This window comes from Martes martes (assembly GCF_963455335.1).
Source record: "Martes martes genome assembly, chromosome: 2".
In the NCBI taxonomy this organism is placed as follows: Eukaryota; Metazoa; Chordata; class Mammalia; order Carnivora; family Mustelidae; genus Martes; species Martes martes.
Window position 1 is genome coordinate 82645675 of NC_137889.1, and position 72089 is coordinate 82717763.

Genomic DNA, 72089 nt, shown 5'->3' on the forward strand with positions numbered 1-72089 from the left:
TAAAATAATGGCAACTCTCAAAGCACAATGGAGTGTGTAATATATGCAAAGTTCCATCTAGAAGCCAAACTGTGTAATTGTAAGGAACCAATTGCCTAAATCTAGCAAGTCTATGCAAATTATATGCAATTTTATACAAATATTAGGATCTTCTAGATACTTATGTAAAATAACAAAGGACACAAAATAAAGTTGCATAATTATTTTAAATAAATAAATTCCTCTTATGTGTTTCATTTTGTATACTGCTTCCTATGTTTGAAGATCTTAGAGGTGTGTGAAAAGTCTCAGTTTACTTCATGACAGTTACCTTTCATTATCTTAGGGAAATTACAGCACATTAGAAAAATATGACTAAGGCAACTGGTTTTGCTTCAATTAACTAAAAAAAAAAAAAAAAAAAAGTCTTTTGGACACTGTGTTTTATTCCCCACAGTATTAAGAGAGGTAATAGAAGCATCTACCCCAGCAAAAAAAACAAAGGAATTTTTCTTTTGTTAACCAATCACTAGTTTTTCCTTTTTTAGTCTTAAATGTATAAATGCTGGTAAAATATCTTTAAATAATATATATAGGTGTAACCACATATAAATATTGAACTGGTTTACTTATTTTTGTTTTTGCACAGAAAAATTTGTTTAACTACTGTATCTCGAATATTTTATGGCAGTATTCATGACAGGACCAATGATCCCAGAGTCCAAGGAGTTCATGAAACAAACAGCCAAGAAACGCCAATACAGTAAACTCTAGCTTTGCCTTGTTCTAGTTTGGCAGGTGTTATCTATTTTCTGGAAGCTATAATGAACTTAATAAACTACTTAAGGGGAGATAAATGGCACAAGTATGTAAAAAATAAAAAAAATATATTAAGATTTATCATGATAATTAAGTGAAGACTGCTATTTTAATTTACAAATCTGATTATTCACCAAAGGTGACTAATAGGATAACCTAATCTAAACCCCTCAATTTGTACATGAAAAAACTAAAACTGATTTGGGACTAAAAAGATTAAGACATTTCCAGGACATATTGGTTCATTGTGATTGGAATTCCATATTCTGATTTCTGGGCCATTGCATTACTCCTTCCTTCCTGACTGCCTCCCTTCCTTCTTTGTTTTTTCACAGGTTTATTGAGATAAAATGAACATGCCATACCATATACCTATTTAAAGTATACAATTTAATGTTTTGAGTACATTTGCCAAGTTGTACAACCATCAGCAGAATCTAATTTTAGAACATTTCTGTTCCTTTAAAAAAAAGCCATATCCATCAGCTTTTACTCCCCACTCTCCTTCCCTAAACCTTGCAGCCTTAGACAGTCACTTTCCATCTCTATAGATTTATTACTCCAGACATTTCATATACTTGGAAGAATACAACATTGGTGTTTTGTGACTTTTTTCACTTAGCATGTATTCAAGGTTCATCTGTGTTATAGTATGTATCAGTATTTTATTTCTTTTTATTGCCAAATATTCTATTGCAGGAATATACCACAACTTACCTATGTCTTCATCAATTGATAATCATTGGATTGTGACCACTTTTGGATATTATTAATAATGCTACTGTAAATGTCTATGTGCACATTTTTGAGTGGATATATATTTTCCTGTCTCTTTAGTATGTACATAGGAGTGGCTCCATGGTAATTTTATGTTTAACATTTGAGGAACTGCCAATGTGTTTCCAAAGTGTTTTCACTTTATATTCCCACAAGCACATGCATGAAGGTTCCAGTTTCCCTAAATCTTTGCCAATACTTTTTACTTACTGTCTGTCTTTTTTCTGGTATCTATTCTAGTGGATCTGAAGTAGTATGACGTGGTTTTGATTTTCCATTTCCCTAATGGCAAATGGTGTTGAGCATTTTTTTCGTATGCTTAATAGCATTTCTGTATCTTCTTTGGAAAAATGTCTATCTAAGTCCTTCACTCATTTCAAAAAAAGATTTTATTTATTTATTTGACAGACAGAGATCACACGTAGACAGAGAGGCAGGCAGAGAGAGAGGAGGAAGCAGGCTCCCTGCCGAGCAGAGAGCCTGATATGGGGCTCTAACCCAGGACCCTGGGATCATGACCTGAGCCGAAGGCAGAGGCTTTAACCTGCTGAGCCACCCAAGCACCCATCCTTCACTCATTTTTGAATTGTTATTTGTCTTTTTATTTTTGAGTATAAGAGATGACACCAGCTCTTCATGCAAGCCCATGCCCTATGAGTCACAGGTAAATGTAAGTTCCTGATCAGACTTCCCTAACAGCCCTGTGGTCAGCAGTCTCCTCTGCTTCCTAATACCTTCCATATGCACCCCTTAGATTAAACTTTCATATAGCTTTCCAAAACCTGCTCTTTGGATTTGAAATGACCAGCTGAGCTTTAGCCAGGGAACCAAAATACTCCATACATGGACCCTAATGAAGGTTGTGCCCCAGCTTCAATCTCTCTGTCTGCACTCTGTCCTCACCACCCTGTATGGCTCCTCTAGGCATTCTGGGTACTTCCTACAGGACCTGTGGGTAATAAACTTCTTTATTTCAATTTTTCTTGTGGTCTATTGCTGAACTTTGGCTCACCATGAGGTGCCCTGTGCTTCACTTAATAAATGTTAATTTGACAAATTCATAACATGGTCCATACATCACAATAAAATTATGAGTACTAATCATTAACCATTTTGAGAAGTAAAATTAAGTCTTTTTTAAAAGATTTTATTTATTTATCTGACAGAGAGCGAGAAAGAGAGCACAAGCAGGGGGAGTGGGAGAGGCAGAAACAGGCTCCCACTGAACCCCACTCCCCACCCTCAACTTTAGGCTTGATCCCAGGACCCTGGGATCACGATCTGGGCCAAAAGCAAACACTTAACCAACTGAGCCACCCAAGCATCCCATAAAATTAAATCTTAAAAACATTACATCACTAAGTGAATCTCTCAAGGAGAATGGTAGGTCCATGATTCTTAATTCTAGGACTAAATTTTCAAACTCTCTGTTCTAAGGGCAGAAGTAAATCAGTAAAAATTGTCTTAGGTGAATCCATAAGAACCATTATTTCCCCCAGTGCTGTTGTGAATTTAGCACAGAAGTATTAGCTATGCACTAGGCTCATTTACTGAGATGGTAATTTACCTAAAAGAGTAAGAGCTATTTATGTTTGGCTCTGTATATTTTTCATCTTCTATTCCAAGAAAGTAGCTAGCTTCTTTTTTTTTTCCTTTTACCATGTCTCAGTAATTTTCTAGCTCTCAATACATTAGTTTACTAAAGACATGCCTCTTCTGCGTTGGAGTTGGAGGGTATTAAAAAATTAGAAAGACAATTCTGGGGCTTCTGAATAGTAGGCAGAGAGTAAGGAGAGACAGAGCTGCTATGCCTTGAGATGAGAAAGCAGGAGCAAATATAGACAGTGGATATTCCACCAAAGAAGGAGATAGTTGGTAGTCTGTAGTTTAGTGACACCATTAAAAATGACAGAACCTGTGAAATATAGGAAGTGTGGCTTGTGGCTAGGGAGTATGGCTTGGTTGTAGCTGAATGGATGCTTTCTTGGTGTTCATGGGAATATGAACACTTGGCTTAGTAACAGTAAGTACTGAGCACTGAAAGCCTCCTGAAGGTTTCCTTCTGTTTAAGATCAAAGTTGCTCTTGTTCCAAAAGTGTTTGTACCCAAAAAGGTAGTTTGGGGTACTTAAGACTGTCCATATCTTACCAAAAGAAGATCCAAGCTAGACCTAATTAAAGACTTTTTTTTTGGAATGCCCAAGTGCATGAAGAAGTGACATTTATGCAACATATAAAATACATCAAATAACTGGTGGACAAGGTAGTATTTGACTTAAACTGAATTGAATTTGAATTGTAAGTCAATTGAATTGAAATTGTCCATTGTCTTTAAATTTAATACTCTCCTGGGGGAGGGAGGATGCCATTGTTATTAATGTGGTATCTTATCTAAGACATCGTTATTTAACCCAAGGTCATATTTTATTGTTGCTTTTGTATTTACTCAATGAAACTTCATCTGCCTAATTTGGGGAGTGAAGATAGGTGAGGAATTGATTAATGTAGCAATATCACAAACAAGATTAAGAATATCTGTTTCTGAGGACAATATTCTACATCATAAGAGAGATCTTAGAATGGTCTGTGGAACTAGCCCAGGTATGTGACACTAAAGAAAGGAATATTTAGGCAGCACCAATATAAAATTAATTATTGACTATAACTTTAATCAAGACTGTGAAATAATCTCCCAGTAGCCATTGAAGAATCTCTAAAATATCAAACATTTTTGGAGTTATGGGAAAAGGCATTTGAGATATGTAAAAAAGATCATCTACAGCTAGAACAAAGAAATTCTCTACTTTAGAATTTTTCTATTTTTGCTTTCTACTTGCTGTAATGCAGACTACATCAACTGTACAATACCATAGATGTCCACATATGTATTTTCAACCAATTAATATAACTTCTTTCTAAATCCAAACAATGAGATAATTGTAACTGTAATGCATTTATTTCAAGTCGATATTTTCTGCATTTATAGACTACAGATTAATAGTTTTAGTGTTTTGCAAGGTCAGCTAAAACTGTGATAACTGTGAGTAATGGGATTATCTAAATGAAAGGAGTAGTCATCAAAAGTAACAAATGGGACAATGTAATCTAATCTGTTCTTTTTTTTAAAGTATTTTATTTATTCATTTGAGAGAGAGAGAGAGCCTGAGAGAGAGAAAGTACAAGCAGAGGGGAGGTGCAGAGGCAGAGGGAGAAGCAGACTCCCCTCTGATTAGGGAGCCCAATGTGGGACTTGATCCCAGGAGGCAGGTGCTTAACTGACTGAACCACCCAGGTGCCTCTCTAATCTGTTCTTCTAGGCTGCTTGACCAAACAAAATTGATGTGGAGGAATTACCATGGAGTAACTTAGTTCAACTCTCTATAGACAAAAAACGAAAACAAAAACAAAAACCTCTCTCTCTCCACACACACACACACACACACACACACACGATACACACAAATATGATATACGACTATATATTATATATAATATATATTGTATATATCACACATGTAGGTACTACATCATGTATGCCATATAATCATAAATAACATGTGATATATAATCATATATATCATATGTGCGTGTGTGTGTATGGTACACACACATATGACAGCTTTAAAGAGTCTACTGGTGGGAACCAGTTTGCTGTAAGCTTCTTGCATTCTCATATATCTCAAGTTTACAAAAAACATATATCTCAAGTTTACAAAAAAATGATTGTCCTTTACCTAAACTACTTCTTAGTATTTTTTACACAACTCACAGTCTTGAGAAGTGAAGAAATGCATTGCAGGAAGGCTTCAAATAGTTCTGTATGCACCTAGTCATTTCCCAGAAAGTAATAGACTTGCTTACAACTTAGCCTGAAAGAAGTAGATTCCCTAAGTTCTCACTAGCACATCCCACGGTACATGTAGGCTCTGCCTGGCCTCATGCATGGGGTTTGCTGTGAGACTTCAGGTTCAGAGACCCAGTAAGACAATGCTAACAATTTTGCCCCTGCTTTTATTCTCATTCAGTCCTTCATCTCTGACTCAAGAGTCTTCTGTCTTCTGCCAGCGTCCATGGAACTGGGATGGGCTTCCATGTTAGCTTGTAGGGTTATTTTGGTTAGAGTTCTAGATCTCCTCCACACTGTCAGACTCTTTAAAATAGGGTAAATTCCCCCAAACTATACCATAGCTCCCCTGAGAAATTAGAGATGCTGAAAGTTGAAGAAAGGAAAAAAGCTATAACAATATTATTTATTCACTTGATTTAAAAAATACATATTTCACCTATTTAATTGGTCAAAATAATTGATTTTTATTTCATCATCTTGCTAATTTTGAATCTTAAAGGAAAAAGGAAATAAATTGATTTATAGTTCACAGAAAAGGGAAATGCTGACTTGAATTAGTACTTGCTTTTCTTGTAAGCATAGTTTTATAAAAAGCAGATATTTTGTTATTGCTTGAAATTTCCCTCAGGTATTGAAAGAAGACATATGTCAGAATAAGTATAAGCAATTCTCTTAAATCTTTTCATATCTTGTTGCATCCTATCACACACACAGTATATCAGTTTAATTTAATATGATACATACAGGAAGGCATCCCAACTAAGAAGTTAGATTATAGACAATCTATCTAACATTCAAAAAAAAAATTAAAGAAAGAGGAATAAATTAATCCCTTTTAACATACTTCTTCATAAAATGTAAATAATGATTTATGATAACCCATGCTCTAGGTAGGTACCCTTACCTTCAGTGAGTAAATCAAGCCCTCTGAACCTTGTTTTTTCCCTTGTATGGTGTTAAGCAATATATTAGTCTTTCAGGGCTGCCACTGCAAAGTACCACAGACCGGGGTGCTTACACAACAGAAATTTATTTTCTTGCAGTCCTGGAGGTTTGAAGTCCAAGATCAAGGTATTGAGATGATTAGTTTCTTCTGAGGTCTCTTTCTTTGTCTTATAGAGGGTCATCTTCTCTCATGTCTTCATGGGTCTTCCACCTGTACTTGTTTGTGTCCTAATTGCCTCTTATTAATAGGATATAAGTCAAATTTCACTAGACCTCATATTTACAACCTCATTTTAATTTAATTACCCCTTTAAAGACTCTGTCTCCAAATACAGTTACAATCTGAGGTACTCGGGGTTAGGAATTCAACATATAAATTTGGAAAGGGGACAAGTCAGTCCATTACAGACAGATTATCATAATGTATTTAAAACATCTAATAAAAAATTAAAATGTAATTATAATATAATCATAGCCATTATCATTATTACAACTCTTGTGGAAAGCTAATTTAAAAATAATTACCAAAGATGAATCTTTGTATCCTGGTCAAAGACAAAATAACATGCAACATTAATAAAAGAGAATAAAATATTAGAAAATGTATGAATGAAGTTTATTCTTATATGCATTAGCAAGGTTAGCCATTTGTATTCAAGCAGTATCCTTGGATTTCCCGATACAAAATGTTTATTGAACTTCTCCAATATCTAAAGTGCAAACACATCTTATAACATTGACCATCAGAAACACTTCAAGAAGCAATCACACTTAAAACTGGTTTGTATGGCAGTTAAAATACTGTATAATTATAACCCATATCTATTTGTGCAAATATCTCTAATCTCTATGTCTAGACCTGACATTTTAGAGTCCTGTGATGTGTTTTGGCAATAAAACTGATTGGTTTTTAAAATGAGATTTGGGACTTTTAAAAGTCTGCTCCATGGAGGGACATTGCTCCGGAGGCTAAACCGGGGGGGGGAGGGGGGAGCCCATGCGGGGTCAACATAACCCCAGGTCCCGTGAGGTCACAGAAGGACTGGGGGTGTCTGAGTGCCGCAGAGCTTCCCTTAGAGAGGGAAGCTGGCTACAGTGACAAAGCCGAGGAGTGAGCTCTCAGCCCGGGGTTACCTTGAGCTGGTCGCAGGCTGGGTGGGCTCGGAGCATGGCCGGAGGCCACAGAGACAGAAGCGACCAGGTGCTTTTCTCCAAGTGCCAGCAATTGACTGCTTTCCTCCAGGTGTGACCAGAGGACAGGGAGGCAGGGGCGGTTGGGCACTTTTCTCTGAGGGTACACTCAGGGGCGGGACTCCAAGCTCTTGGCTCCTCTGGGCCGGAGATTGGGAGACCGCCATCTTCATTCCTGTCCTCTGGAAATCTATGGAAAGCGCTCAGGGAACAAAAGCTCCCGAAAATGAACCCGAGCGGATTACTTAGCTCGGCCCCTGCCAAGGGCGGTGCAATTCCGCCTGCGGCAAAGAAACTTGAGAATCACTACAACAGGCCCCTACCCCAGAAGATCAACAAGAAACCCAGCCAAGACCGACTTCATTCACCAAGGAAAACAGCAGAATTCCAGAGGAGGAGAAAGCAAATCTTATCTGGACAAAATGACAAGGTAGAAAAACTCACCACAAAAAAAAAAGAACAAGAGGCAGTACCGAAGGCTGGGGACCTAATCAATACGGACATTGGTAATATGATAGATCTAGAGTTCAGAATGACGATTCTCAAGGTTCTGGCTGGGCTTGAAAAAGGCATGGAAGATATTAGAGAAACCCTCTCTGGAGAGATAAAAGCCCTTTCTGGAGAAATAAAAGAACGAAAATCTAACCAAGTTGAAATCAAGAAAGCTATTAATGAGATGCAATCAAAAATGGAAGCTCTCACTGCCAGGATAAATGAGGCAGAAGAAAGAATTAGTGACATAGAAGACCAAATGACATAGAATAAAGAAGCTGAGCACAAGAGAGACAAACAAATACTGGACCATGAGGAGAGAATTCGAGAGATAAGTGACACCATAAGACGACACAACATTAGAATAATTGGGATTCCAGAAGAAGAAGAAAGAGAGACGGGAGCAGAAGGTATAATGGAGAGAATTATTGTAGAGAATTTCCCTAATATGGCAAAGGGAACAAACATCAAAATCCAGGAGATGCTAAGAACACCCCTCAAAATCAATAAAAATAGGTCCACACCTGGTCACCTGATAGTAAAATTTACAAGTCTTAGCGACAAAGGGAAAATCCTGAAAGCAGCCCGGGACAAGAAGTCTGTAACATACAAGGTTAAAAACATTAGATTGGCAGTGGACCTAGACACAGAGACCTGGCAGGCCAGAAAGAACTGGCATGATATATTCAGAGCACCAAACGAGAAAAACATGCAGCCAAGAATACTATATCCAGCTAGGCTATCATTGAAAATAGAAGGAGAGATAAAGAGCTTCCAGGACAAACAAAAGCTGAAAGAATTTGCAAACACCAAACCAGCTCTACAGGAAATATTGAAAGGGGTCCTCTAAGCAAAGAGAGACCCCAAAGTAGTAGATCAGAAAGAAACAGAGACAATATACAGTAACAGTCACCTTACAGGCAATACAAAGGCACTAAATTCCTATCTCTCAATAGTTACCCTGAATGTTAATGGGCTAAATGCCCCAATCAAAAGACACAGGGTATCAGAATGGATAAAAAAACAAAACCCATCAATATGCTGCCTACAAGAAACTCATTTTAGACCCAAAGACATGTCTAGATTGAAAGTGAGTGGGTGGAAAACAATTTACCATGCTAATGGACATCAGAAGAAGGCTGGGGTGGCAATCCTTATACCAGATCAATTAGACTTTAAGCCAAAGACTATAATAAGAGATGAGGAAGGACACTATATCATACTCAAAAGGTCTGTACGACAAGAAGATCTAACAATTTAAAATATCTATGCCCCTAACATGGGAGCAGCCAACTATATAAACCAATTAATAACAAAATCAAAGAAATACATTGACAGTAATACAATAATAGCAGGGGACTTTAACACTCCCCTCACTGAAATGGACAGATCATCTAAGCAAAAGATCAACAAGGAAATAAAGGCCTTAAATGACACACTGGACCAGGTGGACATCACAGATATATTCAGAACATTCCATCCCAAAGCAACAGAATATACATTCTTCTCTAGTGTACATGGCACTATCTCCAGAATAGACCACATCCTGGGTCATAAATCAGGTCTCTACTGGTATCAAAAGATTGAGATCATTCCCTGCATATTTACAGACCACAATGCTCTGAAGCTAGAACTCAATCACAAGAGGAAATTTGGAAAGAATGCAAATACATGGAGACTAAACAGCATCCTTCTAAAGAATGAATGGGTCAACCAGGAAATTAAAGAAGAATTGAAAAAATTCATGGAAACAAATGATAATGAAAACACAACGGTTCAAAATCTGTGGGACACAACAAAGGCAGTCCTGAGAGGAAAATATATAGTGATACAAGCCTTTCTCAAGAAACAAGAAAGGTCTAAAGGTCTCAAATACACAACCTAACCCTGCACCTAAAGGAGTTGGAGAAAGAAAAATAAAGAAAGCCTAAACCCAGCAGAAGAAGAGAAATAATAAAGATCAGAGTAGAAATCAGTGAAATAGAAACTAAAAAAACAATAGAACAAATCAATGAAACTAGGAGCTGATTCTTTGAAAGAATTAATAAGATTGACAAACCCCTGGCCAGACTTATCAAAAAGAAAAGAGAAAGGACCCAAATAAATAAAATCATGAATGAAAGAGGAGAGATCACAGCCAACACCAAAGAAATACAAACAATTATAAGAACATACTACGAGCAACTCTACGCCAACAAATTCGACAATCTGGAAGAAATGGATACATTTCTAGAGACATATAAACTACCACGACTGAGCCAGGAAGAAATAGATAACCTGAACAGACCCATAACCAGTAAGGAGATTGAAACAGTCATCAAAAATCTCCAAACAAACAAAAGTCCAGGAGCAGATGGCTTCCCAGGGTAATTCTACCAAACATCTAAAGAAGAATTAATTCTTATACTCCTGAAACTGTTCCAAAAAATAGAAATGGAAGGAAAACTTCCAAACTCATTTTATGAGGCCAGCATCACCTTGGTCCCAAAACCAGACAAGGATCTCATCAAAAAAGAGAATTACAGACCAATATCCTTGATGAACACAGATGCAAAAATTCTCACCAAAATACTGGCCAATAGGATCCAACAGTACATTAAAAGGATTATTCACCACGACCAAGTGGGATTTATTCCAGGGCTGCAAGGTTGGTTCAACATCCGCAAATCCATTCAATGTGATACAATACATTAATAAAAGAAAGAGTAAGAACCATATGATACTCTCAATAGATGCTGAAAAAGCATTTGACAAAGTGCAGCATCCCTTCCTGATCAAAACTCTTCAAAGTGTAGGGATAAAAGGCACATACCTCAATATTATCAAAGCCATCTACAAAAAACCCTCTGCAAATATCATTCTCAATGGAGAAAAACTGAAAGCTTTTCTGCTAAGGTCAGGAACACAGCAGGGATGTCCATTATCACCACTGCTATTCAACATAGTACTAGAAGTCCTAGCCTCAGCAATCAGACAACAAAAAGAAATTAAAGGCATCCAAATTGGCAAAGAAGAAGTCAAACTATCACTCTTTGCAGATGAGATGATACTATATGTGGAAAACCCAAAAGGCTCCACTCCAAAACTGCTAGAACTTGTACAGGAATTCAGTAAAGTGTCAGGATATAAAGTCAATGCACAGAAATCAGTTGCATTTCTTTACACTAACAATAAGAAAGAAGAAAGAGAAATTGAGGAGTCAGTCCCATTTACAATTGCACCCAAAACCATAAAATACCTAGGAATAAATCTAACCAAAGAGGCAAAGAATCTATACTCAGAAAACTATAAAGTCCTCATGAAAGAAATTGAGGAAGACACAAAGAAATGGAAAAATGCCCCATGCCCATGGATTGGAAGAACAAATATTGTGAAAATGTCTATTCTACCTAAAGCAATCTACGCATTTAATGCAATCCCTGTCAAAATCCCATCCATTTTTTTCAAAGAAATAGAACAAATAATCCTAAAATTTATATGGAACCAGAAAGGACCTCGAATAGCAAAAGGAATATTGAAAAAGAAAGCCAAAGTCGGTGGCATCACAATTCAAGACTTCAAGCTCTATTACAAAGCTGTCATCATCAAGACAGTATGGTACTGGCACAAAAACAGACATATAGATCAATGGAACAGAATAGAGAGCCCAGAAATAGACCCTCAACTCTATGGTCAACTTTGACAAAGCAGGAAGGAATGTCCAATGGAAAAAAGACAGCCTCTTCAACAAATGGTGCTGGGAAAATTGGACAGCCTCATGCAGAAAAATGAAATTGGACTATTTCCTTACACCACACACGAAAATAGACTCAAAATGGATGAAGGACCTCAATGTGAGACAGGAATCCCTCAAAATCCTTGAGGAGAATGTAGGCAGCAACCTCTTTGACCTCAACCGCAGCAACTTCTTCCTAGGAACATCGCCAAAGACAACAGAAGCAAGGGCAAAAATGAACTATTGGGATTTCATCAAGATCAAAAGCTTTTGCACAGCAAAGGAAACAGTTAACAAAACCAAAAGACAACTGACAGAATGGGAGAAGATATTTGCAAACAACATATCAGATAAAGAGCTAGTATCCAAAATTTATAAAGAGCTTAGCAAACTCAACACCCAAAGAACAAATAATCCAACTAAGAAATGGGCAGAGGACATGAACAGACATTTCTGCAAAGAAGACATCCAGATGGCCAACAGACACATGAAAAAATGCTCCACATCACTCGGCATCAAGGAAGTACAAATCCAAACCACAATGAGATACAACCTCACACCAGTCAGAATGGCTAAAATTAACAAGTCAAGAAATGACAGATGCTGTCAAGGATGCGGAGAGAGGGGAACCCTCCTACACTGCTGGTGGGAATGCAAGCTGGTGCAACCACTCTGGAAAACAGTGTAGAGGTTCCTCAGAAAACTGAAAATAGAGCTACCTTATGACCCAGCAATTGCACTACTGGGTATATATCCTAAAGATACAAATGTGGTGCTCTGAAGGGGCACGTGCACCTGAATGTTTATAGCAGCTATGTCCACAATAGCCAAACTGTGGAAAGAACCTAGATGTCCATCAAGATATGAATGGATAAAGAAGATGTGGTATATATACACAATGAAATACTATGCAGCCATCAAAAGAAATAAAATCTTGCCATTTGCGATGACGTGGATGGAACTAGAGGGTATTATGCTTAGCGAAATAAGTCAATCGGAGAAAGACAACTATCATATGATCTCTTTGATATGAGGAAGTGGAGATGCAATGGGGGGATTGGGGGGAGGTAGGAAAAGAATAAATGAAAGAAGATGGGATTGGGAGGGAGACAAACCATAAAAGACTCAATCTCAAAAAACAGAGTGAGGGGGGTGCCTGGGTGGCTCAGTTGGTTAAAGCCTCTGCCTTCAGCTCGGGTCGTGATCTCAGGGTCTTGGGATCGAGCTCCACATCAGGCTCTCTGCTCAGCAGGGAGCCTGCTTCCTCCTCTCTCTCTGTCTGCCTCTACTTGTAATCTCTGTCAAATAAATAAATAAAAACGTTAAAAAAAAAAAAAACAGACTGAGGTTTGCTGGGGAGAGGGGGGGCGGGAGAGGGTGGTGGGGATATGGACATTGGGGAGGGTATGTGCTATGATGAGTGCTGTGAAATGTGTAAACCTGGCGATTCACAGACTTGTACCCCTGGGGATAAAAATACATTATATGTTTATTAAAATAAATAAATTAATAAAGCAAAAAAAAAACCATGCACAAAAAAATGAGAGTTGGTATTATTTCTTTGCAACATAAGATCCAGTATAAACCTTGTATCTTCCATAAAATCATATAGCATTTATATTTTCTTTTAGGACTATATTAACTGTGTGTGAACCATATATTTCTCTATAGTAAATATAAATTTATTTATTATAGTCTATATTATATTCTATATGTTTAACTATAAAAAAGATATCCATATATTTATTATTATTAATATATGCCATAATCATTTATATTCTTATTCATTTTCTGAATGACTACTTTTATAATCTGCCATGTTGGGATTATGTATGATCAGATTTTGATTATTGTCTGTTCCTAAGTTTCTCTCATTTAAGTGCTCCATAAAGAAAAGCATTATTTCTAATGCTTTTTTTTTAAACTTTCTTGGAATACTGGTGCTCTTGTCCTTATGCAGCTCTTGTTGTGGACAAAGTGTTCGTGTCCCCCCAAAATTCATAGGTTGAAGCCTTAAACCCCAATGTATTTGGAGATGGGCTTTTTCAGAAATAATTCAGTTTAGATTAGGTCATGAGAGTGGGGCCCTCATGATGAATTACTGTTCTTCTAAGACACTAGAGAGCTTGTTCGTTCACCTCACATGCACACAGAGAAGAATTCATGTGAGCACACAGCCACAAAGCAACCACCTACAAGGCAAGAATAGGGGCCTTAGAATAGAACCTCGTTTACTGGCACCTTGATCTTGGACTGCTCAGCCTCCAAAGCTGTGAGAAATAAGCTCCTATTGTTGAAGCCATCCCACCCTTGGTATTTTGTTATGATTAATACAGACCTTTTTTTTTTTAATGCGTTTATTCTGGATTATAGATCCTGTAAAAGGAAGGATTGTCTCTAACACTTCTTTAACATGCTGAAATAGTCGTGTGTTTATGCTTGTGTAACTGAATCGAATCTTGGAATATGCACTACCAGAAGTCAAAAGCAACAGTGATTTGCAACCACCAAAATGGCTTGAGATTTCATTTATTGGAGAATCATTTTCACAACGAGTATTTCTTATGAGTAATTTAATCAAAGCAACAAGTAGTTTTTGGCAAGAAGTCAATTAGTATAACTGGTTTTAGGCAGCAAGATCTCATAGCCTAGATTTGTTATATCTTTGTGCACATTTATTTAGGATGTCTCATCATTTGACTTGTTTGGTAATTTTGAAGAGAAATATCACGGCCAACGTCAAAGACTTCATTTTGTGGATTTCAGCACCAACTCTGGAAAATGGCTTGAATACTAAATGTCACTTGCACCTGAGGGATTCGACATACCGGCAAATTATTCAATTTAGAATCAAGACCTCTTTTTGCAGCCTCTGTCTAGACTGGGTCAAGTATATTTATGACCACCTCCAGAGAGAATTTAGACTACTTTGGCATAGATACCACTGGCATCTAGGATATTATTCAGCTTTGCCTTCATCCCTCTTTGGGACTCTGCTTTATTTTCATTCTTTTCTTTATAGCTATCATTATTTGAGTTCTCCCTGAGTTTTATTGAGGTATCTCAATTTCATTTAGAGGGTATTTAAATGCATTTAAATTTATGAAATCTCTTTAATTTTCATTTCCCCATTTAGCCCATGTTTTTGTATAGGAAAAAATCTCTCAAAAAATAACTTTTTCCTGGGGCACCTGGGTGGCTCAGTGGGTTAAAGCCTCTGCCTTCAGCTCAGAGGCTCTTGGGATCAAGCTCCCAATTTGGCCCTTGGCTCTCTGCTCAGCGGGGAGCCTGCTTCCCCCTCTCTCTCTGCCTGCCTCTCTGCCTACTTGTGATATCTGTCTGTCAAATAGATAAATAAATAATCTTTAAAAATATGTAAAAAAAAATAACTTCTTCCAAACTCTCTTGGGCGGATGGTACAGAACCTGGTGTCATTATCTCTTACTTAAAACACATAGCAACCTCGGCATGAAACCTGCCTTTCATGGAAATTATGCTCTCATACCAATCCACGGTCACACTGAGACCAGAGAGGAATGACCCTTGAGCTTGTTGCAAGCCCTGTACCTCTAAATTTCATCTGTATATTTTTTCCTCTTTTGACACTGAATGCAGTATGGAATTTAGGGCAGAAAATCCAGTGCTGCTTCCCCAGCTTGGAAGCCAATGTTTAATATAACACCTGCTGAATCCAGCCCCCTTGCTTTTTCCCCCTTGCACACGTATTGTGGAAAGTCAAGGTGTAGCAGCGGCACCCTTGGGCACCCATTTATGAAATCCTTGTAAGGCTGTGAATTCAGTTAGGCCAGAAACAGCCATCCAAATGTACCAAGGCCAGAAACGTTGTAGTTCAAGGTCCGTCTGGAGCAGTTTTGTATCCTCACATCGAGTATGAAGCCTATTAGCCATTCTGTTTGGATGAAGAATGGTGCCAACTGATTGTCTGAGAGTTGCATAGTTTGCTTTAAGAGGGTAAGTAGAGATCTCGCTCTGAACAGTAAGCTACAGGAAGATTTAAAAAATCCCTATTTTTGATTAACTCTATATCCTCAGTATCTAGCACAGATGTTGGCACATATAGGGAGTCAGTGTGTTTTTACTAAGTAAATAAATTACAAAATACTTTTTTTGACTATGATTTCTAATGTACATCTAATTTTGGTTCTTCTTTCTGGTCTCATAAGAAGATTCAACTTTCCAAGTCCTTTTTAAATTATGTGAGACTATTGACTTGACCTAAACAAAGAAATGTGAGCCAAAGTGATGTGCATCACTTCTGTACCAAGGCATTGAAAAGCGTGCATGCTACACTCAACATTGCCTCTTCCTCGGCTGTCAGCATCACAGAACTGCAGGATGAGACAACACAGTTACAGGGCAAGGGCTTCTGTGTCTCTGAATATGCTATTCATAGCATATATATTTATTATTTATTCATAGCTGAATAAATAGCTATGCTATTTATTCTTTCTTCTTCTTCTTCTTCTTCTTCTTATTATTATTATTATTATTATTATTATTATTTTTACAGGGAGAGAGAGAGAGGAAGGGCAGAGGAAGAGGGAGAGAGAGAATCTCAAGCAGGCTCCATGCCCAGTGTAGAGCCCTTTCTCACAACCCTGAGATCATGATGAGAGCCTAAATGAAGAGTGATACTTAATCAGCTGAGACACTGAGGTGCTGCACAGGCTTCTGTATCTGAATTGCTGCATACAGGAGACTTCCTCTGGAGGGCTGATCTACCCCCATGTGACTTTATGCAAGCTTTCGTTTGTTTAGTCACCCATATTTGGCCTTCATTTTGTTATATTCCTGTTGGGCTGATGTATAACATTGATTTTTTGTCTGTTAATCATATCTCTAATAGAAAATGTTGGATCTGCATTATTAGACTTTCAACTCTTCATTGTTTGTTATTATTATGTATGCATCATCTTTCAGAAGTCCATCCTTGACTTAATTTGTAAACCAATTCAATGAATTTCTTGTAAAGTCTTAACTATATGCTCAGAATTTTTTTTACTTTTTTCTGCTTGTAAAATTCCTGTTGACTCTGTGGTAAAGAGCTCTTTTTTAACAGACTGTGGGACTTTATCTGGGAAGGTAAAGTGCCAACTGGAGAAATCCATGAAAAATCTAACAAATGCCACAGATGAAAATAAATAACATGCAAATAAGAGGTAATGATGACTTGATCCAAGAAAATGACTTAATTAAATATACATCATCCAGAGTTTTTTACTTCAATAATTAAAATTCTCAGATTTGCAATTAAGAAATAACTCGGGCTTTTCCAGGGTTTCACATTGCTCTCCCACATCACAGCATACATTTTCATTGTTTTCTGAAGTATAGTAGTAAAGTCTTCTTGTCAACTCATATAACAATAAAAACAAAACCAAAAATGCTGCTATAAAGAAAGAGGAGAGAAACATTTTAGGGGAGAAGCCCTTTAGTTCCATTATATGGAATTATTTTTAGATTTAACCTGGAGCGTTAGGTTTTTTTTTTTTTAAGATTCTATTTATTTATGTAACAGAAAGAGAGAGAGAGCACAAGTAGGCAGAGAGGCAGGCAGAGAGAGAGGGGGGAAGCAGGCTCCCCACTGAGCAGGGAGCCCGATGCAGGGCTTGATCTCAGGACCCGGAGATCATGACCTGAGCCGAAGACAGAGGCTTAACACACTGAGCCACCCAGGCGCCCCTGGAACGTTAGTTTTAAAAATAAAATAATTTGACTTGACTCTGCGAAAAATGTGAGGGATAAAGTGGCCGGTGAAACCAGGCAAGAATACAGTATGCATGATGGATGTGGTTTGTTTTTGTTTTTGTTTTATTTTTGGTAGCCAAAATTTTGGAAGAATGAGCCAGAAAGGAAATGAAAAATAAAGATCGAGAAATGGGCTTAAATTTAGAATTCAAATTTAGAATTGGAATAAAGAGAACTAACTGTTTATTCACCAAATACTCCAAAGCAATTTTACAAGTGATGGCAAGTTTTGACTGTGATTAAAACTTTATAGGGAATTTATTGAATCAGTTTCACAAATGAAGTATAACCTGCACTTTATATGCACAATTTTAACTCTTGGAATACTTTTGTGAATTAGGTATTACATCGTTTTTGCAGTTGAGAAAATTGGCTAAGAGAACCTCTAAGCTCACCTGGATAATAAGGTGGGAGCTTGGATTTAAAACCTTCTAAGTCTGATTGCAAGGCTTATAATATTTCCACTGGCTCTCATTACATTCTTTAGAAGTCAGCTATGCTAATTTGTAAGGGAAACAAATGGTAGCCCAATTAGTTATAGTAAAAGAAGGGCAGAGATTAGCTATTATGACTTTTATTTCTGGATTCCTTCTCTTAAACCAAGGCTCGGTTTATGGTAATGGATTGAGTATGAAGTTCAAGAAAGAAAACTAGAAGTTTAACGTGAAATATTTAGGTGCAGTGGGGCCTGCTATGAAGAACACAGATGTTAGAGTTCTATGAACATGAGTTTACCTTTCATATCTATAAAATGGAAAATAATCCCTGTAGGATTTTTATAGACATGTGATAATGCATAAGTACTTGGGAAAATGGCTGGCTCATGCTAGGAGATCAATATATGATAACTGCCATTTTTCCATCTTTTTGCCCGCTGCTCTTTGGACTGAATGCAACCCAGATGTTTTCTGTGCACATAGGAAGTAGAAGTAATTAGGGTTAAGTTAATAGGAGTCAGATCAGTTGGGTGACAGCAAGACAGAGGATAGAAATGGCTGCATTTTTCTACTAAAAGAACATCAGGCTGTGATATTCAAAAACATCATATCAAATGAGACAGAAAATTTTACTGAACTTGGCCATGGCCACTGCATGTCTACGGTACCTACCTTCCAGCTGTAGAATGTGCAGAGCAGGATGCCATCCAGGATAATGTGACCTAATTCTGATTTTTGCCCTTCCCAATTAGCTTTCTGTGGAAGTGGAGTAGGAGTCAGCCGATGGAAACAAGCGGTGTTCTGGTACACAGATATATTACTTTTCACGGGCATTTTACATTCTACACATCACTGTAGTAGTGTGTGTTGCCATTGCAAATATTCCTACAGCATCACTCCAAATGTTTCTGGCCACAATTTTATATGTATGAATTATCTTCCATAAACTTTTTAGGTTTCCAAAGGAATGTCTGAGCAAAGTTACAAAATCCTGTGCTGGCTACTAAGCTCTTGATTATGAGCTCCAAATCCACCTTTCTAGACTCTAGTAAGGCTGCTGCTGAAACTGCAAACCACATTTAGCTTGGCCAGCGGTCCCATCAGGCTCTGCACAAAGAGGGCGCTAGACACAGGCTGAAAAGCTCTAGAAAGGACTTCTTTCTTGTTTAACTGTTGGTTTCCTGCTTCAGTCAGCATTGCCCTACTCCTTCTTCCCCTCGGCTGCGGCAGTTTGCAAAAACGGAAGGTATTCCAAATTGAATTGTTTCCATTACTGGCAGAACCAGTTCATGGAGCCCCCATTGAGACATCAGTATCAGGCATCTGAGACCACTGTCCCCTGCCAGATGTTTGGATTCCAGCTCCACACGGCCCTGCTCTGACTCAGGGGTAGGATGGCCAGGAGAGTACCACACCCTTTCCAGAGGTCTGAGTTTCACTCCAGGAGGCCCTTCCCCCAAACTTTTGAATTTTAATAACGCCAACCTCTTTTCACTGCTTCCTCAATTCTAGCTGTGGTGACTGCTTCTGCGGTGGCAGTCTCTGTAACACCTCATGTGTGAGAAAGAGTTCATATAGCAGGCAGGGTGAGGGGCGCACTGCTCCACTTAGAAAGTCCTGCTTGCAAGGTTGGCCCCTGGCTGGTGTCTGGGAACCTAGATTTTTGATTGGTTCCTACCCTTCCCTCATAAGAGTGGTTTATTGTGCCTAAGCTGCAAACACTGTCCTTTATATTGAGTATCAGCTTTCCTTCTGGGGGTCTGGAATTCTGGTAGGTGATAGGCAGAGAGTGTCCACATGACCACCCCCATTGAAACCCTTGGTTACTGAGTGTCTCATGAGATTCTCTGGTAAACAAAATTCCACATATGTTGCCACAATTCATTGCTGAATGAATTAAGGGCATTCTGTGAGACGCCACTGGAAGGAGGACATTTGGAAGTTCGAGTCTGCTTTCTTCTAATATCAACCCGTAAATCCTCCCTTTCTGCTGATTTTGCTACCATTTTGTTTTAATAAATCATAGCCATGAATATGACTGTATTTTGAATCTTGTGAATCCTCTCAAAAACCTAGGACTGCTCATAGGAACCTCAAACAAACCTTAGTTTCTCTTTCACCTCCCCCCCGCTTTTTTTTTTTTTTTGTAGTTTTCTATACCTAGGTAATAATTCTTTGTATTAAATTTTCTCTGTTAGGATAACTGGTGTAGATTAAGCTTTAACCTCAAACTGATCTACAGTAGGGTTTTGCATAGTGTACCTTTACCTACATCAGAAAAATTACCTGGACACAGTTATACATACATATTCACACACACACTGGAGGTACTGAATGATGGGCTCTAGGGGATGGAATTGGGAATTGGGTTTAACATACACCCTTGATGAAGATAATATTTTAAAATAAATTTGGAGAACATTTCTCAGTGGTGTGAATTAAGTTTATCCTTTCTTGAATACCTGAGAAGGTACTTATAGTAAATAATATGCTCTTGCCTTCGTGGAATGAATTTACTTCTTTTATATGAGCAGGCTACTTCCCAGTAGTCAGCATATCCTTGGACACTTAATACCAATGGGTACTTAATACCTTTGCAAATTGCTTTATAACCATATCATTAGTTATTCATAGAATCTGTAAGTAATATCTACTTTGAGTTTATTCCAAGGTCTTTGATAAGGTCGATAAAAGTTAAATCGTGTAAATGTACACTGACACAATAAAGGGTTTTACTCCCTTCTTTAAAAATAACATTTTATATTAAGCAGCAGAGACATTTTTGAAAATATTCTAGGAGACCCACAAGAAAACAATAGGCACAATGAAGTTATAGACACTAAAATGTCTCTAAATATTTTCTATGGAGTTGATAATTTTTATCAATAAATTGGCAGAGCAAGAATAAAGACCATAAACTTAAAAACATACGACACGCAAATGGGACAGAGGTTTTAATTATAAAAGCACAATGGAATCTTCTTTTTCCTTTTGAATATAGAAACATGTATGTGTCTCTCACCTTTTCTCCTTCCTACATGATCATCTTGGGCTGACAACTATGATGTGATAATTTACGGACTGAAAAATGACTAAGCTCGCCATGGGTCGTAAAATAGTGCTTAAGTTCCAAACGTAGTGGGGCACTTAGTGACCTCATTATTCCATCTTGACTTTTAAAGCAACACTTTGAGCAAACAGAACAAGTCAAAGTCACTCTTCAAGAATTGGGAATGTTTTAAACTGGGTGGTTCAAGATCTTTGATTGGAGGTGTCTGCTTAGATCACGTTAGTGTCTAGAGCAGATACCTAGATACTGAGGCATTGCACTGGACACAGATTTGTTCTTATAACAACTCCTTCAGGCTCTTCTCGCACATTATGGACATTAAACACTATCATAGGATACTCAGAACAGGATACTGGAATGTGTACTCCTCTGTACTTCTGGAGTTAATCTGAGAAAAAAGCTAGGATAATAGCAGTCACAATTCCCTTCCCTTATCACCTCCTGGTATTGGCACATTCTAACCCTCCTAGTTCACTGATTTGTTATTTTGACTTGCAATCATTCCTCTGTGAAACATGATCCTTGGACTTATATTTCAGATTAGAAAATTTTAGACCTTCTTTAAGGGAATATTCCAGATCTTTTCAAGCACTGAACCAAATACTAATGAAAAGGAAATATACAAAGATATAGAAATAGATTCAGTTATAGAGGAGAAGTTCTTTTTGGTTTCATTGAATATGCTTTGAGCATCTTCCATTTGCCTCTGGACTCAACATTGAGGATACAGATGTGGTTCCTCGAAAAGATATCCTTTGAGTCATTTTCTCAGTGGGACAACCGATAGCATTTTGGGTGGGATAACTATTTGTGTTTGCCACATTGCAGAATATTTAGAATCCCTGGCCATTTTCTATTAAAAACCTACCTATTCTCCTCTCTTATTTTGGCTACCAAAAACAGCACACACATTGCTGACATAAGACATGTGCTGCACTTGAAAACCAAAATATTTGAATTTTATTCTACAATAATTTGAATATAATTTCAGTTATATAATTTAAGAGTCAAGAGGACATCATTCCAAAATCTATTGTAAGGCGTTTGTTTTTTGTTTTTGGGTTTTTTTTTTTTTTTTTTTCTGTCTGAGAGTTTTATTTTCCTTGTTAACACCTAATTCCTTCACCACTTTTCTGGGCTAGAATCTCAACTTTGTCATACTCATGATAACATGGTTTCCAGAGTGGATGAGCTTTTTCTTGGAGACTAAAAGCTTCATGTCAGTTTCCTGACAAGAGAACTTTTTTATTCTTCCTCTTGCAGAGCTGTTCTTTACTACTCAACTACCCACTAAATTCCAATTTCCTGTCTGAGGCAAGCCTTCAGTTCTCCATTAATTTGCCAAGCACAGATGAGTAGTAGGCCCTGAGTCATCAAGGAATTTCCAGTTTGGTTACCAGAGTTAACCACTTCCAAGGCAGTCTTTTATGAATCATTTAGATTTTGACTTCCCTTTCTCTACTCCATCAGATGTTCCTTCTCAATCACGTCACCTTGGTTTGATGTCAAAAATCAGCATCATGCTTTCAATGACTGTAGCAGAACACTTCTACCTAAAATAAGAATTGTTTCCTTACACATGGACGAAAATAAGTCTTCTCAGAAAGCAGTTCTGTGTCTGAAAGCTTGAGCACAGAGCATTTTTTTAGCTATGAGATTGTGGGCATGCCCTTTTGTTTCTCTGTATCTCTAGTTTATATGAAGGACAGGGCCAGGTAGTCTCTAAAACATCTAGCAATGCTATGAGTCTAGACTAAATGCTAAAGGAAGTTGAACACTTTTTTGTCTGTGATGTAGGAAACAAGTGACACCTGTATTTTAATTTGTAGGCTATAGTGTGAACCCAGATACACGTAGTTACTAAGTAGTCATTGAGTTACAACGACCAGGTTAAGGTATATAAAAGAACAAACGTAGAAAATGTGTTGATGTGGCTTCTGAACTATACTTCTAGAAGATTCTCTGGATTCTAATTCTTTCTTCAATTTATACTTTGCACAGCCTCCTTTAGTTATTGCCCAAGCTTCAATGTGAGTGCAAGCTAGGCAAATGCTTAAATGGCTCCAAGATGAGGCCCTCTTACCTGAGGGCCAAGCTGCCCCTGATAATATGTTTATAAATCAAATCACTTTCTGAATAGGACAGAAAAAAGAAGAGGAATACCAAATGCAAATTAGTGGCATATTCAATGTTTCAAATCACAATCCTTAACCAGCTGTGTTTAAAATGATAAAGCTATTCATATTTCTGAATATTTTTAACTTATTTGTTTTCAGCTCGTTGAACATCTTATACCTAGTTTAGTATATATTTGAGCACATGCTTAAAAAACTTTAGAGAAGTGTAGGTATAATAAATAATAACCAAAAATATTTAGACTATAGAGGTATATTAATATATAGATTTGTGACCATACAGTAAGTGACATACAAAATTTTAACTCTATTATTACATGAAATCTATCCTTGCTGTTCCTTCATGAAATACATACTTTTTATGTTCTATATATATGAGTTTTGTTTCTGAAGCATTTCTTTTAAAATTTCTTTTACAAGAAGATTTTTAAATTTTAAATTTTAAAAGAATTTAAATTTTAAAAGAAATTTTAAAATTTCTTTTGCAAGAAGAAATCCAATTAAATAAAACTTGGCAATTCAAAAGTTCAGATGTCTTATAACTATTAGGGAATATAGGGGGTCCATTTCTTATATGCTGGGAGTGTTTTCAGCGCTGATTCACTGCAGGTTAAGAAGATGTTGACACATCATCTGTTCCTGGCTCGAACTCTACAGGGGCCCCTCATCTTACTCAGAATAAAACCAAAGCACTTACAGTGGCTTCCATGTACCAACACAATTTATCTCCATGGTTAACTTTCTGACCTCAATCCCTTCTTTCCCAGGCACTCACTCCATTCCAACCACGTTGGTCTCCCTGTAATCACTCTGGCTTCACACATGCTCTTGTCTTAGGGCATTTGCGCTGATCATTTCCTCTGCCGGAAACACCTTCTCTGGCTAACTTTCTCATGTCCTGTCATCATTTGCTTAAATCTTGCCTTTCCAATGAGGACTATCCCATACCCTGTTTCCTTCAAATCAACAGTCAAGATAGAGCCTACCCTGTTCTACTTCCTGCTGCTTTCCAGGACACTTAATAGCTTATATAAAGGCCATATGATTTACTTCTATACTTAATTTATTGTGTGATGCTGGTCTATATCCTGATAGAATGTAAATAGCAAAAAGCAAGAGTTATTGCTGTGGTCTGAAGATTTGTGTCACACCCACATACATATTTTGAGATTTTAATACCCCATATGATGGTATTTAGAGGTGGAGCCTTTGAGGAATAATTAGGTCATGAGGGTGCAGCCCTCATGAATGGGACTAATGTCCTTATAAAAAAGACTCCAGAGAGCTCTCTTGCCCCTGCCACCACATGAGGACACTGTGAGAGCTCTGCAGGCACAACCTGAAGGAAGGTCCTTGCCCCACCAGCTGGGACCCTGGTCTGAGACTTCCAGCCTCCAGAACTGTGAGAAACACATTTCTGTCATTTAAAGCACTCTATTTGTAGCCTGCCATCATTATTTTGTTATAGCCATGTGTTATTTCATTACATCAGCCCAAAGAGACTGACAGTTTTTTATCTGCTTTGTTCATTAATGTGTCCCAATCACTAAAACCATGATTTGCTCACACTCAGCATCCAATAAATAGTTGATTTTTTGAAAAGAAATAACATGATTAGGAAATGATGATAAAGATGATGATGATGGTGGCGGTGGTGTTGATGATAATGATGATAAAGTGATTATTCTCTTTTCTACTCTGGGCTAAGTCAGTTCCTTACATAATTGAGCCAAACCTCACCCTAAATCTATGCCACATAGATACTGTAATTCTTATGTTATCAATTAAAAAAAATGTGACTGGAGAAGTTAAGGAATTTGTCTCTAATTAAACACCTAAGAAGCTAGAGGAACTGGGACTGGCATCTAGATATGTCAGACTTCAAGGTCTAGGTCCTTATCTTATATTATGCTCTAATTTCTCAAATAATAATTTGGGAAAGTCAATTTCATACTTGTTTTGATTGCTGACAAATAATGGAAATAAATTTATTTTATATGAATAATATATTGCATATACTGTAATACAGTATATCATATGGACTTTCACCAATCTATTCAATTTTTGGACACTTATTCTGGCCCTTGAATTCATTAGTCATTTATCCTGCTTCTACTCGCATTATAAAAACTCTGTGAATTAATTGTTATGAATATCCTGTGAAAGTCTATCAACTCAAATGAACTATCTGGACATGAAACATGTAGAGTAAAATCTTTTATTAGCTCAGCTTGCTTGATAACACAAAATCACAAGTAAAAAATTATGGGAGAAGAGGGAACAATATTGTCAAAGGAAAGAACATAAAAGCCTAAAGATTCCAAGTGGCTAAGTTAAAAATGAGACAAATAAGAAATGTAATACTTACTATCAACAAGGAATATATGCTATGAAGAAGAGAACTGGAAAGAAAAAAGAAAATGTGCATAAAATTAAGTTGATAGAAAATATTCCCATTGTGAAGTATAGCATTACTACTAGTTAAATTATGAGTTCTCTTAAGTTTGTTCATCTTTAAATTGCTGAAAAAAATAGTACCTACCTCAAAGAGTTGTTTAGAGAAGAAAATGAGTTCATATATTCAAAATGATTAGAAACAGAGTTTAGCAAGCATAAATGTTTTCTATAATCATTTTATGATTCTAATGGGCAGAACTATATCTCTCTTTACTTTCTGATATGCAAATCAATTGCTCAAGAATGATTTGACTTTAGTTCTACTTAGAAGTGGGCAGATTTGAATTCCAGTCAATTTAGGATTTTAATCTGTCCTTTTTCTTCACTTCTCCCTCTGTAACATCTGAAAATAGATGGAAACATACAACATCATGATAGAGGAATAGTCTGTTACCTGAACACTGTCCTCCAGGTCTTAGCTGTCCTTTGTACTTAATGACTGCTAGTCTCTAGGCATGGGTTAACCTTCTTGCAAATATCTATGGCCCAACAGTAGTTACCTTTTCCCATGCAGCATCCCCTTACTGAAGACCTCAGATTCTTTCTAGTTACAGCACTCTCAGCATACTTGCGTTCATGGAAGCTCCAGAAATAACTTAGTGTTATGCAAGCCATGAGCAGGAAATGAGAAATGCAAAACATCAATCTAAGCTCTTTCTCTGCCTAATCACACAGTGTCATTATTTCTACTCTAATAGGGCCACCCTATGTGGTCACAGAGCACACTATGTGGTGACCTCCTATCAGAAGCTCCAAATGATAAGCAGTGCACAAACCTCCTCAGCCTTCACTTTTCTCCTCCATGTGTGGTTTCTACCACCTCGCTCTGTCACTATTGGCCAAAGTCCACGTAGTGATGCTTTTGCTGGGTGAACTGGGGAGTCATTGAGCCTTGAGGCCACATCCTGTTCAGTCCTAAAGATGTTGCCAGAGGCTCTTGGTCTCTCACTGGAAAGAATTCAAGGATAGACCTGACACAGCATGTGAGCAGCATAAAGGAAAGAGATTTTGAGTGGGTGAGCTTGAGAGAGAGCTGCATGCCCTGGGGGTTGGTGTTCTGTGTTTTACTGACAGTTGTTAACTAGGGGGTGGAATATTCATTACTTGGGACTCGGATTTCTTGGAAGCAAGACTTCACACCTTTTCTTCCTTCTTTGGTCAGGGGGTTCCTGTCATCCCCACCATCTTGGGCCTGTCTGGTGTGATAGGGCTCCTTGTGGAGGGCTACCATGAAGGCCTCCAACTTTCCCCACAGCTGAGCATGGCTTCCTCCTTGCTGGGTTTCAGGTATCCTGCTAGAACGTAACTCACTTGCCTCTAATAGTGCTGTTGAATCCTATCTCAGGGATCCAGACAGCACTTTAAATCCAGTTTCATTACATTCAGATCTCTCAGGGAGTGCTTTTCTCTACCTATTTCTATATATCACTATTTCTTATGTGGAGATAACTTCCTTACATTGTATCTCATATGCATCTTCTGTGTTCTGTGGCTAATAATTAAAATCAATATTAATCTCAAGGCACTGAATCAGATTTAGATTTTGAAATTTCATAAGAAAAATTAAGAATGTACAAGTCTTTTTCCTGGTTAAGTCATGAATTGAACATTAACCTCTCTGTTCAGCTTTTCTAGTAGAAAGTATTAGGTGACAGGATTTATCAGGAATCAAAATATATATGTTATTAGTTCAAAAAAATTTAACTCTTCGCAAGAGTAGGAAAAGGGAAGGAAACTTACATTTACTAAGCATCTGTTACTATTTCTCAGTGCATTAAAATTTTAATGGAATATTTAACATTTATCAAATGAATCATAAAGTGAACAAGAAACTGCTTTTATGCTTACTGCATTGTACTGTATTTAAATAACAGTTGTTTATATTTAAATAACAGTTCTAGGCATGATGGGATTCTGGTTCTGGTTCCAAGGCTCACTCTCCTTCATCCTGTGATTCATTAACAGTCACAAGTCAGTCTCTATTCCCAGCAATATTCTCTCATTGCCTATTTGTCTCCATGTGACTTCTGTTTTGGATTACCATCTATGCCAAACTAGCAGGAAAGGAAATTCATTTGTTCCTTTTTTTCCCCATTGATTTTCATAAATATCTCTTTTAAAATTTTAATTTCCCCCATCTTCCTATATACTGAACTTTTCATACTATAGAATTACACAATCTTGTCTTTATCTGTACCCTTTAAACAATAGGTTACATAGATCCACACTCTCTTTATATAGTGATAACACTAGTCATCGGAAACAAACAAACAAGCATTTCTTAAAAAAAAATACAGTAATGTTTGTCAAAATAATTTAACTTTTCCTGTTTTTTAACTCCTTTTCTTACTCCTCAGGATCTATGGATGTGCTGTGGAACTCCAAACTTGCAACAAAGGATGTAACAATCTACTTTTTAAAATGTTGAAGACCTATATAGAATTCCAATTATTTACTATAAAAATCTGCTGGTTAGAACTCCTTGTTCTATTAGGTCAGAATTTCTCATTTACCTCAGTCAAAATGTTTCAGAAATTCTGCAGTATTGTATCAGCTCTTAGAGTCACCCAAGCCTTATGCAAACCCATACCTTGATTTGCCTTTAAGGCTCTGAATCTTATAATTGCTCAACTTTATTGAGCACACTTCCAAACATATTGTGATGGTTAATTTTATGTCTCAGCTTGACTGGGCCACAAGATACCCACGTATTGGGTTAAGCATTATTCTGGGAGTGTCATGAGGGTATTTCTGGAGGAGATTAACATTTGAATCAATCGATGAAGAAAAACAGAGTGTCTTCTTTAATGTGGGTGAGCCTCATCCAAACCACTGAGGGCCTGAATAGAACAAAAGGCAAACTAAGGAGGAATTTGCTTTCTTTACCTATTACTAAGCTGAGACATCTGTTTTTTCCTACCTTTGGATGTGGAGTGGAACTAACTGGACCATCAGCTCCTGAGGCTCCAGCTTGGCCATGGCAGATCCTGGGATTTCCAGCCTCCATAACTGCATGGGACACCCACTGAACCACAGGTTCCAGGATTCTTTTCCTTTGTACTCCAGTTAACAATAGTGTTGGGAAACACTTTTGGAATCTGTGCTATTGTGTGAATGTGCATTACCTGCCGTGCTTTAAAGATATATATGCTTTTATCATGCTAAGGCTTTAGAGATAAAGCAGGACTAGATTAAAAGTGATGACTTCCGGTGTGATGACTATAATCAAATCTCTGGTAAGTAGAGAGGCTGTTTTTAGGAAACAGGCTTGAGTGATGGAAGGCAGAAAGGCCCCCAGTGAACACCTAGCTGAATACAAACAGGCCCCTCAGACAACCCACCTCAAAATAGCCATAGGCCCTAACTAAACAATGGACTATTTACAGCTAGGCACAGTTACCAAAAAAGGGGAAATTCCATACATCCCCTTACCTCCTCATCTTTCTTCTTTAAAAACAACCCCCATCCACTGCGTCCCTCTCTCCTTTGCTGCCCCCCTTGCCACTCCCTTTCAGGGTATTCCATAAACTCTTACGTCTTTTGTTCTGCCTTGGGTGAAATCTCTCACTGCGGCCACCACCAGCTTCTACCTAATCATGGCCCCACATCTGAGGGCTCCCATCAGATCACACAGTAAGGATTGTCTAAAACTAACTGAGAAGAGAAAAGAGATAGTGCTTGGAACAGAAGAACTTGCTTCGTAAAAGAGCTTTGTACTGCCAATGGGGAACCTAGGAATACTTGTTGCATACGTGTGAAGGAGAAAGATCATAAAGACAAGAAGAGAAGGGATTCATTCCTTTACATTTCGTAAAACCTTATCTGCTTCACACACATTTTGTAGAACCACCTAGTGAGAACCGTCTTCCATAATCTGCTTATTTCACTCCATTATATTAAATTTTTCAGTGATCCATATTATTCAATGATAACATGTCCCTTCACAATGTGATTATCTGGCTTTAGAAGACCATTGAAAATACAGGTAATCACTTCTAGAAAAACATGAAAATTCAAGGACACTTGTTATGTAGCCAAATCCATTCACTAGTTGAAAGTAAATGGTTGTGATCCTTGTAACTAATGAAAGAAATCCAGAATTTGAGAATCAGATTAAGATAAAAGTGAATGCCAAAGATGAGTAGAAACTTTTTTTTTAATATCTTATTTATTATTTATTTATTTGGGACAGAGAGAGTGTACATGCACACAAGCAGTATAAGGGCAGAGGGAGAGAGAGAAAGACTCCCCAAGACCCTGAGATCATGACCTGAGTGAAAGGGCAGTCGCTTAACTGACTGAGCCACCCAGGAAGCCCATAGATGAATAGAAACTTTACTTAGTGAGGTGATGGCCCTTCCTGAGATGAGTTAAGTGTGGCAAATATGCAACCCTGGAGTATTTGTTGCTGACCAGATGGTGGTAACATACAACCCACCCCTCAGGCTATTCCCAAGCCTCCCTCTGGTGCTTACTTCTACTCTGAACATGCCTTCCTTCATCCATTATTCTTAAACCCAGACTCCAGACTTCAGTCATAGATGGGCTAAGGTTAACATATGAGGTGTGGTTCAGGATTGGGGTGAGCATTTATCTTTTGTAGATTTCTTGATAATAAAAATAGATACAAGCTTAGAGTTTGAATTTCAGAGGACATAAAAGCCACTATGTTAAAATATCTTCTCAGAACGACTGCCGCACAGCCATGTTAATGTGTCACGTGTCTTGTACTTCCTTCTTCCAAATAGCTTCTGTCCTACTCAGAACAGCACGATAGTTCCTTCTTGATGTCTTCCTTGCCTCTCAAGTCTGAGTTAACTGCTCCTCCTTTGGGTTCTCTTCTCACGGTACGGTGCATGCACACAACACAATGCACAGTACAATGCATAACACAACACAAAACATAAATGCTGACATTCTCTCCACTAGGGCACTGCGCCCTCCTTCTAGGCACAGAGAAAACTTTACTGAACTGCGTATTCTCACACTTAGCATAGTGCCCGCCAACTAGTGGGCACTCAAGGGAAATGCACCATAAAATGATTAAATAATAGATCTACAGTGAAACAGCTCTTAATCCACCAGGATTAAACTACTGGATTAGAAATAATTTGCTTGATAGTGACTTCAGAAATACCTAGTTCCTTGCTTTTGGTAAAACTGATAGGCAAAAAGATAATATTCAGATTTACCACATAGCTATAATTTAGTCTGAAATATACAAACATGGAGAAAAATGTGTAAAACGGATGTCCCATTTATAAAAATATAAATTAGGATTGTGTCAAGTAAGAAAAACAAACAATTCAAATCCTATGATTCAGAGTCCTTAAGACTTTATTTGAATGAATTTTCTTTAATTAGCTTCAAGTTATATTAAAGAAGAGACGGATGAATTGTTATTTAAAACTAAAACTAAAAATTCTAAACAGAACTTCCTGAGCTGAAATTACTATGTTGTCCTGTATGTATTCCTCATTGAAAATTGACAGTTCATGAATAATCTCATCACAATCTAAAGTGTTAATTAGCTAATGCTTTAATGGGCTCTTCCTCCAAAAACCTGTGGCATTTCTTCTCTCATTAGTTGCAAAAATAGCAAGAGACAAACTATTCATAAATCATGGACCCTATTTCTGTAGCCAAATCCCACTCACAAAAATACTTTAATATTAATAAAAAGAACACCTTATGTTTTATGGAAATTTACTGGAAAAAAGATACTTATGCATAGACAATTCTAACCTAATTCATACAAGATACATAAAGGCCAGGACTAGTATTGTTAATCCTAAAGCCTGTTTCTCAGGATGGGAAAATTATTTCTATTTAAAAAGCAGACACAAAAATAGGTGAAATGTTAATGAAACCTACAGCTTTTCTCTGCACCCCTCTGAGTAGAAAACAGAAGTTACCGAATGATGGAAAACAATTCTTTTACTTACATTCTAAATTCAGAGATGCATGCTTAGGAAAGACTAAGCTAAATGTTACACTACCTAAAAACCACACAAGTATAACACCTTAAAGGTAGTGTAAGAAATGTGTTTGTTGAACGATGGCTCCAGTGTGGGGTTTTTACCAGCAATTATCCTTAATCCTAGCACCTCAAACATGTTCCTTTTTTCTTTTTTAATATTTTAGTCAGGGGTCTCTTTTGAGCTGGAATTTTAAAAAGTTCACAACTATTCCTGCCTTGATGCAAAACTCTGTGTTTTTGTTATGACTATAACAAGTAAGGTTTTTATAATCCTCTGTTTCAGGGCAGAACTTCGAAAAGCAGCTTTTGATGTTTGGGATTATTATTTGCTTTCTCTTTTTGGCAGTTAATCTTGGCATCCTAGAGTGTTTTTTCAAACATTGGAGTAACAGCATAGCCTCCGAAAATTTGGCTACTGGTTTAGAACAAAGAAGTTGGATATTGTCTGAGTGATTCCCTATTCAGTAATTTCAGTAATTTCTTCATTTTAACATTGTTTGGATAAATTTTCATTCTTAATCAACTCTAAATATGAAAATATTCCATTAATATGTGATATTAACATAAGAAAAAGGCAAACATGAATTGTCTCAAGCGAGTTTAGCAGCAAATGTAGAATTGGTCAAAACAATAATTCCTTAATTAAAAGATTTACTGACTCCAGTGCACTTATAGTTTGACACTCTTTATTTACCAAGATGTCTGTTCAGTGAGTTTTGGGGTCATTTCACTGAAAAGTTAAGAATGGATTGTATTTTGCAAAGATATAGGGCCGATTGTGTATGCACATACTTTATAAATGTTAATTTGCAATTTAGGTTAATTTCTTATTTAATCTAACCCTTAATTTTAGATGTCTCCAAACTAATGCATGGTAAAAATTAAAAAAAATTGTAGTGAGATGCAAATGAATTTATCTTAGACAAAAGTAATAATTGTGGGAACCTGGGTGGCTCAGTGGGTTAAAACTTCTGCTTTCGGCTCAGATCATGATCCCAGGGTCCTGGGATCGAGTCCCGCATCAGGCTCTCTGCTCAACAGGGAGCCTGCTTCCTCCTCTCTCTCTGCCTGCCTCTCTGCCTACTTGTGATCTCTGTCTGTCAAATAAATAAATAAAATCTTTAAAAAAAAAGTAATAATTGCAAATAAACTAAGCACACTAGGTCTCCTAACTCACTTAAACATTCATACAAACTCACCAGTTAGGGGCCCCAATTGACAAAAGAAGAAACTGAGGCCTGATGAAGTTAAACAGATTGCACAAAGTTAGTAAATACCTGAGCCAACTAACATCTGGACCCAATTTTGACTAAAACGAAAAACCTTGTTTAGAAAACACTTGCTTGCTACAAGACTGATAAATTGGAATGTACCTATTATATGTATGGATTGCTCAGAAAAGTAAATGTCAGAATTCTGAATATGACTGCATCGCAAATTATCTATATATCACTTTGGATACACTGAGCACTGAGATTCAATGCCCTCATCCATAAAATGAAAGTATTTAACCGAATTCAATTAAAGCAGCATTTTGAAGGACATAAAGGTGGCGCCAGATTAATCATGCCCATTCTTATGATGGTAAGCATTCAAAGCAGCAGTTGGCAATAAAAGTGGTTTACACAGGTGAACATGTCGACATTTCAGTGTTTCAAAACTCTGCTAATACTTTCCCGTCAATACCACTGCCACTTATGAATTAGTGCAATATGCAATTATGGGACCACAAAAAACCCCAGAACACCGAGCCCGAGAAACTCCTGTAAGCTAGAACAAGAACATACTTGAATACCAGCAAAGGAATAACAAACCTGATGTGCTTCGTCAGTTTACGAGAAAACACTTTTAAAATAGCTTAGATTGTCTGCATAAACTTGGTCAGTTGTGATTTTAGCTATTTTTCTAATTACATAGGAACAGTAGCAGTTTTTTTTTTTAGCTTAATTTAATTTTTTTCAGTGTTCCAAAATTCATTGTTTATTTTTTTTAAAGATTTTTATTTATTTATTTGAGAGAGAGAGAGAACAACTGGATGGGGGAGGAGGGGAAGGGCAGAGGGAGATTGACACAGGACTCTATCCCAGGACGCTGGGATCGTGACCTGAGCTGAAGGCAGAGGCTTAAACAACTGAGCCACCCAGGTGCCCCAGAATAGTAACAGTTATATCTAGATCCTAAGTAGAAGAGAAATAGCTTATCAACAGTGTGACAAGATCTACACAAATCTTGCATCTTATGGGAAGGGTTGGTGAGGTATGCTCTCCACCATTTTTGCTCAGATTTGCAACCACTTTCAGGTATATTTTTGTTGGCTATACTTCAGAGTGGATCCTGGGACATAGGGTATTAACTACTTCTTCTAGATACTTCCAACAATTTATAATATGAATGTTTGAAATTAATTCTTCCTGGCAGTAAGTAGGAGAAAACTCTCATTGCTTCACTTGAAATCCTTGAGAATGTTTGGTATTTAAAACTTTTTTCTTCCTCTTTAGTCATTTTGGGGTTTGGGTTAGATCAGTACAATATTGATTGATATTGATATTTTCTTGTTGCTTAGAAGAGAGCCTTCTGATTTTCTTCTTCTGCTGCTGCTTCTTTTTTTTTTTTTTTTTTTGGTCATTTGTTATCCTCTTTATAAAGTCTTTTCAAGTGTTTAGCCCATGTGTGTTCAAGATTTATTTGAGAGAGAGGAAGAGAGAGCACAAACAGGGAGAGGAGCAGAGCGAGAGGGAGAGAAAGAGAGAGAATCTCAAGCAGACTCCAAGCTGAGCACAAGCCAGACTTGGGGCTGGATCCCTTGACCCTGAGATCAGGATCAGAGCTGAAACCAAGACTCAGTCAATTAACCAATTAACCGACTGTGCCGCCCAGGTGCCCCTAGGCCATTTTTCCATTGTATTATTTAATTACTATTTGTCTGTAAATATCATTTATAGATTTTAGATACAAAATTTAAGTCAAATGCATGTTGAGTAAATATATCCTCAGAACCTATCTGCTTTTTTTCTCTTCTACTAATGTCTTGGATAACCATAAGGTGTTAAGTCTGATATAGTCAAATTAATGAATCATTTGCTCCATGGTTAGGGCTATTTGTGTCTTATTTAAGAAACATCTGTCCTCACAGAAATGACAATATTTTTGTTCTTTATTTTTTTCCCTGATAGCTTGTTTGCAATTCACATTTCAGTCTGCACTCATTGTGAAATTGATTTTTGTGAATGGAGTGCACAAAATAATTTTTTTATCTCTTTATCTTTGTACTAAAACCACTGTCCTAATCATTACAGCTTTATAGTATCTCTTAATTCTATCAATATAAATCCTCCTTTGTTTGTTTCATCAAATTACCTTGGTTCTTCTTAGGACTTTGCATTTCTCATGAGTTTTAAAATAATTTTATCAATTTAAAAGCAAAGCAAAACAAAACAAAACAAACCCAGCTGTGTGTTGCATTCAATCTATTTTTCAATTGGGAAAGAAAATACTATAATTAAACTTTTGATCCATCAACATACTATATCCTTCCATCTATTTAGAGATTAATTTTGATCAATAATAATCTGCAGTTTTCAATGTAGATATTAATTACTTTAATTTTATGGATGCCTTGGTAACTGATATCTTTTTTAAGTTCTTTTTTATTGAGATTTAGAAATATTTGAATGATTTTTATATATTGACCTTTTATTGAGCAATCTTGCTAAATTCACTAATTAATTTTAAGTTTGTAGATTTTCTGTATATTAAATCATATTGTCTTCAAATAAAGACACTTTTATTTCCTCCTTTTCATTTATACATTTTATTCCATTATGTTACCTTTTTGCACTGACACATTAAATAATGATGATTATAGAAGACAGCCTTACTTTTTTCCCAATTTCAGGACAAAGTTCTCAATATTTTATCATCAAGTATTATCTTTACTATGAGTTTGCTTGCAGATACTCTTTTTTTTTTGCTTGTAGATATTCTTTATCAGATTAAGAAATTCCACTTCTATTATTAATTAGTTGAGAGTTTAACATAAATGTGTTCTAAACTAAATGCCTTTTTAACGTCTATTGAGATGATACTATAATTTTCTTTTTTTCAGTTAATGTAGTGAATTATACTTATAAATTTGTAAATTTTAGAGCTAGCTTATATAACTGAATAAACTCCATTAATGATGGTATATTATCCTTTTCATACATGGTCAAATTGGGTTTGCTATTACTAAATTTAAAATTTTTTATCTTTGTTTATGGAAAGATTTTAACTGTAACTTTTCTTTCTAGTAATGAATTTGTCAACTTCGTACATCAAAATTTTACAACCAGCCTCCTGAAAAGTCTCGGTGCACATTCTCTTTTGTTCTATTCTCTAAAGCTGTAGTGTAAAATGGAGCTATTTCTTTCTTACATATTAAGTGAAATTCATTATTGAAGTTAGGGATTCTGATAGTTTCTTAATAGGAAAGTTTTCCATTAACGCCTTTGCAGGGTTTATTTATTTATTTATTCATTTTTATTTGACAGAGAGAGAGAGAGAGAATGTGCACAAGCAGGTGGAGTGGCAGGCAGAAGCAGGTTTCCAGCTAAACAGAGAGCTCGATGTGGGGCTTGATCCCAAGGCCCTGGGATCATGACCTGAGCTGCAGGCAGACACTTAACCCACTGAGTGACCCAGGTGCCCTGCCCAAACATCTTCACAGTTTTGATAGACATTGAAGATACTGAACTAATTAAATTTTCTATTTCTTTTTCTGTTGATTTTGCTACATTATATTTTTTAACAAATATACTTATTTTATCCAAATTGCCAGATTGGCTATAATTTATTCATAATAAATCACTCGGAAACTATTTCTTGGAAAGTAGTCAAATTCCTTTTATTCTTTCTATTCAAATTAGAAATTAATATAATTGCACCAGAAAAATGAAATTGGGACAAGACAGCAGGAGGAGCGGGGGCTCATCATTATGCAAATAAAGCCAAACCAACTTTCAACATTATTTTGTTCTGCCAGAGCCCATCCTGTGTGTGTGTATGTGTGTGTGTATGTGTGTGTGTATGTGTGTTCTTAAAAATATGTAAAGAGTAAATCTGAGACCCAAATGTCATATGTTAAATATGGGAGATTAAACACACGTGTTTCTCTTTTTTTTCACATGTTTCTCTTTGCTGATTATTCAGTTTCTCCAAATTATGAATGAACAGGCACCAAACATCAAGAACAGATAGGATAGTTGAGGCAATAACCTAAGGAAAGTTAATTTTAGAAAAGGGAGTTTGGGTAAATGTGTGGTAACATACTTAGGACATTGGAGAAAGCTTCATCCTAACTTGTTTTGATGTGTTTCTATCTATCACAATTTTCATTCCTGATGCACCAAATATTATCTTTCTTTTTCCAATGGGATCCTCTTCCAGTTGGCTCCTGCTTACTTTAGATGTGACCCTACCAGCTCTGAAAGCTTCTTTGTTCTCTGGTATGTGAAACTGGTTCAGATCCATCTTACATATTTTCTGCTCCCAAACTGAAATTGTGTTTTTGTTTTTTTTCCAAGAAGTCTTAGTTCCTGTGAGTTGAAAAGAACTATTTAGAGATCATAATCTGGGCACTCAGTGTGATCACGTCTAGTGAGCTGTTCACTTTACTCCAAAATAACCCTATCAGTACTGTTGGTTTGGTATGACCCATTTCAGGTTCATTCTCCTCAAAGTAGTCTTGCTATTTGACTCTTCAATCATTCTTGTGTGTTCTATGCATTTCTCTTGGTTGAGTAAATGCTTTCAAGAATACACATCCCTGCTCCCCCAGAGTTTAGAGATCTGACAACTGAATGATCTCATTGTCATGTTGTTTAGAAACTCGAAGGATTCAGTGTCCTGAATTGAGACACATGAGAGGTTATGAACAGAATTTAAGAAAGAATTTAATGTGATGTTGTCACAGTCTAACATTCTTGGATAAGGGCAGTGTAGAAGATTATTTTTAACTGTCATGATGTTACTATTGATGACAGAATGAGAGAGTCTGTGGTTATTTGTATTCTCACTGCAATAAATAGTACTTCCTGATAAGGTTTCTTTTCTTTTTTTGTTCTTGTTTTTGTTTTGTTGTGTTTTTTTTTCTTTTTTTGTGAACTTTGAAGTCTAATTGTCAGCCAACAAGTGTACTATAGCTTGTAACTATATTCCCACAAATATAATAAAAACATAGATTTAGAAGAAATAGCATACATAATTACTTCTCCAAGACAGTCTAATGATTTCAAGAGATAAAAATGATTTAGTGCTAAAAGAAGATAAAAAAAGAACACAAAATAAAAAGTTGCGAAATAATGTAACATAGATCATTCATACATGGTTTTAAAGGAGAGATAAATTTGGACTGGAAATATATCCATTCATTTATTAATTCATGTATTACTTATACATCTTCGGAAGATTTATAGAAACATACATAGTATAAAAATACAATGAATTACAATTCCCAAAAAATATCAAATTAATAAAGAAATTGTATGAAGAGAAATTTGACAAGTACTAATCCTTTTGAAATATGCACAATTAATGAATTAAGACTTCAACTTCCATTAATTTACATAAAGAATGTGAACCTAAAGCTTTAATAATGAAGATGTTTACCACAATGCTATTTGTAGTCATGGTAGTAATGTGTGTACTGCTGAACACAGCATAACTATTTAGCCATAAGAAAATAATTAAATGGTGATACATTTATCATAAAATCACTAAATATCACATTTTCAAATAGGTTTAATGACATGAAAATGATCACATAATATTAATTTTAAAAATATATTATAAAATTATGTTTTAGCATATTTCCAGCCTGTTAAAATAATCAAAACCATAAAATTCATAGAAAATGTAATGTGAATAGATCCAAATATCTGAAGTGGTTATTTTGGATGGTTATTGGTTATTTACAAATAATTTAAATTTGTTTTATATTATTTTTTCTATTTTTCAGTGATTTCTATAAGGATTTCCTCTTGCAGGATTACTTTTTGTGAGATAAAATTTTATTGCCACCTTTAGAATGTAATACATGCAATAATTAGAATATATATGGTAAGAAGAAGGAGAAATGGGGTAGCAAAATTAAAAAAATAATTAATTAATCCATGTATCAACTTACAGTAGTAATTAGCATGCTTTCAAGTATTTTAAAGCTCCTAAAATGGACCAGAGATTTGGGCTCAGAGTTCCTACTAATCAGGTAAACATAGACACAAAAAATCTTTTATATGATTGGCAGTATAAATAAGACAAAAGCAAAGCAAGTACTCTGAGGAAATGCAATTATCCCTTGTGATGGGGCTTAAGAGAATTTCTGTTGGACTTTATAAGACAATACTGAGTCATACTGTCAAACGGAATAGATAGGATTTCTTTGTTGAATGGACAGGATTTCAACTAAATCTTTAGGTCTGAATATTTGAATAGGTGGAGAAGACACTGGATATATGCACTTCAGACAGAGAAAACAACAGGGACAAAGCTATAAAATGATGAATGAGCTCAACACGTTTCAGGTCATTTAAGATGGCAAGAGTAGAGGGTTATATTGGAGAGACATTGATAAAGTAAGACATGAAAATGTCAAACATAAGGCTCCTGGAGATACAGATGAAAGTGGAGATAGAAAGAAAGGGGCAAGGGAGAGGGCAAGAGAGGGAAAAAAATGCATTAAGTTCCATTGGAGAGAAGGAGTATGCATTAATATCTTTTAAAAAAAGTATTGGTCACATTTAGGAGAAAAATACTCAAATAAAATTAAATATTGTGTATTTAGAAAGAAAACTTTATAACATCATAAAACAGCTATTATTTATTGACTTTTCAGGGAGTGTTGAAAGTTCTGATTAACCTATCTTTAATCTTCACAAATTTTTCAAGATGAGAGTATTTATTCCCATTTTAAAGATAAAAGCATTAAATGGTTGAGTCTGTTGTCAAGATTGTACAGCAGGTAAGTGGTAAAAATAAGGTTTGATAGCTGTTCTGCCTAGTTCCAGTGCTTGTATTCATTTCCATCTACATATTGCTGTAGCTAAAAGTGAAGGCTCTGGGGCACCTGGGTGGCTGTAGTTAAGTGTCTGCTTCAGCTCAGGTCATGATCTCAAAGTCCTGGGGTTGAACCCCACATTGGGCTCCCTGCTCAGAGGCAAATCTTCTCCCTGTGTGATCTTTCTCTGTCTCCCTCAAATAAATAAATAATATCTTAAAAAATAATAATTCTTATCCCAAAGAGACATATTAAAAAAAAAAAGAAGAAGAAGAAGAAGGCGGCAGCTCTGGATTCAGATATATGAGTTTAAAACTTGGCCCGTTGGGGGCGCTTGGGTGGCTCAGTGGGTTAAAGCCTCTGCCTTCAGCTCAGATCATGGTCTCAGGGTCCTGGGATCGAGCCCCGCATCCGGCTCTCTGCTCAGCGGGGAGCCTGTTTCCTCCTCTCTCTCTCTCTCTCTCTGCCTGCCTCTCTGCCTACTTGTGATCTCTGTCTGTCAAATAAATAAATAAAATCTTAAAACAAAAACAAAAACACTTGCCCCGTTGGGGCACCTAGGTGGTTCAGTTGGGATAAGCAGCTGCCTTCACCTAAGGTCATGATCCCAGTGTCCTGGGATTGAGACCCACCTCCCAGCAGGGAGCCTGCTTCTCCCTATCCAACTCCTCCTGCTTGTGTTCCCTCTCTCGCTGTCTCTCTCTGTCAAATAAATAAATAAAATCCTTAAAAATAAATAAATAAATATTAAAAAAATAAAAATTGGCCCATTAGCTGTTAGAATATCTTGGTATTTCCATTTCCTCATCTTATGAATGAGTATGATAATAATGTCATATACCTTACAAGTTAACTTTGAAGATTCTATGATTTATTGCTTATAGCATATCTAAAACAAAGCCTGGTACACAGCATTGGCCGCTCATTGTGTTTTTCTATCTCTTCTCACCTTGAGCCAAATGTGATGGAAAATACAGAAAAATAAGATTGTAATTTATTACTCTGAAATAAAATATTTAATAAAAATAATTCTCACCTCCAAGTCTCTCAGACTCACCATATTTTTAAGACCTAGCAGAAATATCATTTTTCTGGGAAGTTTTTTCTGACTATCCTAATACCCACAACTCCCACGGGTTATGAGCCCCACCTCATGCTACCATAGCTTGACAAGACTCATTTTGTTTATTTGTGTATCCCCAAAGTGTGGCAAATTGTAGGTACATAATAAATATCTTACAAATCATGAAGGGAAATTTTTAATTTCAGTCATTAGTCTTAAAAGAAAATAAATTCCTTTAAACTAGTACAGAGTGCTTCCTCAGAACTCAAGTGCCTAAACCATAAAACCCCCAGAAAGGTTTTTAAAATTTTATTTTAACATTAAGGTAAATAAATTAAGGAGTAGAGACACTCTATTATTCCTGGAAGAGCCTTTTTGAATTTGGAAGTTAAGTAAATACAGATACTATTGAAAATAATAGGCAGTCACATCAAATAAACTTTTGAAAAGTAAAGAAAACTTTTGAAAAGTAAACAGAAAAGAAATAAATTTGAAAACAAAAAAGATAAATTACAAGAAAAAAACTCAATGCTTGTACTATAAGAAAAAAAATTCAAATAACAATATATTTTTCATGAGAAAAACATTGGAGGCAAGAAAGAAGTGACACATTTTTCAAATGCTGACAAAAGAATGATCAGTCCTGCATCTTATATCCAGCAAAAATATCCTTCAGGAATGAAAGGGAAATTAGCCATTCTTAGATGAAGGAAAACTAAGAGAGTTTGCCACTTGTAGACCTCCCTTAAAAAAAAAAAAAAAAAAAAGGAAAAATGTAATTCTTTAAGCAGAAAGAAAATAATAAAGCAAGCACTTTAAAACATTAAAAATGAAGAAAGAATAATGAAAAAAGTGAATATAAATGTTTTCCTTCTCTTCTTGAGTATTTTGAACTATATTTGACAGAACATAAAATGTAACATCATCTGAATGGATATAAATATTTGTAAAAGAATATTTAAGGTAATTACATTATGAATAATGGAAGACTAAGGGACTTAAGAGGAGGTGAAAGTTCTACATTTCATGTGAATTGATAAAATGTCAACACCAGTACTTCTTTGTGATGATGGAATAAGTCTTACTCTTGACTGAGGTGGTCGTTAGAAGAATCTACATGTATGTGTGTTAAAGTAACTTAGAATTCTACACGTACACTGTATCAATATGATTTCCTGGTTTTGATTTTGACTATAGTTATACAAGACATAGTCACTGCAGGGGAGTAGTGTTGGCGCTGAGTGAAGGGTATACATGGATCCTCTATGTACTATCTTTGCAACTTCCAAAAAAAATCTGTAATTATTTAAAAGTAAAAAGTTATAATACACACACACACATACACACATACACACACTCTTGCTTGGAAAAAAAAAGAATGTTGGTTTGAAAAGACTTGTTTCTTAGTATACAAACTCTTAAACCATCATTCCATTCAGAATGATCCTTGATTTCAGGTTTCCCAAAAGTTCAGATTCCATAAACAGATTTTATTTTTAACGTATTTTTTAAAAAATCATTGTACAACTAAACTTTAAGCCCAGTTATATGTCAAAAAATTGACAGGAAATGTCTGAGTTCCATCTTTTCAAACGATTTTGAAATGGGTGCTCAAATACAAATCAATTGAAGGAAAGAATCATCCACACACTGAGACACTGAGAGGAAGTAAACCAACAAGACTAGGAATTTTTAAGGAAAAAAACTCTAATTTTGCAATATTAGAAACTAAGGACCTGTTTTGTCTTGAAAACTTTTCTTTTGAAATATTTCTAGATACAGAGGAATTTGCAAAGCTCTGTATAAGCAAGTCTCACGCATCACGGCCTCTGCCAATGGCAGTCTCTTACACAACTAGAGTATACTGCCACAACCAAGAAATTGATAATAATAGAACTGATAGAAGTTATTCAGATTTCTATCATTATAAATTATCTCATGTGCATATGTGTGTGTGTGTGTAGCTGTATTCAATTCCATGATATGTATAGCATTGTGTAATCACCACCATGGTAAAGAGAAAAGGGTTGAAGAATGGATGTAGCTTGTATAAAGGGGTAAAAGAGAGAGTCTTAGGGTGATAGTACAGTTGAATGAACTGTTTCTTTTAACATAAAATGTAGAATTTGTTTCACTTAAAATCTTTAAAACATATTTAGAATAAGGTTTATACTGTTGCTTCTGAGGTGAAATTCTGCATGAATACAATAAAGATAAACAAGCAAGAAAGTGGTGCTTTTAAAGGAATAATTTATTAAAATTGCAGTCTACCATTCTCTTTCCAGACTTCTTACCATTTAAATTAAAGTGTCCAGGGGAAAAAAAATATTTGACAACAAATAGAATTCAAATGACCTCTTGTGTTTGTTAACCCTATTAATTGCTTTGATATCCAAGTGCCTGCATTTACTGGCACAGAAAGTTCCTGTTATTTATTGCCATTTATTGTGGAAGACCTTTGTTCTTCGTGTTTTTCAGCTCTGTTATTCTTAAGAGCCAGGAACTCTGACAGCTGCTGCCAGCCCTGTGCAGTTTGTTTAAAACAATAGGGAAAATTGCCTAGCAACCTCACATCCAGCTTCTGGTACCCTCGTGGAGATCACATTCCACACACATTCTGCTCATCTCTGTAAGCTCACAGGGGAACACACACACACACACACACACACACACACACATACACCCTACAATCAAAACTAGATTGACCTTCACATTTCTAAAAGATAAGATGCAGATCAAAGCTGGGTTGTTTAACACTGAAGAGATCACATAGAGATTTTTAGAAATGAATTAGTTCTAATTAGTTCTTCCCTCTATAGATTTTATTGTTAAAGGGATAATTTTTACAAGGGAAGTACGCAACTTCCATTGCTAAAACAGAATAAACATGTGTTTATACTTTGCTAAATATATAATGTCTTATAACTAGTAATAATGACAAAGTTGAGGGAAATTCAAGTTGGTTTTGAGTCAGTTTCAGAGCATGGCAGAGAAATTAAATGACCATTGTTTGAATTTCGGTAATAGCCAGAATGTTAGGCAGCTCCTTCTCCTATACTCTTACTTACCAAGTGATTATGATAGATGTTATTATAGAAAAGTGTTAATGGATTTAGTAAGAAGATCACTATACCAAAGGACTAGAAGACTGGACTTGAACTCTGTAATTGGGTCGGTTTCTCCTCTTGTTTTCCCTATCAATATTGATTTGAACAATCACTTAATTTCTTTATACCAATATCCTCATCAGCAAAATAGGAACTTACACTAAATGATCAACTGAAGTCCCCTTTCATCTAACATTCCATAATGCCATAAATGGCATTGGTCTTCTACAAGACTGTTTTACACAAAAAAGTAAGAAGGAGAAAATGGTTATGATAGGGGCGCCTGGGTGGCTCAGTGGGTTAAGCCTCTGCCTTCGGCTCAGGTCATGATCTCAGGGTCCTGGGATCAAGTCCCGCATGGGGCTCTCTGCTCGGCGGGGAGCCTGCTTCCTCCTCTCTCTCTCTGCCTGCCTCTCTGCCTACTTGTGATCTCTCTCTGTCAAACAAACTAATAAATTCTTTAAAAAAATGGTTATTATAGATAGCTTTGTTTTGTGTTCTTATTATTTAACTATGCCATCAGACCAAACATTACTATCTATAAAACTGGAAGATAAAAATGGATTAGATGCCCACAAATACCTACATGACCTGGGTAAGATGTCATGAGTACAAACATGCACAACTATTCCGTATAATAATACAAGTTATATATACAATTTCCTACAAAGTTTTGGGAAACGATTTCCTCAAATCAAAGCAGTAAGAATGCAGAGGTCAGAAACTACAGCCTGTGGACCAAATGTATCCTGTCACCTAATTTTGTAAATAAAGATTTATTCGAACATGGCACACTCATGCTTTTGTATAGTGTCTATGGTGGCTTTCTTTCTACAATGGCAGAATTAAGTAGTTAAAACAAAAGCCATATGTCCTCCAAAGCTGAAATATTCACTATGTGGTTCTTCATAAAAATGTTTGTTGATCCCTATTGTAATTATGAGAAACTTTCCTGTATTTATTGGACTTAAAATTAGTCACCTCAACCAGACTGTTTATATAACAATGAAATAAAAAAAATCTGTAAGCATTAAACTATAGAATTTGAGGTTCTAGGTACTCTTTTGTTTCAAGAGAAGAAACAGAAAGAAATTAAATAATGATTTTGACTGAAGAGAACTGATATGTGTTTGTCATTAATTTCTCAAGATGAGTTAAATATTATATTTAGGTTTTCTCATATATTTATAGCTAAATACTTAAAAACTGGAAACATCAAAGTTACTACATTTGAAATACAATATCTATGCAGGGGGTGTGATATGAAAATTTGGAGCCCCTTAAAAAACACACACTAATCCTAAGGAAAATGTGGAATTTGAGGGCCTGGACTTCTTCAATATCACTGACATTAATAAAATTCATTAATAATAATAAAATTATTAATAATAAAATGGTTGACAATGTCAACCATTGTCATGGTTGTAAATGTATATACATCAGCAATGTAAGGCATTCACACTGCAATACACTTTGCCTGTGATTTTTTACTGTGATTAGAACAGTATTGTTTGATTTATCAGCCATAGATTACTCATGCTGAAGCAGCTAGCAGAATCTTTAAATGGAAACAAAAAAATATTGAATCAATGGAGAAAGGACTGTTTATCTTTTTTTTTCTTCCTTGTTGCTAAGCCCTTCTATCCAACACCTGAAATAGCAAATTACAGGGAGATAGAGTTTAATCCTGCTAGGAATTTCTTCAACATGTAGGTCATTTTTGTTCTTTGAGATATAATGTAGGTAATGTTTCATCTCTTGATGTTCTACGAATCCTGTGATTTAATAAAAATGGTCATCGCTGAGTAACAGATACAACCCTGCTCCGTTGCCATGGGATTAGGACATGGTATTTAAGAGCATGGAAGAGTGGACTGCATCTATCTTTTTTCACCAACTGGCAGCTATGGGGAGATTTCTGGGGTCATCTAGCCGCAGTCCCAAATGCCCACTGCCATGGGAAGCGATGCTGTGATGCGAGATGACTGATTTCCTGAGAGCCTGCTCTGAAGGGAGAAGAGCAATAAAAGAGGGATTCAAAGGAAGGGAAGGAAGGAAAGGAAAGATGAGGAGTGGAAGGAGCCGTATTGAGCTATACAAGTAGAGAGGAACTGAAGAAAGGTTACAATTTTTAGTTACGGTCTCCATGTAAAAATGCTCTTGATTGGAGTGGTCAGAGGAAATGGTGATAAATCAACAGGAGAACCAACAGGAAAAAGAAAGAAAGAAATTTATGGATTTTATGTGATGATGTAAGGCTCATTTTGGTATCCAGTTACTACTGGATTTCTACTATGGCTAGGCTTCTTGACTCAGCTCTAACCTTTTATTCTTTGGCCTTGTTTCTAGTCACGTGCATTGCTTATCAGCCTCTCGTGTTAAACTTTTGTAACTGTGGAGATCCCCTAATCCGATTCCCCTTTTGCTGCCTACTTTGGGTCAACATAATCTCTGTGATGGTGAACATTTAGTACCTCATTTTCTTTAGATCTCGTTTCCTTCTCTACTAATAACAGTCAAGTTACTTGGAGACTGACATCCTGAATCTCATGCTCTTTTGCCTTTGAATCTGCTACTTACCCATGAATTTCTCTGATTTTGATTCTGCCCAATCACCCAGATTCTGCCATCCTGCCTACACATGTTTTGCTTTTGCTGCCATCTCCTGGGAAACCAACTACTTTCTCTCAGGCCCTTGCTTGAAACTATCGTGCTCACCAGACAATGCCTTTTATCACCTAGAGCTGGGTTCCGTTCCGCCCAGGACCTGACCTACCCAAGCTGGTAGATCTGCTCCCCTATCTAAGTTCTCTAATGAAGCTGTAAATACCCAGGGGGAAGAATGCTAGAAATCATTGAAATGGAAATGGCAGCATAAATGAGAAGGTAAATTTGTTTCCACTTTCTGTTAATTTGATTTAAAGTGTAATTTTCCATGTATGTCTTTTGCCACATCCCCAAAGACCTGCCTATCTTGGTTACAGAAAGTTTGCTAATGTTAAGCTGATATTGGAGAAGAGGCCAGTTTCTATACAGAGTCCGTATAAAGGAAGCAAATGAACATTGGCATTTCTACTGGACAGACTTGATATTTAACTGTGGTACCACCGTTAATAAACAGTGTAACTGAGAAAAAGTTATGTAACTAATTCTGAGTCTCAGTTCCTTCTCTTGAATATTGTGGCAATACTACTATCAACCTAGTAAAATCTGTGAAAAATAAGAAATGAATTCATGTGAAGTGCTTATCTCTGTGTCAGGTACAATAGACCTCACTAATATGTGGGATCATAGATGGCACCGTTCCGCACATATCAAAGACAGAATGCATGGGCTCAAATTATTATACACAGAATGAAAACACTCCCTTTCTCCTTTTCTAAAACATAGTTCTAGTCTATGACATCATCTTCATTTTTATCTCTCTTTCTTGCCTAAAAGAATTCTTTGTCCACACAGGATAATTCATATATGTCATTGCCTAACTGGACACCTGCCAAAGGAAGAAATGGAATTTAAAAGGAAAGAGAAAGGAGCTCTGGAGTTCTCTAATGCAGAGGGAATAGTCATGTATTTTTTGTAGCCATTCATATGCAATTTAAGGGAACTTACATTTCAGTGATTTATACTGTATCTCCTGGTTTGGATTTTAAGATTTAAAGATCCATGTTTAAATTATCAGAAGAGACATGGCTGATCAGGTTGAAAGAAACTATTTTGTAAGAGAAGCTCATTAATGGACTCTTAACCCAACAACATTTGTCAGCAATGTTGTTCTTTCTGTATCTTTGGCAAGCATACTGCTAATTGTGCATGAGAAATAGAATATACCTACAATTGAAAAAGAAATTCCTGCATATTTAATTGGTGTCTGGTACTCTTTTCTGACCTATGCCCTCATAAAATTTCCTGTTGAATGTTTGCCAACTTGGACCATGACCAACTTCATGTAAAGTAAATTCATTTACTCTTGTAATGCAATATATTAATAAAACTGGTCAACAGAAATGGCAAAGTGCCAAGTTCTACCCTCATGGTTTGGACTCAGAATTTAGTGGCAATTGATCTTCTGAATGTAAACAAGTTGAATAAAGTTTAAAGGCTGCAAAATTAAGAAAAAAACTTTGCATGTTGAGGTTTGTGTTTACCTTGAAACCTGAAATTTTCAAAATATATTCACTCAATTATCTTTAGAGCTGTTGAAGAAATAATGATGATAGTCCATACCCTTCCAGCAAGAACAAGAGTTAACAGAATTTATTACTGTGCAGTAAGGAAAGGGAAAAGAACCTTGATGACCAATTCTTAAAAATTCCTTTGTCCTCAATATTCCATCAAATGCTCCAATTCCAATGCCTTAGTCTGCACAGGCTGCCGTCATGAAATAGCATAGACTGGCTGGCTTAAATAACAGATATTTATTTCTCACATCTTTGGAGGCTGGGAAGTCCAAGATCAAGGTGCTAGCTAATTTGATCACTGTGGTGAGAGCTCTGTCCTTGGCTTGCAGATGGTCTCTTTTATGCTCTGTGTCTTCCTGTGGGGAATAGAGGAAGAGGGACCTCTTTTGTGTCTTTTCAAATAAGGGCATTAATCCTATCAAATTAGGGCCTCACCTTGCTGACCTCATTTAATTACCTCCCATGGGTCCTATCTCCAAATATAATCACATTGAGGTTAGGGATTTCAACATACAAATTTTGGGGTGCACAATTTGATCCATATCACTCAATTTGTGATAGTCTAAAATGATCATGAATTTGTGTAAGTTCCATTAATAGGTGAGAAATTGTCAGAGCAATAACTACTCAAGCCTATATCTTATAATCTCAGTGTCTAAAGAACACCTTTACCTACTGTTGTTAATAACTGACTTTGTGGTTGTTATTAGTAGGAAAATCAATCAAGTACATTTTAACAATGTTATAAGCTTAGTTATTCATCCAGATAGTTAATTAGATACCAAACTGCTAATCTTATCCTGTATATCACCGTATCTCTTCCTCTTCCCTTTTTGATTCTTACTACAACTCCTCCTATTATTAAGTGAATAACACGTTTTCTGCTTCAAAGGGAAAGAAATAGAAAAGGTCCTCAAACTATTTTATTTGTTTTTAGTAGTAAATTGCTTGTGTGTGACTTACTATCAATTATCTTCACTTAAGAAATGTCTGAAGTGCTGCTCTAGTTGCCTGGGATTATTACCTCAATGATGCTTGTTGGTGTTTATGACTCCTTATCTGGGTGGCACTCATCAGTGCCAGGGTAGTGGTTTTACATCAACATCATTTGCAACTATGGACAGAACCTTCTCTGTTTCTGTTTAAATATTATATCAATCTTGTCTTGCCTGTGCATTGGAACGAGGTTTAGCATAAAGAGGGAGGGGGTTCAAATGCAATCTGAAAATAACACTGGCAAATAGCTTTCGGACTTATTGTTTAAAGTTAACATACATTTATTTAAGATATTGAATTAAACCTACAAAAAGCCATCCTATAAAACTGGGAGGTAAAAAAATATTTAAAAATGTAAAATATATTTGCATCTGTTAGAAAGTCTGAACCATAACATTTTATAAATATTTATTTCTTTGACTCAATTTCATCTTTTAAATGAAACTTCTTTTAGAAATGCATTGCTTATCTTGGCCCCAATAAAATTCATCCTTAGAATGAGAGTAGAAGAGTTTCTTCCACTATGAGCTGTATGTATCTCTCAGTAGAAGCCTGTGAAAGTAATAAACTTATCTCTGTTGTGAAGAGTCACTGCTTATGGTATGGGCAGAGATTTGGGGGTTGGAGGCTATTGAGAAAGTACAAAAAATCCCAAGATATTTTCAGGTATAAGTGCATGAGAAATGGTTCCATGATATTTTGTGAATGGGGTCCTTAAGTCTCCTCTTATTAAGCATTGAACATAAGGAATTAATAGACATCATTAAATCACACCAAAAACTTTCTTAAAGTAGAAAGCCCTATGTTAAGAGGGTAAATGTGTATTGAAAGGTAGAAACTAAGCCAAGTGCATGAAATCTAATTTTTTCAACGTTCCTAATGGTAAACATTTTCTCTTAATGGTAAAATGTGGTAAAAAAAATACTACTACCTATGGTAAGAAAATAAACCATGAATTCACAGAAATATGAAGTCTTTATCTTCTTGATGAAGAACTTATAGAAAAGAATTTTCAAAATTAGATTATTTTCAAATAGCTTACTAAATTCAACTTTTAACTTAATTTAGTTAAGCAATGTAATAAAGTACAAAATATAAAAAAATAACTTTTTGGAGGTTTGCTGAATAATAGATAGAATTACAGTAGACAGGTAAATGTGGAAAACTTGGCCAAGATCCTGTTGGCACTTTAGGTTCATTAAAAACATTTAAAAGGATGTCCATGTGTTAAAAAAAAATGGTAAAATCATTGATTTGACCTCTTGCTTAGTGGGAGTGTGAAAATTGGATCTTGGAGGCAACAGATGAGAATGGGATTGATTTAGGCCTTTGAAATAAAATAATATCTCCAGACAGTCATGCCATGGAAGCCACAAAGCAGAGAGTGAACTCAATAAAACACTGTGGATAAGAATATATATTATGTGAAGAATCTAGAAAAGTTAATAGCAGAATATTTCAGCCATGTCTCATAGACAAGGACCTACCATCTGGAGAGCAAGATGATACAAAGGTAGATGCCAAGAAAAAATTTAAAAGGAAATAGAGAATATAAAAACATTTCTGGGCCTATCCAGTAGGCAGAGACTCAATCACGGAAAATAGCAAGTTGTTTAAAAATGATTAAAACTTTCATTGCAAAATGTCAAACACCACCCATTAATAAATTATGGCTAATTAAAGAAAGTGTTTCTAGGGAAAATAAATTGGCTTTTGTATTATATGTCTGACATTATGTTTACATTATCAATGTGTTTACTATAATATTTTAAATTTAATACCTAGTATTTGAATCCTTAATGTTGTGTAATGCTGCCACAATGTTCCCTCTTCCTTTAATATGGAGTAGTTGCATTTAAATGGAAAGCTGTAGCACATTTAAAAAGAAAACTGAAGGTGGTCAGATCTGAATGAATAAACCCAACCAGACCACTTACATACAGGTTTACTATAAAGCTGTGTTTTCCCTGTTGCTTGCTGGACTAATATAATCTGTCATGGCAGCAGGGAGGTCTCTAAGACATTCACATTCCTTTCTAATGAGTTAACTTTCTACCCTGTAGCAATATCAGATGTCTTTTAAATCAAGCAAGGAGAAGCTGTATGCTAGAGGAAATGACCTGGGGAGCCTTGAGTTTATCATGGGTTTAGCTCTTTTTTCCTTTTATAACTATACTGGGAGCAGTTAGTGATGCTACCATTGTGTTTGATCTAAAATTCTTGAATCGGGGCGCCTGGGTGGCTCAGTGGGTTAAAGCCTCTGCCTTCAGCTCAGGTCATGATCTCAGGGTCCTCGGATGGAGCCCAGGCATTGGGCTCTCTGCTTAGAGGGGAGCCTGCTCCCCCCTCTCTCTCCCTGCCTGCCTCTCTGACTACTTGTGATCTCTGTCTGTCAGATAAATAAATAAATCTTTAAATAAAATAAAATAAAATAAAATTCTTGAATCAAGAAACTAAGATTAGTTTGAAAATAACTTATTTTAAAACCTAGAGTATTACAATATTGATGCTTGTAAGAGTCTTAAATATGTCATGAAAGTTACTTGAAAATTCCTCAAGTTGGTTAACTGGTTAACCTAGAGAAGCTTAATGTTCTACCCCTAAATGTCTTTTGTTTGAATCTTTACTTCTGAAACACAGTCCAATTTGTGCAACTTAACTTTTTATTATTTATAGTTTTTTCTTGAAATGATTTTGTCTCATGTAAAAAAATATTTAAGTAATTTACTCCTACTAGTTTGTGAATTGTTTGACCATCTTACATATACAATTTTCTTCCTTACAAAACAAAATGATAAATTTTGTGGTGGTGTCTGTTATTTTAGGCCTTGGCTATGTAGTATGCCATACTGAGATCATATAGTGACAGAGAAGAAAAAAAAAAAAAAAAGGAAAAACAAATGTGCATGAGACTCAAAGATATTTATCTCTGTAAGTAATCCGGTATCCAGCCCTCAAGAGCCAAAAATCAGGGGCGCCTGGGTGGCTCAGTGGGTTAAAGACGCTGCCTTCGGCTCAGGTCATGATCCCAGGGTCCTGGGATCGAGCCCAGCATCGGGCTCTCTGCTCAGCAGGAAGCCTGCTTCCCTTCCTCTCTCTCTGACTGCCTCTCTGCTTACCTGTGATCTGTCAAATAAATAAATAAAGTCTTAAAAAAAAAAAAAGAGCCAAAAGTCAAATAACAAGCTTGATTATTATTTCCCCCTCAGTCTCAATCGAATCAACATTGGCCAGTTGACTGAGGTAGACATAATGGCAAGCCATAGTCAACAGTCTGTTTGGCTCCGTGAAGAATCATCATCTCTGGTTCAGATCATATCCACTGGCTTATATGACTCAGTCCTACTTCACTTACTTCAGTTAAGTGTTTATCTAATTAAGGCTAGACAAGATAGTTCATCCAAATAAGATAATGATACAAATATTCTTTTTTTCATCCTACACAGTACTTTTTATTGTCTTTGCTAGACTTTATGCACAATAAATTTTTATATCTCTAGCATTCATTTTTTATTAATATTTACAGATCCTTATTTAGTTTTACTTGGAATAACATTAGGCATTACTGCAAATTTGCATTCTGAGGTAGATCTTTCATACATAAGAACTCTAATTTAAAGTTTCAGGATTGTAATCATTAAAACTGTTTACCAGTATTCTGTTCTCTCATTCCTTGGGCACCTGGCAGCATTGTGCTTCTTCACTTCCATAGATGTTGTCATGTAATTTGCTTTGGCCAGTGAAATGTGAGCAGAAGTGAACTGTCTTACTTGCCCATGGAAGTTTTATGAACCAGTCTGTCCTTCATCATGGTCCCTTTTCTCTCTGCCTCCATGAATATGTGTCCCATCAGCATGGGTCTTACAGTGAAGGCAATAGGTGCAGAGCAGACAGAGAACATGAATGAAATTAAATTTATTATTTTTTAATCCACTGCGATTTAGGGGTTAAAGCTATGGAACCTGGCTGCACTGACTGACAGACTTCCGGAAGAACTACCAAAGTTTGCAGTCTATTTCTAGATTAAGAGAATATTTGGATTTTGAAAAATATGATAATATGAACAGATTTTTCTAGTATATGTAAATTGGATCTTCCTCATAGAGTAATTCTAGAAACAATGCCTTCCATATTGACTTGTTTATGACTAGATATAGGTTCAGCCATGTGAAATAGCCTGTATTTGACCCGTTTTTAATGTAAAAATGGCAACTTCATACAGTTTACCTAATAAATGTCCTGATGATACTATATTGTTTTGTGTATCTAAGGGAACTACACATTGTGTCTTAGTAAATTGATTGTTGAACAGAAATAAGATTACTCACATCTAGTATTTGCTTTGAGTGTAATCTTATTTCATTAATGCCTTATGTTTAGGACATTAAAAAGTTAGGCCAAATAACACAGTGTTATTAACAAACATTTGTCTTTTGCAGACATGATCTAATGCATTTTTAAAAGTTTTTGTTTTTTAACATGTTAACCGTTGCTTATTTTAGGACACATTCTTGAGGTCATAGACAACATTTATCACACTTAAAATACTATGACACAGACTATTTTGTTGGTTTTGAAGCTTTTGCCAATGAAAAATCAGATAACTAATTAGCCAATATGGCTTATTATGTTAAACTTACCCACTAAGAGAGCTTTCAAGAAGATTAACATGTATTTTTCATCCTCAGAGAGGGAATATTTCCATTAAAAGACAACACACATGAAATACTTGACTATTACTCAGATTTTTAATTATTGAAATATTATTCCATTAGGGAAAACCCAAATCCACTACACTGAAATAAATTACAAGAAGAATATTCAAAAATGTTTCACTAAGTTTACTCCTATTTGATTTCAGAAGTATACCAAATTAAAGTCAAATTTGAGGTTCTAGTTCTACATGCTTTAGAAAAATGTGACTTTCTGGTTTCAAGAAACAAAGTTCAAGAATGATAAAACTTTAGAATTTCCAGATGTAACTTCTCATAAAGCTCTTTGGATATCAAATGCATTTACCAACATTTTGATGAGTTGAGTGTAAATGAATCAGTAACATAAGGATTAAATTTCTCCACAAGTACATGAGAGCCTAAAAAATTAGGAAAAGCAGTGCCTTGGCAGAATTCAGTTGGGTCTTGTCAAATCCAAAGAGTTTCAAAACTATGTTTTGAAGTTTTTCTGAAACTGAAAACTCACTATTTTTGATAATCTTTTGTTACAAATCAGAACTGAATATTGTTTCCAAGTTCTATTGATGGTAAACAAATTGAAAGTGATTAAGACCATGACCACAAATTCACTTAACATAAATAATTTCTTATAGCATTAATAGTTTCATCATATAATTTTTCTATAAATAATGTTCCCAAGAGTTCTAAAAATTAAAACTAGAGGAAAGTGATCAGAAGGTACAAATATCCAGTTAAAAGACAAATAAGTATTAGGGATGTAATGTGTCACAAAATGACTATAGTTTACACTGCTGTATGACATATATGAAAATTACTAAGGGGGAAATCCTAAGAGTTCTCACCACAAGGAAAATCTGTTTCTTTTTTCTTTTCATTGAATCTATATAAAATGATGGATGCTCTTTAGCTTATTAAAGTAATTATTTCATGGCATATGTAAGTCAAACCATTGTGCTGTACACCTTAGACTTATGCAGCAATGTTTGCCAATTATTTCTCAATAAAACTGGAAAAATATGAAAAAAAACCCTGAATTTCAGTAAATAATAAAAGTAAAAATAAAAAAAAAATAATCTGGCTCCCCCGGTTCTCAAATTTTCTGTTATCAATAATATTTTCACAGTGCTCTGAGGCCAAAATAAATCCTTAAGTTTTGTTTATTAAGTAGTTAGGTCTACACAACATAATAAATTGCACTATTCCAAAAATTTAGAATCTTTTCCTGTGGTATGCCCCTGAAAATCTTGGTGTTGTCATGGGCCGCTGCCCTGCCCAGTATTAACCATATTGTATGAACAAGCCATAGCCGAAGTCTCCCTTGGCAGAGGTGTCCCTGATGCCAAGATCTGCATCTTTAATCTGGTATAGAAGAAGGCAAAAGTAGGTGAGCTCTCTCTCTGTGGCCACATGGCGTCAGACGAATATAAGCATCTCTCCTCTGAAGCCCCGGAGGCTTCCTTATTTGTGCTAACATATACATGGTGAAAAGAGGTGACAAAGATGGTGTTCACATCCATGTGCAGCTCCATCCCTTCTACGGCATCCCTATCAACAGGATGTTGTCCTGTGAGGTATGTGGTGCACCTTTGGAAAGCCCCAGCACACAGTAACCAGGATCCACATTGGCCAAGTCATCATGTCCACCCCTACCAAGCTGCAGAACAAGGAGCATGTGATTGAGACCCTTCACAGGGCCAAGTTCTAGTTCCCTGGCCACCAGAAGATCCACATTTCCAAGGAGTGGGGCTTTGCTAAGTTTAATGATGACGAATTTGAAGATGTGTTGGCTGAAAAGCAGCTCATCCCAGATGGCAGTGGGGTCAAATACATCACTAATTATGGCCCTCTGGACAAATTGTGAGTGCTGAACTCATGAGAAATTCAGCACTGTCCCCTCCCTATTCATTCCCCACCAATAAATCCTACTTCTTGTCCTAAATAAATAAATAAATTCCAAAAATGTAGTAGTCATATGCAAAACCACTACATGTAAATGAAAAATAATATTTTATTTCATTCTTAAATACTATAATCACTTATTAACAAGTTATATGTGTCCAGTTGGATACCACAAAACTTTTCAATTCTTGAAATCTTGTTGACATTGCCATCTCAATTCTTGTTGCAATTTTCCGACAGTATTTGATTTTTATTACAGAAAAAAAAAAGGAAAACCCAGGTTCATAAAGATATAACACCACTGAGAGGAATATAATATGACCTAACATTGAAACTGTGAACTGCCTTGACCTAGTAGTTCAGATGGTGTCCAAGAGATGTTGAGTGTTTCTACATTTTGGGGGGAAAATTTAAAATATTCCATGTCATCTCCACAACTTTGGTATGACACTCCAGGGTGCTTAGGGTACAGTTTGGGAGTTGGGGGTTTTAAGAATTCTCTTAAATTTATCTTACAACTATTTCAGGATTTTGAGTAGCCACTTATTTATAATGAAGCAAGTATTGCCAGCAGTGACATCTAATATTAAGAAAAACTAATTAGTTTTATTGAACCTTAATAACAGTACTTTATAAAGCATTATAAGATATTCTTATATTTAAAAAATAGTTTTAACAAATTAAGAAAATAATACAGTCATTGGGACTTAGTTTTTTTCATAACAAAGTAATAAACTTTACTTTGAAGGACTATTAACTAAAAATTCAATAGAGGGGGTGCCTGGGTGGTTCAGTCGTAAAGTGTCTGCCTTCAGCTCAGGTCATGATCCCAGAGTCCTGGGATCAAGTCCACATCAGGCTCCCTGCTCTGCGGGGGAGCCTTTTCTCCCTCTTCTACTCCCCTGCTTGCGTTCCTGCTCTCACTATCTCTCTTTCTTTCTCTTTCTGTCAAATAGATAAATAAAATCCGTAAAAAATTTTTCAATAGAATTTTTTGGCTTTTTTGAAAATTTTTTTAAAGATTTTATTTATTTATTTGACAGAGAGAGACATTGCAAGTAAACAGAAGCAGGCAGAGAGAGAGAGAGAGAGAGAGAGAAGCAGGCTCCCAGCTGAGCAGAGAACCCGAGACGGGGCTCCATTCCAGGACCCTGAGACCATGACCTGAGTCGAAGGCAGAGGTTTAACCCACTGAGCCACCCAGGCACCCCTAGAATTTTTTGTTTTTTTAACACTGAGGATATAGGTATTAACATTTGTGTTAGAAAGGAATTTCAGGATATGATTTTTTTAAAGGGAGAATTGATTTAACATTATTTTATTAAACTCCAAACAGTTTATCATTATAGCATAGAACATAGTATGTTAGGGAAAAAAAAAATGAAGTAAGATTTGTTCATCTTGGTGTTCTATACATGAATTATGTCTAAAAACAAACAAACACACACACACACACACACACACGAAACCCTGATTTTGCAATTGGAGGAATTTACAAAGAAGCCTCTGAGAAAATTTAAATACCAAACAAGTGTTTATCTTTAAAGTAAGGTTATAATGATTTTTTTCAGGTAAGGTATATAAATACTTTTTAGTCAGAATTCAAATCTTTGCCCCAAATCTTTAATTAATGGAAGTCATGTGAATATGTCCATAATAAACAAATACTTACAAGACTGTAGAGAGTCCATATAAACAAGTCTTGCATGAATGTAGTATAGTGTCCAACTAATACAAATATTTATTGCAAGCCCACTATGCACTGGCATATTTCCAGGTACTCAGGATACAACAGTACACCAAACAAAGGGGATCACTGCCTTCATAAAGCTTTCATTTTAATGGAGACAGAGAATAAATACGGTAAATAAGTAAAATATTAGAATGTTAGTAATACATGCTAAGAAGATAAAATAAGTTAGTGGAAGGTGATAAGATATGTTGGGAGGACTGAAAATCTAGAACATTTAAAAGTCTTCCTCCTCTAGGGAGGATTAAACATTTATGAAGGGCCTTACTGAGAATGTGAGGAAAGAACCAGAAGATGTAAGAAAGCAAACCCTATGAAAATCCACAGGAAGAACCTTCCAGGAAGAAGAAAAACCAAGATCCTTTTTGGAAATGAGCCTTTGATGCAAAGATCAGCATACCTGAAATAGAATGAACAAGAGGGAGAATAGTAGAAGAAAAATCAGAGGTAGCAAGGAGCAAGACCACAGTGGGGCTGTAGTAATTCGGACTTTTGCTCATGTGAGAAATCTCTGGAGGGCTTTGAGATAAGTACTTACGTGATTCAACACAGATTTCAAAATTATTGTTTTGGCTGCCGTAGTGAGAGTAGAATGGAGAGGACAATAAAGAAAGAAGGGACCACCAGAGAGGCTATAGACATAAGACAAAAGATGAGGGTGCTTTGGACTAGGATTGCAATAATGGAATTCATTAGAAGTAGTGAGATTCTATTTTTATTTTATTTGTTTTATTTTTTAAAGATTTTTATTTATTTATTTGACAAAGAGAGACCACAAGAACGCAGAGCAGCATGCAAAGACAGAGGGGGAAGCAGGCCCTCTGCTGAGCAGAGAGCCGGATGCGGGGCTTGATCCCAAGACCCTGAGATCATGACCTGAGCTGAAGGCAGCGGTTTAACCCACTGAGCCATTCAGGTGCCCCTATTTTTATTTTAAAGGTACAGTACGGGTGTACCACCCAATATGGCCAAATGCAGTCATTCAAATTTAACACTTTTTTTAGATTTGTTTATTTATTTGAGAAGGGGGGTAGGGAGGGAGCAGAGTAAGAGGGAAAGGAAGAGAATCTCAAATAGATTCCCTGCTGAGCACAGAGCCCAACAAAGGGCTTGATCTTAGGACCCTGAGATCATGACCTGAGCTGAAACCAAGAACTGGATTCTTAACTTACTGAGCCACCCAGGTATCCTTCAAATTTTGCATCTAAAATTTAACTACTAAAAGTGAATTAAACTAAAAATTCCATTCCTCAGTTATGTGAACCACATTTCAAGGGCTCAATAGCTTCCCAAGTTTGTGGTACCATATTGGACAACACAGATGTAGATCCTTTCCATCGATATAGAAAATTCTATTTAGACAGTGCTGATAGGACTAACAGGTTTTGCTGACAAATTTGAAGTGGTATATGAGAGAAAGACAGTAATCAAGGATGATTTGGGGCCTGAACGACTAGAGGAATTGAATATACTGATCCAGGAAAATCATGAGAAAAGCAGACTTGGAGGACATGCCAGGAGCTCAGCTTTAGAAATGTTAAATTTGAGATGTTTATTAGACATTAAATGGAGGTCTCCAGTAGACAGTCGGATATGGGAGACCAGGTTGAAGAGAGAAGTTTAGGCTGGAGAGCACAAGCAAGTTTTACTTTACGCCGGGCACCTTTCTGAATACTTGCCTAACTCATCCAGTGTTTACAACAACCTGATGAGCTAGTCACTATTACCCTCATTTTATAGATGAAGAAATTAAGGCATAGAGAAACATGCCCTTTCTTGGTAAGTTGAAAGAACGAGATTCTGAGCTGGGACAAACTGTCTCCTCCACAAAAGCTAGTTGACAAAATAAAGCTGAATGAAACCAAGAAGTGATGAGAGCTGAATAAAGGGAGAGGAAAGGAGAGAACGATACTGATTCTTTCAGCGTTCCTTCGGATTCTGCGAGCTAACCCAAAGATCATTACTAACCGACTGTATGAGGCAATACAGTCTCCTTTGGGGGCACATGGGTGGCTCAGTTGTTAAGCGTCTGCCTTTGGCTTAGGTCATGATCCCAGGGTCATGGGATCAAGGCCCGCATCGGGCTCCCTGCTGGGCGGAAAGCCTGTTTCTCCCTCTTCGACTCCACCACTCCCCCTGCTTGTGCTCCTTCTCTCTCTGTCTCTCTCTTTGTCAAGTAAATTAATAAAATCTTAAAATAAAATAAAATAAAATAAAATAAAATGTCTCTTTTTGATCAAGGCATTGCCACCTAAAAATTTATATAACCTAAAAGTTATATTATTATATTAATGATTGCCTAGCGTGTGAAATAGTTTCTACTACTTGATACAGTACCAAATACTCTTTTGTGACCTTATAATATTGTGCACACATGTTGTACACACTCTGTTTGGGAACTTATTGGGTAACAGTAACATTATCTCTCTTTTCCCTACTAGATAGTGAGTTTCTTGACAACAGGGATGGTATGCTACAGATTGTTTGCTCAACACCCAGGATAGTGGTAGATTACATTCTGTCAACTCTGTAGTTTTTAAAATGTCTAAAAATGAACATAATGTAAGACAATAATACATATTTGACTGTAAAGAATCAGGGGAAGGTCGAATTAAAAAAAATTTTAATTTTTCATACTGTGTTATCTCTTTCTGTGTAACACATAATTCCCAAACTTAATAGTTTTACACAGTAAACATTTATTATCTCACAGTTCTGTTGTATAGAAATTTAAAAGCAAGGAATGTTAGAAGCCATTTTTGAAGGAGCTTACCATAGTTTATTTTCTAGCCTTTGATGTTTTTATTCTCTTTACATGCAATTCCCCTGCATGAATTAAAGCGGTGTCTAAAACCAAGTTCTAATTACCTAAATCAAGTCCAGATGTGAATGAAGCTTTTTAGGTGTAGTTCCTTGAGTGGAGCATATTGTGTTCAGGTCCTCTTTTTCTGTAGACTTTGAAACTAAAGAGACAATGTATCTTCAGTCCTCCTCGCACACCCAATATACCATGGTGGGACAGAAATAGGGGAAAATGGAAACCAAACATGAACCACTGGTCGGTAACGTTTCTGAAATCTTGTCAGATAAATATTGGGTTTCCTCATTAGGTCCCCAAACCAAGGAATAATTCTAATTGGCTCTTTGCATCTCCATCTGGGTTCTTGGTTCTTTCCTCTGAGCCTTATTTTTTTTTTCATGAAAGGTGACATGTGTTTTCAGCTGAGTAGTTTTCTCATGCTGCTTATTGCAATGGCTTTGTATGGGTATAGGGGAGACCAGTTGCTTTTTACTCTGTGCTGTCACTTTTTGGGCCTTCTGTGAATGTCAATGCAATTTGTTCCTTTAGCCAAAACCATACCTACAAAGTTCTTGGTTATAGATCCTGAAGCTTCCTTTTAACAAATCTCTTGTGTGAGTGCATATTCCCCCAAAAACTTGCCATTAATCTTTCTGAGGTCTTGGCCAGAATGGGACATCTGTAGACCACGTTTTTGTTTGTTTTTTTTTTGTTTGTTTGTTTTGGTTGTTGTTGTCTTGTTTGTTTTTTTTGTTTGTTTGTTTGTTTGTTTTTAAGCAATGCCATGGAATTGATCTTTTCTAAGAAGGTATTTTTTGATTTTCACAACATTTGCCAGTTGGAGATTCTGAGCATTTTAAAAACCAACAAGCTCTGGCTCCATTTTTTTAAGTAATCTTTCTCTCTGTCTAGCTCTCTTTTCACATTTTACAATAGACATTAAGAAGAAACCAGGCAGTGCCTTCAACACTCTGGTTTGAAATCTCCTTAGTTACCTTTTTGGACACATTTTCTACATTTCAGGACACTGCACTTAAGAGTGTTACTAAATTTTCTGTCCATACAAACCAAGGATTCCCTGTTCTTCCTATGTCCAATACCATCTAGTTCATTTCTTTTTTAGCTCTCCTTGGCAATACCCTTGAAGTCCAGATTTCTGCTAACATTCTCTTCAAGGCAATAGGCTTTCTTTAACAAGCTCTGCAAAAATCATTTCAACGTCAGCCCTCTGCTTGGATACAAAGCCACTCCCACATTTTTAGTTTTTGTTGTTGTTGTTTTGTTTTTGTTTTTGTTTTGTTTTGTTTTAATGGCAATACCCTACTTCCATGTGCCAAAACACCAGTTATCTACTACTGTGTAATGTATCACCATTTAATAGACCAAATATTGATTATCTCATAGTCCTTGTAGACCAGAATCGGTATTGGTTAACTGGTTTCTTCTGGTCCATGGTCTCTATAAAAGCTATAGTCAAGTGTCGGGGAGGCTGCAGTGAACTGAAGGATCAAACTGGGGAAGAGCACAACCAAGCTCACTTACATGACTGGAAAGAGGGAAGATAATGTGGTGAAAATGTCTTGAAAACTTTGAAATGACAGACCTTCTGGCAAAAGCCCTAATGGTATATTCTAAAGAGAGAGTCCTAAAGAGAGTTCTAAAGAGAGACTGTTCTTGTAGGATGTGCCTGTCTTATTAGGTTCACATGTAGTAAACAAAGCTTGAATCTATGGATGTATGGGCTATAACTCTGAGGAAAATGTCACATCATCTATGCAACTATCAGAGCATTGAATGGAAATATTTTAGCATTGAAATAATTCTGTTTTTAAGTAAGCACGCATTGATTAACCTCACATGTTAATCTGTGCCAAATGGTGTAGTGATATGGCAAAAAGGTGGATCTGAGCATAAACATTAGTGGTCTTAGAACCCTTCCTGCTTCTCCTATGCCTTTGTATTACTTATATTCCTGAAGTAGTTAAGTTTGATATTCACTGAGATCTCTGATATTTTAAAATGATTTGATAACCTATCCTACTTTGTCTTAGAAACAATCTCAAGGGGCACCTGGGTGGCTCAGTGGGTTAAGACCTCGGCCTTCGGCTCGGGTCATGGTCCCAGGGTCCTGGGATCAAGCCCCCCATCGGGCTCTCTGCTCAGCGGGGAGCCTTCTTCCCCCTCTCTCTCTGCCTGCCCCTCTGCCTACTTGTGATCTCTCTCTGTCAAATAAATAAATAAAATCTCAAAAAAAAAATGCTTGGATTAACTATCCTGATGCCTAAAATATTCTACATTATGTAGGTTTCTAATTAAAAAAAAAAAAAAAGAAACAATCTCAAGTGAAATAAAACATGCATAACAATATAGTGAAATAAAATATCCCAGTGATAAGATAATTAAGGATGTCCTCTGGAACAAAGATTTTAAAGGTACTTACCAAACTTTTCATTTGACCTTTTCAATGTGTGTGTGTATGTGTTTCTAAAAAGATGTAGAGTATTTGGATACATGAAACTTAGGAATTTCCAATTTTTTACATTCAAAGCAAATAAAAAACTAGAGGGAAAAAGACTTTGTACACAAAGATAATCCTTAATATCTATCAACTTTTTAAGAATTTCTTTTAATTTATTTTTTTATTTGAGAGAGAGAGAGCACAGGCAGGGAGGGAACGGGCAGAGGGAGAGGGAGAAGCAGACTCCCCTCTGAGCAGTTAGCCTAACTCTGGGCTCAATTCCAGAACCCCAAGATCACAACCTGAGCCAAAGGCAGACACTTTAACTGAGCCATCCAGGTGACCCTCTATCAACTTTTTAAATGACAATTTCCCAAAGAGAAAATTGAGAGGAAAAACAACAACAACAACAACAACAACAACAACAACAACAGTGCTATCAATGATTAAAGTAGAAAAAATAAAGGAAAAACAGTCAGGCAAAACACAAATTTAAGGGACACATCACTATTTTTACCTATGAAAAATTAAAGAAATTTTTTCAATGGATAATACCCAGTATTTTCCAGGGAAATAGGTTGTGACCCCTCTATTGCTAAGAAAAAAGTATATTTTAAATTTAGAGGAAAATTTTACATCATATGTTATGACCTTTTAAAATGCCTGGGTGGCTCCATCTGCATTGGGCTCAGGTCATGATCCCAGGGTCCTGGAATTGAGTTCAGCATTGGTCTCCTTGCTCAGAGGGGAGCCTACTTCTCTCTCTGCCTGCTGCTCCCCCTGCTTGTGCTCTCTCTCAACCTGACAAATAGATAAATAAAATATTTTTTAAAACCCACATGTAACTTTTAATACATAAATATGTTGGGTCCTCAATGTTGGGTCCTCCAATAATGGGTCCATGGTCAAAGGAGTGAAACTGATACAAAGCGAAGGTCAAGCAAAGCTTTATTTCACGCCAAGCATCTAGAATCAGACCCACTGTCAAACGGACTGGTCGGGGCCACCCCTTAAAGAAAGGATGACCCCTCCCTGCTTCACAGACTAACTTTTATAGAGCAAAGGCCATGTGGTTGGGCCTGACCCCACACAGGTGGCCAATGAAATTGTAACACACAGAGAAAGCTGCAGTCATGCTAGGTGACCAATTGAATTACAGTTTTACCCTAGTAGACATTTGAACCAGCCTATCACCTTGGTCAGAATTGGCACCCAAAAGGTGCCTGAAGGGTGGGGCCCATACTCCTTGGTAGCTAGGAGACAGTATACGCCCCCACTGATTGAATACCTCTACCTGGCCTGACCCACACTTGTATTTGGACTTTGTTACCTGGGAGTGGTTTCCGAGACTTGTTTTTAAGTAAGTTCCCCTGGGGGGGGGGGCGTGGAGGAAGGCCAATTTAAGTTTTACAACAAAATGGCAGTTCAACAGGGGTGGGGCTGCTCTGGCTGAATAGGCCCTTACATTAAATAAATAGATAAAACATTTCTGCTCCTTAGTCAAGTATTTTCACATCTATAAATTTAAAATAATATTCTGAGATATAAAGAGATTTATATAGAAAAAGGGTTAACACATAATACAAACTTTAATTGTCCAAAAATAAAAGAACATTTTCATAAAATATGACACATCCATGGAGTCCATATTTTCCAATGATTTAGAATTATATTATAGATTCATAATGATAGTTACTATCTACTAGTGGTAGCTAGCATTCACTGTGTGTTTCTTAAATATCAGGCATTGTTTCCATACACATATTAATGTGATCATGTATCTGCATGAAACATAGACTATGGAAATGTTATTTCTGGGTTGTTTGATAATGGGCAACTTCTATTGTATCTTTTATACTTCTTTGCATTTTAAGGTCTTTCTATGGTAAAAAAAAAATTCTATTTAATAATGACAAAGGAAATATCATCATAATAAAAGGAACTAGAATGCTTTTCATTTCCTGCTAAGGGCCTAGGTCTGAGTGAGCAATTGGTGAACGGAATAAATCAATCTCTAACTTTATGTATATTCTACTATAGCAAAAAAGATACAAAGACCTACTTTTTATTACACCCTGTTCCTTGCCTTCAAGTTGAATATCATGTTTTTAGAAGAAAAAGAAATACATGCGTTTGCTATATTTATAGTTAAAAAGCAGGGATTGGTTTTGAGAACATTTGGATATTCCAACAATAGTTTATTGAAGTGAAAAAGTGGTATTCTATGAACACAATTATTTATCTCTCACACCGTACTAACAACTATGCTTGGTGCTGTGATACATGGTTGAATAAATGAGTGCTCTTAGAAAGAAGGAGAAGTTAATCACTCACCTTTTACATTATTCTCTCAGAGTTTATTGTTCCTAGACAGGCTGCAGAACAAAAGTCCACATATCTTTGGCCTCCAAAAAAGATATCTAGCCTCATTCCCCTTAAAAAAAGTTCTTGCAAAACACTCAAGGAAAAGCAAAGTAGCCTTTGATGTTTTTCTAAGCTAAGAACTATAAACAAGAAGAAATTATTCCTGGCCATGTATTTTTATTCTGTTCTGTTATGCTAAATCATTTTGTAATCAATAGTCTATTTACCTTATGCCATAATAACAAATTATTCATAGAGTGAGGAACATCTTTCATCTATATTCCTTCTACATCCATTTTAGGCAAAGTCAACTGAACTCTTAACACTAGAGAAATAACCTTCTAAACAAATAAACCTGGAAAGATTTGGTCCTGCCCTCAGGGAGCTTAAATCTGGCCAGTTCATAACAGAAAGGCAAATTTACCTCTTTGCATGGAAATTGAACTAGATGGCTTTGAAAAGACTCTTCCATTTTTATGTTTCCAGGAGCCTATGATTTGATAATTCTTGACCTAACTTCTATCTCACTTCCTGTTCCCTTTGATTGGATTTGTAATCCATTTGGAAGTCCTCACAGAACCAGGGTCTAAAGGGGTCAGCTTTGACAGCAACACCTTTTAAGAAATAATCCAACTATGTACAGAAACAAATGATTCCTTAGCATTTCCTCTACTAATTAAGATTTCTCCTTTGATGTAAAGTATTTTGTAGTTTTAAGTTTGACAGTGTCATGCAATTACATTATGTTGAATTAATTCCTGGCCAGAACAAAGAGGAACTCTCTAGAACAATCACACTAAATTTAATTTAGAACCCAAGTGCCAGAATATTGTTTATTGGAAATCTCATATGTATAATTAATATTCTCCTCAGTGACATAACAATATATTATGTCCACTCAATTGTAAGCACGTTTTGGGTAATCAGATTTTGGTGTTTTAAATAACTTGTTTGTTAATGATGCTTTTTCACTTGCACTTTAAGTATTGGTCATCAGAGTTTATAAACTAAACACAGAACACTGAAGAGGGCAATTCATTTGGTGAAGCTACTTCAAAAGTGGAAAAGGGAAGGAAGACTCAGATCATTTGACATTTGGCCTATGGTGGCATTTCTCACTACTGCCTTAATTAGAGCTATTGAATCATTTCAGTTCCTACACTTTCTTTCTCCAACGTGATTAGTTTTTATTACTATGAGCAAACTCATTATCACCTTCTGTAACTCTACTTTAAATTTATTGATTTAATTACATGCATTTGAAATGGCGAATATACAACTTCAAGGCATTGAGTTTCACATTTTGATTTTCAGAAACACACTCTTAGAATATAGGAAGGATTAGGGGCGCCTGGGTGGCTCAGTGGGTTAAGCCTCTGCCTTCAGCTCAGGTCATGATCCCAGGGTCCTGGGCTCAAGCCCCTGCATCAGGCTCTGTTCAGTGGGGAAGTCTGCTTCCCTCTCTCTCTCTGCTTGCCTGTCTGCCTGCTTGTGATCTCTCTCTGTCAAATAAAAAAATAAAATACAAAAAAAAAAAAAAAAGAAGAATATAGGAAGGATATAGTTCCAAATAGTTTTTATCTGAAATGAATTGAAGTTATATGCTATTGTTTGGCTTAAGTGCTAATTACTAAAAAGAAGGGTCACTGAAAGAGATTTGAATATTGTTAATAATCAAGAAATGTTGAATGAAAATATCTATTTGTATTTTTTTCTTTATATTTGTAGCTCACAGCACTAAATTAGGATTTATGCTGCATTTATCATGTACAAATGTTCAATGGTTTAATGAATCATGCTCTCAAAATGAAAAAAAGAATGCAAGGATTTTTTTTTTTAATTTTAAGAATGAAAGGATTTTTTTAAAGTTTAGACAAGAGCAGTCTGTCCGTGATACTCCTCTAATCAGTATTCTGTTCTAAGGCCAATATCAACCTAGAATAGAATGTATTCAAAAATAAATAAATATAATAAGATGATTCAAAGAATGTCCTTGGTTGCTTGGGGATTACTAAATCATCCCGTCACTCCTGAAAGTTTCTGCTTGCCCCTTTTCTAATAAATCTATATTTCCCACTTAGACAACCATATCCTCATTTCTGTATCTTCGGTTATGTTTTCCAGTTCTTGGACTTCATGAAAGTGGAATCATACATTTTATAGAAAGAGAAATTTTAAATTCCACTTTTTTTGGCATGGTAATATTAACACCTCAAAGTTATTATTACACAAAAGCCAAAATTAAACCTCCTGTGAGAGATGTCCAGGAATATTTTATTGAGAATAATTATCAATGGGAAAAATAACTATTTCCTTTCATATATTTATGCTGCAATAGCATGTGATAAAAATAATATCATTTAAATTCCCTAAGTATTTAAGTCCATGGCAAAATAAAGGCAGAGGCTTTATGTAATCGGTTTCATCCAAAAGTTTCTAATTTTGTCTTACTATGGATCAGTTTATTTAGCAGTAAAGGTCACCTATAAAACAACATCTGCCAATGAATTTCTAAATCACTGTAGATGTAAGACATAGTATTTTCTATATATGCATATGTTTGAAAGTTGAGAATCCTATACTTAATAATTAACATTATCCAGGGATTCAAAAGACATTGACATGTCTTCATTATTATAGAAACTAGCTTTTTTCATTAAACCCGTCTGTGAGAGGAGTAATATATTGAACCATGAAACTTAGTACTATTTATCAAGCAACCAACTTAATTTTGAGTCTTTTGTTAGTGGGTCTATGGTTTATATTTTCTTAATTGTAGTTTCCCTAGAACGACCCTCACCCCTCTCCATGGAATACAGTCTATTAAGTGAAATAAATGTGTAGATGTTATAACATCCCAAGATATGTGGGTTCCTCCTAACTGCAGAGGGTTTTGAAAGGAAATAGCAATGACCGTGCCCATGGGAGAAACAGTAGTTACACACAGAAGACAACATATGATCTAACTCTCTTTTGAAGAATAAGAGTTTGCAGGAAAACTAGAAAAATTTTCTAAGCAAAAGAAATAACATGGGAAAAAATTGCTAAAGGACAAAACTATTTCTATAAGGCTATTGCAGGATATCATTTCAGAAATGGTGGGAAATACAACTGCTGTAGTTGGTAGGGATGGATTTGGGAAGCATCTTGTACGTTTCCCTATGAAAGGAGATTTGAACCTTTGGAGATTTTTTTCAAGCAAGGTGGTAGAGTTATCAGAATAACATTACAAAAGATTGGCATATTGATTTTTTATCACTGCCATTATAAATTACCAAGAATGTAGTGACTCGAATCAGATTTATTTCTTTATAGTACTTTAGGTCAGAAATCCCAGATGGGTCACAGTAGGCTGTAAGTGTCAATAAGGTTGTGTTTCTTTTTGAAGAAATCCCTGCTTATTTAATTGTTGGCAGGATTCATTACTCCAGGGTTATATGACTGAGATACACTTTCCTTGATTGTTGTCAGTGAAAGGTCATCCTAGCTTCTAGAGTTACCCATATTCATTGTCTTAAAAGGCTTAATTACACAACAACCACATAGAATTGTATATAGTGACTGTTCAATCTAACAACAGAAGAAAAACTCATAATTTACTGGGTACTGGATAGAGTTCTCAGGAAGTTCTTTTTTCCTTAGTTATGAGGAGTAATTAGTTCTAGAATAATCACTGATCTAAACCCACCCAACAAATCATAAAAGAACTAAAAGGGTTAAATTAATTTTAAGTAAGACAACTGCATCCCAGAGTAAATCTCCAGAATATTTATAGGAGTATAAAAATATTCAATTCCCAAAAAGATAAGATTCACAATGTCTTTCATCTAAGCAAAGATTATCAGGCAGGCAAATAAGTATAAACATGAACCATAATGAAAAAAATAATCAAATGAAACAGATGCAGAACTAACACAAATGTTAAAATTAGGGAAAATGTATATTAAAATAATTAATATAACTACACTTCATGTAATAAAAAAATAAATAGAAGCATGGAAACTATAAAAAAGATTCAAATCATACTTCTAGAGAAAATTACATTTAAAGTGAAAAAACACTGAATAGATGGCATCAGTATGATGTCAGGTTTAGCTTTACATAGGTGAAGATCATTACTTATTGAAATATTTTTAAATATGTAGCTATACACAGGCTAGTGTATACACATATGATTTCTTGCTCTGTCACTTGAGATGGCCTGGAAGTGTTGACACTGCAATAGCAATGAGCACACCTAGTGGCCAGATCTTTGTTTCTAATACCATTCTTCAATTAAAAGAAGCATGGCTCCTTGGAGAAATGGCTGATTTCTGGGCCAGAGAATGTATAGTATGAGCAAGAAAGTAAGAAAGAACTTTAAAGTAATAATAATAATAATAATAGTAATAATAATAATAATACTGAAACGGTGTTAAAGGGACATAAGACCTAACAGATAGAATTCCTAATATGAAAAGCAGATATGATTTGAGCAATGAAATAAAGTTGTACTGGATTATAAGCAAAGTAAAATATCCATCCAGGAGTCCATATACTGATATAAAAAATGACTGAACAGATAAATGGTGGAGAAAAGATAAATTTCTCATACAGAAGATTTTCAAAAAATTTATATAGATACTCTATGTCTAACTCTTTAACTATAAGCTGCACATAGTAACTTCCTTCTAAAGAATACAATATAGAAAGTGGGGACTGAGTAACTTTATGGAGAAAGCTGAAAAGCCCTACCTTAGCCAGGTAGAGGTTAGCATTAATAATAACAATAATAGCATTAATAATAACAATAGCATTAATAATAGCAAATTAATAATAACAAATAATAACAATAATTAATAATAACAAGTTCTGTTGATGATATACATGTACCCTTGATATCATGGGATGCGAATGGCACTATACCTTTCTTTTATGTCGCCAAAAAAATATCCATAACCCAAGTTTAATAATTAGAAACACATCAGACAATACTAAGTTGAGGGATATTCTACAAAATATCTGATCAGTACTCAAAACATCAACATCACCAAAATAAGAAAAGTCTGAAAAACTATCATAGCCACGAGAAGCCTAGGGAGATACGCTGAGTAAATACATGACAGTCTGGATTATGTCCTGGAACAGAAAAGAACATTATGTAAAAGTTAAAGCAATATAAATGAAATATATATTTAAGTTAATAATAATATATCAGGGGCGCCTGGGTGGCTCAGTGGGTTAAAGCCTCTGCTTTCGGCTCGGGTCATGATCCCAGGGTCCTGGGATCGAGCCCCATATCGGGCTCTCTGCTCAGCAGGGAGCCTGCTTCCTCCTCTCTCTCTCTCTGCCTGCCTCTCTGCCTACTTGTGATCTCTGTCCTTCAAATAAATAAATAAAATCTTTAAAAAAAAAAAGATAATTTAAAAAAAAATAATAATATATCAGCATTGATTCATAAATTGTAATATAAGATGTTAATAACAAGAAAGTGGATGTGAGGTTATATGGAAACTCTCTGTATATTATTAAACTTTTTGTGAATCTAAAACGGTTTTTAAGTTTTTAAAAAGTTTATGAGGGAAACAAAGAAACAAAATTGAAAAATCTATTGGATGGAATTCATGGAAGAAAAAAAGATCAATGATCTTGTGAACATGGAATAGAAACTTTCCAAAATAGAAAAAGAGAAAAAGAAGAATCCCCCTCAAAATGAAAAGTATTTCAGTGACCTGTGAGACAAGTGAAATGAAATGAAGCACACTTAATTAAATCAACAGAAAGAAAGCAGGAAATGGGGGCTGGAGACCAGAAAAAAATTTAAAGAAATAATGGCCCCCGATTTTAAACTAAACCCTACAAATCCAAAAAAACTTAATAAACTAAAAGCACAAGAAACATGAAGGAAACTACACCAATGCATATCATAATCTAATTGCTCAACACCAATGATAAAATAATATCTTAAAAGCAGTCAGGGAAAAAGGATACATCACATACAAGGGACCAAAGATAAAGATGACAGTAATTTCTCAATGCAGGTGAGAAAACAGTGGAGCCACCTCTTTCAAGTAGTAAAAAAAATACTATTTTAGTAATTTTCTATTGCTCCTATAACAAATCACCACAAACTTAGTAACTTAAAACAGTATGAACTTTTTACCTTACATTTCTGGAGATAAGAAGTCTGAAATCACTTTCATTGGACTAAAATCAACAAGAGTCAACAGGATCCTGTTCCCTCTGTAAGCTCTATGGGAGAATCTATTTCCTTATCTTTCCGTGCTTTGAGGCCACCTGCATTTCTTAATTCATGGTGCCTTTCTCCATCTTCAAAATCTGTAGCATAGCTTTTTCTCTTCTCTGTGTTAGTTGTTTCTGTCCTTACACCTTCTATTTTGACCTTACACCTGTTTATAGGACACTTGTGATTGCATTAGGCTCACCTAGATAATCCAAGAAAAATACCAGAGCCCTTGACAGAATCACATCTACAAAGTTTCCTTTACCCAGGTAAGTTAAAGCTTCCATGGATTCTGGGGCCTAGGACATAGACTTCTGGGAGAGGACATTATTTAGCCTAATCATCAAACTATAATTCTATGGCAACACAAATATCTCAAAAATAAAGGCAAATAAAGACTTTTTCAGATATAAAAAAGGGGAAAACATTTCTCACAAGCAAACTCAAGAAACAGTAAAGCCAATCCTTCACACAAAAGAACATGATACCTTATGGAATATATGATTCCATTCGCATAAAATGCTAGCAAAAACTTTATAGGAAAATAAATGGCATATGTAGCAGAAATGATTCTTGTTGATTATATTCTTTGGTTAGGATCATTGAGCATTAAATGCATTGTAATATATTCTGAGCTATTTTTTGCCTGTGTCCCAGACACATCATAAATGCCAAAGGGAAGTGTTAGTTCTCATTATATTAGCATTCAGAAAATAAAGATGGGTTAGGGTGCAAATAAAATATAGAAAATTGGGGACACCTGGGTGGCTCAGTGGGTTAAGCCTCTGCCTTTGGCTCAGGTCATGATCTCAGGGTCCTGCGATCGAGCCCCACATGGGGCCCTCTGCTCAGCGGGGAGCCTGATTCCCCCTCTCTTTCTCTGACTGTCTCTCTGCCTACTTGTGATCTT

At 36.0% G+C, this 72089-nt stretch overlaps 1 pseudogene across 1 annotated transcript; it reads left to right on the top strand.

Annotated features, from left to right (window-relative positions):
- The first annotated feature begins 28847 nt into the window (after positions 1-28847).
- Positions 28848-55546, top strand: LOC308338298 (large ribosomal subunit protein uL16-like; annotated as a pseudogene). The gene is made up of 3 exons: positions 28848-28868; positions 30381-30484; positions 55011-55546. The product of its transcript is annotated as a large ribosomal subunit protein uL16-like (transcript).
- The last annotated feature ends 16543 nt before the right edge of the window (positions 55547-72089 follow it).